The sequence below is a fragment of the Stomoxys calcitrans genome, chromosome 2 (genome assembly GCF_963082655.1).
Source record: "Stomoxys calcitrans chromosome 2, idStoCalc2.1, whole genome shotgun sequence".
Taxonomy (NCBI): Eukaryota; Metazoa; Arthropoda; class Insecta; order Diptera; family Muscidae; genus Stomoxys; species Stomoxys calcitrans.
Genome location: NC_081553.1, coordinates 113,351,301 through 113,412,066, shown reverse-complemented (window position 1 = coordinate 113,412,066; position 60,766 = coordinate 113,351,301). Strand labels below are relative to the sequence as shown.

The 60,766-nt window shown below is 39.1% G+C and overlaps 4 protein-coding genes across 5 annotated transcripts; 2 read left to right on the top strand and 2 right to left on the bottom strand.

Annotated features, from left to right (window-relative positions):
* Positions 1–14,224: 14,224 nt before the first annotated feature.
* Positions 14,225–15,258, bottom strand: LOC106089794 (succinate dehydrogenase [ubiquinone] cytochrome b small subunit, mitochondrial). The gene is made up of 4 exons (XM_013255784.2): positions 15,100–15,258; positions 14,848–14,966; positions 14,592–14,779; positions 14,225–14,526 (listed from the first exon to the last, which is right to left on the bottom strand). The coding sequence occupies exons 1-4, from the start codon at positions 15,140–15,142 to the stop codon at positions 14,340–14,342; spliced, it is 537 nt and encodes a 178-aa protein (XP_013111238.1). The 5' UTR covers positions 15,143–15,258; the 3' UTR covers positions 14,225–14,339.
* A 544-nt stretch (positions 15,259–15,802) lies between these two features.
* LOC106089803 (superkiller complex protein 2) lies at positions 15,803–19,913 on the top strand. Its single transcript, XM_013255795.2, has 7 exons — positions 15,803–17,508; positions 17,570–18,289; positions 18,346–18,525; positions 18,587–19,163; positions 19,222–19,400; positions 19,456–19,587; positions 19,650–19,913. The coding sequence occupies exons 1-7, from the start codon at positions 15,901–15,903 to the stop codon at positions 19,851–19,853; spliced, it is 3,600 nt and encodes a 1,199-aa protein (XP_013111249.2). The 5' UTR covers positions 15,803–15,900; the 3' UTR covers positions 19,854–19,913.
* Positions 19,914–26,082: 6,169 nt separating this feature from the next.
* On the bottom strand, positions 26,083–31,574 carry LOC106089805 (dnaJ homolog subfamily C member 8). The gene is made up of 4 exons (XM_013255797.2): positions 31,567–31,574; positions 31,348–31,420; positions 30,213–30,533; positions 26,083–26,830 (listed from the first exon to the last, which is right to left on the bottom strand). The coding sequence occupies exons 2-4, from the start codon at positions 31,405–31,407 to the stop codon at positions 26,465–26,467; spliced, it is 747 nt and encodes a 248-aa protein (XP_013111251.1). The 5' UTR covers positions 31,408–31,420; positions 31,567–31,574; the 3' UTR covers positions 26,083–26,464.
* A 6,586-nt stretch (positions 31,575–38,160) lies between these two features.
* Positions 38,161–60,562, top strand: LOC106089790 (L-dopachrome tautomerase yellow-f2). Of its 2 annotated transcripts, none has more exons than XM_059363480.1 (6): positions 38,161–38,399; positions 57,050–57,303; positions 57,366–57,459; positions 57,541–57,742; positions 59,813–60,263; positions 60,332–60,562. In XM_059363480.1, exons 1-6 carry the CDS (start codon positions 38,201–38,203, stop codon positions 60,470–60,472), a joined length of 1,341 nt encoding a protein of 446 aa, XP_059219463.1. In that variant the 5' UTR covers positions 38,161–38,200; the 3' UTR covers positions 60,473–60,562. The 2 variants fall into 2 exon arrangements, with proteins under 2 accessions (XP_059219463.1, XP_059219464.1); XM_059363481.1 differs by lacking the exon at positions 38,161–38,399 and adding an exon at positions 52,006–52,280.
* Positions 60,563–60,766: the final 204 nt, after the last annotated feature.

Genomic DNA, 60,766 nt, shown 5'->3' with positions numbered 1-60,766 from the left:
CATCAAAGGTAGAATGCGTTGTAAATTTTCCGATACCAAAGACACCAAAACAAATTAAGCAATTTCTTGGACTTACGGGATATTACCGGAAATTTATTAAAGATTATTCTCATCTAACCAAACCCATGACCAAATACTTGAAAAAGGATGCCAAATTGAACATAGTAGACCCATCATATCTCCAATGTTTCGAAACTTTGAAAAAGATTTTAACTAATGATCCTATCCTAGTATATCCAGATTTTTCTAAAATATTCACTCTAACCACAGACGCCAGTAATTATGCCCTTGGTGCAGTACTATCACAAAATGATCGACCTATATGTTTTGGAAGCCGAACCTTAAACGAACATGAAATAAACTACAGTACTATCGAGAAAGAGTTATTAGCCATAGTCTGGGCTACTAAATATTTTCGACCCTATCTCTTTGGTAGAAAATTTATAATAGAAACCGACCACAAACCCTTGACATGGTTATTTTCGATAAAGGAACCTAACTCTAAACTGGTTCGTTGGAGATTGAAATTATCAGAATTCGATTATGAGATCAGATACAAGAAAGGCACCAAAAATGGAAATGCTGATGCACTTTCCAGAATAAGACCCGAAACAGCAGAAATAAACACAATTGAAGAAAATACAATGATCACAGAATGCAAAACCCCGATAAATTTCTATAAGAACCAAACTATAATCAGGAAAATTACATCAGGCTCGACCAAAATAAGATCATTGACTATATTTGGAAAAATTAGAAAAATATTTTACTTTAAGGAATTAGACAGAGCTTCAGTTATAAAATTGTTGAAAACCCACTTTCATCCTACCCAAGTCAACGCAATAATTATCGACGATCCCTTCTTCAATATATTCAGTACCACATACAGCGAAATATTTTCGAATGATAATGGATTAAAGATAGTAAGATGTACAACTCTACTCGAAGATATTGAAGATGAATTAAAATTAACAGAACTAATTAAAGCAGAACACTTGGACAAAAACCACAGAGGCATCCAAGCTGTTTACGAAGAATTAAAACTGAGGATCTACAACCCAAAATTGAAACTTAGGACCACACAATTCATAAATAACTGCGAAGTATGCAATATTGAAAAATACGATAGAAATCCGCCTAAAATACCGCTTCAGATAACTGATACACCGTCAAAACCTAGAGAAATCATACACATAGACGTATTTTACTCCTTGAACAAAAGTCTTTTTATGACGTCTATAGATAAGTTTTCTAAATATGCAATGGCATATCGGATAAACGGAAGATCTTGGACTGAATTTAAAGTAAAACTACTTCAAATGATCAATACCCTCGGAAAGATGGATAAGATTATCGTCGACAATGAACTCGGATTTAAAGCCATACCGATGCAGCAATTTCTAACAGAGGAAAACATAGAAATACACTATACGTCTAACAGCAACCATACATCAAACGCCGACATCGAACGATTACATAACACAATAAATGAACATTTAAGACTACTACGACATGACGACAGGAACAATAGCGAGACAATAGAGGAAAAAATGATTAGAATCATAGGATTCTATAATAATACTATTCACAGTACCACCGGACATAAACCTATAGATTTTATTAATGGAAAAATTCACGAAGACTCCTATAAAGGTATACACGATCTAATGGTCTCGAAAAAGGAAAAGACAATTCATAAACGAAACGAAGGTAAAGAAGATGTTATTCTGGAAGATGGAACAAACTTCATTAAAGAAATTAGAGGTGGCAAAAATCACAGGAAATACAGGAAAATAGATAGTAGAAAGATAGACAATGATCACATAGAAAATACTGTAACAAAATTAAAATATTATAAAACACATGTTAAACCAAAGAAGCAATACCAAGACAGAGACAATCCGACAATAACTACATAGAAATAACTTTCAATTCTTTCCAGGCTATGGACCGGATACTGATATTGACTTTAATTACAACTATTACGGCTCAAACGATGGACATCCAGGACTTAACTAACAATAACGGATACGTACCAATAAAGACAGGAGAATTCAGACCTATTGAATATTATAGTAAAATCTTACACATCTTGAATCTGACCGAATACGAACGCACACTGGATATTATAACGGAAAACATCAATGCCCTCAGAATGACTACATTTAATAATAAACCCCTTTTAGACACAATTGATAAGAACTTTGAATTACTTCAAGTTAAAGTTGATAATTTACATCCTCGTCTTAAATCAAAACGCGGACTAGCGAATATAATAGGAAAAGGACTTAAACTAATAGCAGGAACAATGGATAGTGACGACGAATTAGAAATAGAAGACAAACTTAAATCTCTCAATGACAGACAAATTAATCTGACTGGAAAATTAAATACATTTACACAAGTTAATAATTTTCTATCCTTACAAATACAAAACATAACAAACCATATAAATCGACAACAATACAAAATCGGCAAATACTTAGACGATTTCAAAAACATCCTTCAAAACAAGATAGCTACGCTAGAAGACGAATTTACGTACATGACACAAATTTACCAAATAAATAACGACATTCTCTTATTCAAAGACCATATAGACGATATAGGACAGATAATATTTTCTAGTAAATTAGGAATAATCCCTTCAAACATCCTAACCAAAACAGAACTAGACCTCATAACCGACTTTGACAGCTATAAGGATATTAAAGTTTCAGTTGCATTTCATAACGAAAGTTTAGTAATTATTCTACAAATTCCACATTTGTCTGAAAACTACTTTTCAAGAATTCAGTTCGAACCAATACCAAATATGTTAAATAAATCTATTATACTCGACACAAACGAGGTATTAGTTGACTTAAACAATAATATATTCGAAAATAATGTGAAAAACAAATTAATGAAAAATATGATAAAAGTAAACAACGAATGTCTAAAGAATATTTTACTATTTGAAGAGGCAAATTGCCCAATGGAATTTTTGAAAGACACAGAGATAATAGAAATAATTCCAGGTGTCTTAATATTTAAAAATTTTCTTTCAAATATTACTCATAACTGTAACAAAATGAAACTAAAACAAACTGGAAATTTTATAATCAAATTTGAAAACTGCCAAATTGATGCTTTAAATAAAACATATATGAATGTAAACATAAAAATTTATGATAAAATCATTTTACCCAATATTTTAACAAAGGTTAAAGAAACCGAACATTTTACACTGAATAATATAGAACTCGAATCCCTTTTCATGGAACAAATAAAATATAAAAATAACCTAGATCAAATCATTTACCATAACAATAAATTTACAATAATAAGTAACAGTATCGATGTAATAATAGTAATATGTATAATAACTATATGCGTAATGTTAATTTCTAAATCCAAACAAAAATTTGTAATTTCGTCGGAGCCTCATACTAACGGTGGGGGTGTTACGACATCAAAAATAGAAATTATATAAAAACAAACAAATTACAATTAAAACTACAAATCAGCAAAATTATTTGGAACGACATTTAAGATTCCAAATAATTTTATACATTCGATTTTGTTATTTCCAAAATTCCAAATAATTTTATACATTAAATTTTATTATTTCCAAAATCGGATATGTCATCACAAAATATTTTGCATCAACCCAATTGTTAAATTGTTTGTAACGACAATGTTGCGATTCCAAATAATTTCACTCTTTCAATAAAAATGCTTTGTAAGACATTTTGAATCCAACACTTAAAATTCCATAGACTTTTATAACACTGTTTCGTTCCCAACAACGATGGAAGCAGGAAACGAAACAGACTTAACAAATAAGCAAGAACCAAAAACGCTTTGTAAGATATTTTTAAGTAACATAAGTCATTGTGGACAACTAACATGTAGAATGAAATAACATTAATAAAACAGAATTATTCTCACCTCCAAATCGCTTGGACGTTTTTTTATTTTGAGTTGCCCTATCGAAATAATCGAAGGGATTACGATTCAATTTTTTTTTATTTCAATATCGAGTTGAAATAATAAGTATGTACCAGTTGATGTGTGTATATTTGATCGCAACGAACATTCTATTTTTGACAATTTCTCATCCCATTGTGTCTGGTCTGTCTTCAGGTAGCATCTAATGCTACTTAGGATCGTCTGGTTAACCCGTTCGCTTGCGTTCGCCTGTGGTGAGTGTATTGGTGAACGAATATGGTGTATACCAAATGTCTTTAAAAGTTCCTGAAATGATTCGGATACAAATTGTTTTCCATTATCAGAGTGTATGCATTCAGGTACTCCGAATTTGTGGAAAATTTCCTCTACAAGAAATCTGTTTACCTGTTTTGTTGTAGCCTTCGCCATAGATTTCAATAGGACAAATTTAGTTTTATGGTCTAATACAATAAAAATATATGCCTTGCCTGATCGTGTTCGTGGGTATGGACCAAGAAAATCCACATAGATTTTCTGAAAAGGTCTTTGTGTGACCACTTCGTTACCAATAGGCGGTCGTAATGTCTGTCTAGGATGTTTCACCTCCTTACATGTGTCACACTTGCTCACGAAGTCCCTTATTTGTGAAACCATTGAAGGCCAATAAAAATATTGCCTGACACTTTGCAATGTCTTCGCCATTCCGCCATGTGTAGTATCCTTCTCATGTGCTCTTACGATTATATTGTTCGTTAATTCATATGGTGGCCAAATTCTCCAACAGCTACCTTCTGATGCCACATGTTCACGATTGAACAGAACCCTTTTGTACACTATGCCCTCACAGACCTTCAAATCAGGTAGTCTGCCTTGATTCTGTTCGATTGTATCGACAAGTGATAAATAATCTGAATTTCTAAATTCCTTTGAATTAAAATCTAATATTGCGGCGTTCTCCAATTCGAGTTCATCCATGCTCAGCCGAGACAACATGTCGGGAACAACATTCTTAGATCCTTTTCTATGTTCTATAGAAAACCTGTACCCCTGTAGCTTTAAGCTCCATCTGGCCAGTCTACCATTGAGATCACGTTGTCTCATCAACCATTGAAGGCTTGAATGGTCGGTAATAACCGTAAAATCCATAAGCTCCACATATTGTCTAAAGCGCTCTATCGCCAGGATCACAGCCAAACACTCCTTCTCGGTTGTGGAATAGTTCTTTTGAGCAGTATTCAATTTCTTCGAAAAATATTCGATAGGATGCTCGCCACCATCGTCGTCCTTTTGAAAAAGTACTGCCCCTACACCAACGTTCGACGCATCACACTGAATAAAGAATGGCCGTTCAAAATCGGGGCTACTTAGAACAGGGCTCGATACCAAACACAACTTTAATTTGTTAAAAGCTTCTAATGCCTCGGGGGTCATCACAAACTTCGGTGACTTCTTCAATGTGTCCGTAAGAGATGCCGTCAGTGTTGAGAATTCGTGAATGAAGCGTCGATACCAACCCACTGTACCTAAAAACTTACGTACATCCTTCTGACTCTTCGGTGGTCTAATGTCCATGATCGCCTCAATTTTCGAAGGGTCGGGTTTCAATTTACCTGCCCCAACTATGTACCCAAGGTATTTCAATTCTCTATAGCAGAACTTGGATTTTTCCATGTTAATAGTCAGTCCAGCTGCTGTCAGCTTGTTTCCCACAACATTCAACATTTCCATGTGAACCTGAAAATTAGGTGACACAACCAAAAGATCGTCCAGGTACACAAATACACGGTCCCTCAATCCTGGAGGAATCACTTTGTCCATTAGTCTACACATTCGTTGTGCAGCGTTGCATAGTCCAAAGGGCATTACCTTGAATTGGTAATGGGGCCTCCCTTGGACTGTGAACGCTGTTAACGGTCGACTAGATTCATTTAGAGGAATTTGCCAAAATGCGTCCTTTAGATCTATGGCTGAAATATAAAATGTGTCTCCTAATCTAGCTAACAACCCATCTATGTTAGGTAGTGGGTAGGCGTCCTTACGTGTCACCCTGTTGAGCTCCCTTGCATCAAGACATAGACGATTTTTATTTGGCTTAATCACCAAAGTAACTCTGTTGTTCCATTCTGCGTTCCTGGCTACTTCAATGACATCTAGGGCAATCATTCGGTCAAGCTCATTGTACAATAACTTTTGGACTGCTGGGCTAACTGGAAAATACCTCACTTTCTTTGGGGTCGAATTTCCCACATCTATCGAATGTTCCTCCAAATTGGTTCTACCTAAGCCAAACCTAGTATAGCAACGAAACGAGAGTTTTACATTCTCAAGGATAGTATGCTCCTGTGGTGTCAGTCTATGGGCCTTTGTATCCTCCTCCTGTGACTCAATTTCACATATCGAATGATCTGGTACTGCTATCTTTATTCCTAATCTCTGCCAAGAATCATAACCCAAAATCAAGCTCTGTTTTAATGCTGGTACTAAGTAAAATGTCATCTCCTCGCTTTTATTACCACATTGAATTGATAATTTAACTTTTCCAATAATCGTAAGGGGTTTACCGTCAGCTGTGTTTATAGAGGACTTGAAATTAGAAATAGGTAAGTTCATACGTTCAGCATTCTTAATACACCCTTTGCCTAGGCAACTAACAGCTGCTCCACTATCCATCAATCCGCGAAATGGAAAACCATTGAGTTGCACGTCCATGTATGGCCTAATGTCCCCTTCTACAGATATACAAGCCGATGCTATTTCTTTTCTCTCTTTTTTTCTCTTTTCATACCCTTTTCTGGCCTTTAACACCTTTTTGCTTACCTCAGGTACAAAATTCCTAAAAATTTCCTCCCTCTTTCGATTATAATTTTCCAATCTTGTGTCATATGGGATAATAGTCTTTATTCTCCTACCTGTGTTCAAATCTGTGTCTGTGTGGGTGTAAACACGGTTTTTCTGCATAATATTGTATGGTTCCAATTTAGTTGTTGCACATGAATCACTGCATTCCCTGCCAATATCTTCAAAATTTCCATGATCAGTGGTTTTTGCCAAAGTAGAATTGTTGCAAGTCAAATCATAGTCTTGTGTCACTGGGTCGATCCCTGCCTCGAACATGTTGGCCCAGTTCCCGTCATGTTCCGATTTGAGTTTCCCGCACATCTTGGACATTTGGGTGATGTAGTACCATCGAACCCACATTTGTAACAAAATATGTTACGTTGTTCATCCGGACAGTCTATAAATGAGTGACCACTTTTCCTACAATTCCAGCAAATATATTGTCTACCTGGTACCGTGTTTTGATACAATGCCTCCACGTCTTGATTGTCATTTGAACATACATTCTCTTCTACTTCGAGTTCATTCACACGTCTAAAACCTTGATTCTGTTGCCGATGAGAAATCCTTTTAGAGATATTCTTCTCCGCCCTCCTACATTCCTCAAGTAGTTCATCAATCGTCTCAATATCTCTGGGAAATATCAATTGTACGAGGCCTTCCTTTAAATTATCTTTCATTATACGAATCAATTCGTATTCTTGTATCGGAATACGAAGTTGATTTCTGAGCTTCACAATCTCGGAAATGTACATATCCGCAGTTTCAGAAGGCAATTGCCGTCGTTCCATTATACGCCTCTGAATTTCGAAATCGCTTTCAAAATTTCGAAATTTCTTAATAAGGTGATACTTAAGATGGTCCCATTGGCACACTGGGTTTTGTTGGCGAAATTGCCAAATCCAATCATGAGCCCTACCTGTCAAAAGATGATGGAAACCTTTCACGAATATGTCCCATGGACAATTGTAATCTACTCTCAATGATTCAGCCCTAAAAACAAAGTCTTCGACGCTAACTGTCTTCGAAAAACCGTCAAATTTCAAACCCCATTTCTGCAATTGCAAAGGGGTAATGGGTTTGTAACCATATGTCGGACACTGGTCAGGTATATTTCGTGGTGTATTGCTGGGTTGTTGTTGTTGAAATTGTTGTGACTGAGGCGGTTGTTGTCGAAATGAGCCCTGAAAAAATGGTTCCCGATAGCCAGACATTTGTGGCGCCTGATTGCCTACCTGTCTATAACCACTGACATGATCAAATGAGGTGTTAGCTTGTGATCCCATCGAATCCCTAATGGCTTGCGGAATCATAACTGCTAGCCTGTCCTCCATTATCCTCAACATATTTGCCTGTGCGGCCCCTACAGATGCGCTAACATAATCCCTTAAACTCAATCCATCCATATTCACTGCAGCTTCGGGATCTACATCCTCGTCTAAGGTTGGAAGTCTTGCATTTGCATGTGACATTCTTGAAAACTCTCTCCTAATTGTCTGTGCCGTAATGCTACTGCACTCAGGTGTCGTAATAGAACGTAAGGATTCCGGTGAAGAAGTTGTCTGTGGTCCTAATTCGTTAGGAAATCGTATCGATATCAAAGGACGTATGCTTACTGTCTCCAAAACAGTCCTATTCGTACCCGATTCCGAAGTAATAGAATTTGTGTGATGTGTATGGTTCGTAGAATTTGAATTGTTAGCTATCTCTAAACTTATGTCAGAATGGGGTTCGAAATTCAAAGCATCCGGGTTCAGGCTACTTGCTCGGTTGTTCCTAGCTGCTATTCTGCTCGAGGACCTAGTTGGAGCAGTGTTTCCTATTCCTTTGTGCATTACGAGTTAAATATAAAAAATAATGTTCGCGCTTTCTCCCCACTTGCGATCTATATGAATTCACTGGCGATTTCCAAGAATGAGCATCATTAGAAAAAAATTTAGTTCGTATTGAATAAACTTTAAACTTTCTATGTTTTGGAAAATTAGTATTTCTTCAATTGTTATTAGATATATGAATAATTGAATGAGGTATAAATGTAATTATTATTTAAATAATAATAATTTCGTAAAAATTTTGAATTGTGACTCAAATAATGTTAATTTTTATTGTAAATACTGATACTTTAGCGTGTTTTTATTGGTTTGTTTTGAAATAGAAGGAACAAAAAAAAAATAAAAACACTTTTGTCTACGCTGGTTTAACCAACAACAAAAAGTTTAAATAATATTAAAAAAATACTGTTTAAACCTTTCTATTATAATTATTTAAATAAATTTAGTTGTTTTAGTATGTACTATTTAATACGATTGCTACTAGTTAGTAACATAAAACATTAATAAACATAAACGTCTACAAAATAATTAATATATATGTTTTTTTGCTTTTATTTCCTTTCAGATACAGGTATTTTGTAAACAAGGCTGAAATTTCGTAACGGGTATGGTCAGAATTTGGCAATTCCGAAATCCGAATACAATCTCTACAACATTTCTCGATAATATTCTTAAATTTTCTAAATTTATATAGAATTTAAATATCATAAAAAAATTAGATTGTATTTAATTTTACATATTTGGTTTTGTTTTAATAAACAAATAGAAAATTCGATTGAATTTAAAAACATGTGTTTCCCCATAAATATATCAATGGATTTTTGTTGGCAAAGCTCGAAAAAAAACATAAAAGCAACAATTCTTATATATTGGATATAAATTCCAAATATTTGTCATCTTGCTTCTTCAAAACTGAAACAAATAGATATATTTAGCAATATAGCCAGAATAAACTATGCTTTCAAGATTCATCTATAACAAAACGATAAATTTCTGGTCTTCGAACTTAACATTCAATTTCACTTGAACATTGTTGCAAATCGGTATGGTGCTAAAGCTCCTTCCGTGACATCCAATGCTCATAGTAAAATATCATGTTGAGTTGGGGCTATTGTATAGAAACAATTCTTAAATGGATAAATGTGTGGGGGTCGAAAAGCGATGCCTCACCTTTCTGAGTTCCAAAATGTAGCGACGGTGCCCAGTTTTGAACATCTCTTGTCGACTGACCCACGTTGCTGGGCGCCAAAATGTAACAACCCCCTTTGTTAGCGGAAATGGTACAATGGTGTTAGGCTGCGGCTTAGCTCGCCGGATGGGGAGGTTCTTCTTCCGCTTAAGGCTGTACATTTAAATTCATTTTGTACCTTTTTAATTCTACTGTTTTTTTTTTTATGGACCGGAAATGGGCTATTGATATTAAGTCGGAAACGGATATGCTTTTTACATTTCGTTCTGCCATACACACATTCATTTTTAAATTCAACGATAATTCGGATTCCGCTATAATGAGACTTGGATGTTTAGTCTCCAGGGCAATCCCACCCCATATGACATTTCTGTCATCCGTGATATTTCCGTTGCCCAGATATAATTGGAAATATCCCAAAATCGAACCATCAATTCTGACTCACATAACCGCTACTTTTCAGCCTTAAAAAAAAGATCTAACACATAATTAGTTAGTATTATATATCAAAATTCACATTTTTATTTTCTAAGAGGGACTAAATTTATAAAAAAAAATAATAACAATTTGGATTTCCTAGGAATATTTAACAAGATCTTATAATAAAACAAAAATATTTAACAATTAATTCATAAGTTTTGGTCTCCATATAAACATTTGAATAATAATTTCTTTACATCCTAAAAATAATATAACAATGAGAAAATTTAATACCATATAAAAATTATAAATGTCCCTTTTTTTTAAATATTAACAAAGCATATATCTTTATAGTTTTAATCTTTAGAAAATTCTTTAAAATATTGATTATTAATAACAATTAGGTTATTAATATTTTTTTTTAATAATTATGTTGTTTACATTTTTAATATTTTTTTAATTCTATAGGGTTTGAGATTAATAGATTAGAGAGATTAGATTAGAGATTATAGCAGACATTTAATTTTTTTTTAATAAATGTTTTATCCAATTTTTGTATTTTTTTTTTGTAATGTTTTTCTGTTTCTTTTATAATGATAATAATGTAGGTTTCATAGTTTTAAACATAACGATCACATTTTAGTAGTAAAGAAAGTTTTAAATATCTTTACACATACATGTGTGCATATATCATTATTTTCTTTTTAGACAATTATTATTATATTTTCATAGTATTATAAATAAATTTAGTGCAACTTCAAGCTGTGATACTAGTATTTATCCTATTTTAGTTGTAATTTAGGTTAAGTTTTAATTAGTTTTCATATTGGGTCTATCACGTTAGATGTGTTGGTGTTAGTGGACATATAAAAGGTTAGTTTAGTCGCCACGTGTGGGTCTCAGACTTACACATTTTGTGAAATCTGCCTTTCTTTGATAAAAATTTCAAACGGTCCATATTCGGTTGAATACAGTACCAAAAAAAACAGGGATGTCGTGCAGCACTTGAAGAAACTCACCACGTGTGGCTAACCTTAAAAGTGGTGTGTGTGCAACACCAGATGGCTCTGTTGAACGGTGGAACCCTAGTAAGAATGCCACAAATAATGATGTCACATATTATCAAAAATTATGCATAAAATACAATCCAGAACATTAAAACACGTTGAAATTTATGCAATTTCAATTTCTCTTTAACCTTAATTAAATTCTCCTCTTAAAATTTCATGTCACTTCCATACCACGTTTCTTAAAAAAAGAAATGTACCATATTCACACATGTTTTAATGTTCAACACCATAAATCCATTTAGAATTCACGAACTCATAAATGAAAGAAATTAAAAAGAAAACTTTTTCCTTACCCGCACTTGCCGGGGCCAAATACAAAAATCACTTCACAAAAAAATGACTTCAAAAGAAATTATCTCTGTCCAAGTAGAAGGCACACTAGTAAACGATGTTGACAGCTTGATCCCAAAAATTGAAAGAGGATCTCAAAAAGCACAACCATCAATCAATTCATCTAGGACCCCCATGCCGCTTACGCTGTTACGTCGTAATGACTATACAACTCTGTGCATGTTACACAAATGGCAACCCCTATCGTACGTGATACGCCTATGCATAGGTCGTGCCACCGAAATTCGTCTTTGTGAATGGCCATAAAAAGAAATGACAAAAGAAGAAGAAGACATACACAACAACCGCCAAAGAAATGAAAAATAATGTATTTCTTCAAAGTGGTCGTCACACAAATCTTCAGGACGATTATAGCGCTATGAGTTACGTAGCAATCATCGCGAAGAGTCGCTTAAACTTCCGCGCACGCAGCGGATTGTGCAATGATATCCAAGAAGAGTGTTTTACGACTCTTACATACGATTATAACGCAAATGAGTTGTAAAAGAATCGTCACGAAGAGTTGCTAAAACTTCTGCACACTCAATGACATACACCTAAGCCAGTCACGTACACTGATTGCACCATTGCACCTGAAGAAATTGACCTCCCTGGCAAACCAGAGTAGTTCTGGCTCAATTATAATCCGGCAGATACAGCCACCACAACTCCTACAGAGCAAGGATTGATGCCGACGTGCAAAATGTACGATGCACGTTACCTGTTTAACTGCCCAGCCAGACCCATTCGACTCAGACCCAGATCCCTGTGGCTTCACCCCATCTAAGTCGCAGAGTTCCTGAGTCTTGACACTCAATAGAATCAAGCAGACGAAAGATAGAACACAACAAACTGCTACAACAACAACAAACTAAGCCAGTAATAAGATCAGCATTTACTCCAACAGCATTTGCGCTATAGCGAACCAAAACCCATGTAGAGGTGTATAGCGCCGTCTAGCGCCATATCATAGCTACGCTTCTCGCTCGTTAACAGAGCAGAGTTAAGGGGATGGAGGGAGTATCGTATATAACAGTATGGGTGCGAACGAATCAGCGTTAGGATGCGAACAAGTCTAGTTGGGATGATGAAATCTCAAGGCTTTCTGGTTGCGAGCTATGCCACACACCTTATTTACTCAAGCAGCTCATTATTTCCAGCAGCAAGTAGTCAATCCGTAGGTACAAATCTCTACCCTGTTTTCCCGGGGAATCATATAGGCTACTGGACGGGTATAGCGTCTTTAAGACCGAGGTCCTTCCATTCCTGAAGGCTCTGGAGACGTTGAGATGCAGTCAGATGGAGCTAAAGGCTCTGGCGTCGGACAATGTGAGGTCTAGCCTGGTTTCAGAGTCTACGGACCATGAAGTGGGCTACCAGGCACTGCTCGGTCTTGTGACATAAAGGGTGACGGAGAGAAAGGCGACCAAGCAGCTAGTCGTAAAAAAATTGCTGATAAACGTGGATCGTGCTACGAACTAAATTAGCCATCCCCTTTGCGAGGTTCTTGACTACGTTCTGGCGTCGGGCAATGTGAAGTCTAGTCTGGTTTCAGAGTCTACGGACCATGGAGTAGTCCACCAGGCTCTGCTCGGCCCTGTGCCATTAAGAGTGACGGGAAGCAAGGCGGCCGAGCAGCAGCCACAAAAAAATTGCTGATAGTAATGGATTGTGCTACGGGCTAAATTAGCCATCCCCTTTGCGAGATTCTTGACTACGTTCTTACCGCGTGTCTTTTTCTTCCTTTCTCTTCTACCTTCTTTTATGGTAAACACAATGAACCAACGAATCCCCAGTTAAGCGGCTAGAATCCCAGGTTTCTGGGCGCCTGCTTTAAAGCAAAGAATCATGATGTGAAGTAGGGTCTAATGGCTGCTTGGAGAGGTGCTGTTCTCTTATAGATTTTCTGAAAATTATTGAGCCAGAACTACTCTGTTTTGGCGGGGGAGGTCAATTTCTTCGGGTGCAATGGGAGGCGGTCGTTCTCCAAAGACTACGTGTTGTTTTTGTAGCAATGTGTTGTTGTTAGGTGTTAGTGTGTTAGGAATAGAAACATACTGGAGGGTTAATTATAATACACTATCCTTAAGTGACCTAACTTTTCTTAAGCCAACTTCACAGATTTATTTACAGTTGTAGCCACATTCTTGAATGCGAGAGTGGCGATTCTCGGCAAAGAGTAGAAACATATTGCTGGTTAATTATAATACACTTTCCATAAGTGGCCTAACTTTTCTTAAGCCAACTACGAATATACGGATTTATTGTTGTAGCCACATACTTGCATCCGAGGGTAACGATTCTTGATAAGGCCCCTTTGAGGCGCAAAAGGCGTTCGGGTGCATGGACCCGATCGCTTGGGGTAAAGTTCCGGATTTGTATGGCATTCCGCTAAAATGTAAACATGCTTCAGGGGTTTGTGTTCTTATAAATTTATACCGCTACGAAGTACTTTTGTCGGCATTACTAATGTTTTATAATAAATGCTCATGAAATGTGTGTATGTGCGTTAACGATAATTGATGCAAATTTTAATTGATTAGATGCCATATCTGCTTTAGTTGTTTTCGATATGCCTAAATCCCCTGGAATTTGGACAAAACAAAATAAAATTCTTTAGACAATTCGTTCAATAATTTATTTTAAATTTCTACAGATATTGACCACTTTACCAACAAAATTGAAAATCTAGCATTAGATACGTAGTTTTTCCAATTTTTGTTCCAATTAAACACCTTTCACTGCCCACAATTTCTTAACAGACTTAGCAATACCGATGTCGTTATAGATTAAATAGAACAAACCACCCAATGTGGCCATGGACAACAACAAGAGGGAACCATGTGCTACTTTAGGCAAAACATTACCAACGACTGAGGGACGCATATAATCGGTGACCATAGCTTCAATACCCCTACAAGTGAACAACGTTAATGTAAAACTGATAGATGCAAAACATCCTACGGGTATATCACTTACCAATGTGAGTGCAGCACCAAGGAAACAGCTAATAAGGCATCCATAGTTTGTGATGGCACCATAAATGCTAGTGGCACTACTCCCAACAATGCCAAAGAAACTACACGTTCGATTGTCCATAGAGCAGTATGACTACCGCCCGCGGCAGACATGCGAGGAGCACTCACAGCAATGTTACGGGAGACAGGCTAAAAATTAGAAAATAAACTCAAGCATGAATAGGAGCAGCAAAGTTGGTCATTTTTTGTATTCTTACTGTGGCGACATTCTTGACCAAGTTCAAAGGTTTAACTAGGGCACTGCGTTGTGCAGCTACTACGGTGGCATATGTCTTCAAGGGTGTCAAGCGTGCGGACTTCATTAAACCAGCAGCACCTGTTGTTTATACAAAATCATGGACAAATGTTTGGACAGAATAAATTGTATTATTGTTGTATTCAGTTATATAATGGGAAGTATGAATTTTTCAATTCTATTGCTAAACTTTTGGGAGATTCAATAGACTTACTGTTGAATTTTGGTGCATTACGAATCAGCATTTGCAAAGCCATTTTGATTCAATTTATTTTTACAATCTTATGACACAACTTTTATAAGATTTTCGCTTGTACAAATATCTCCCAAAACTTAGCTAAGGCAGTAGAAAAACGAATGACAACAGAAAAGGCAAAGCAAATGTCATTTCGGAATTGGTAAATAGGATTGCCAAGTGTACAAATTAAATAAAGTATTTAGCAGTCAGTCTTGCAAGCGTGGCGTAAAGTAAGATGTTAACGTATCGCAACCAGTAGTTGCATTACATTAAACCCCGTTTACACTGGCCATTAAATCCGTATTTAAGGCTCTCGTCAGCTGATTTTATAAAAGGAAAACAAATGATCGATTCATTAAATCCGAATTTTGATTTCCAAGTCGTTTTGCCACTATAAATTGTAAAGGAAAAACGAGTCGTTTTTAGAGCAGTATAAAGGGAAAACGAGTCGTTTGCTCCAAACTGCTTTGGCCTGAACATGGTATAAGTCTTGTATATTACATATAAAATCGTTATTAATAATAGTAAAAAAACAGAAATTGAGTATTTGAGAGTATTACTCAATTTGTGGGATTTGTTTGCAGAATTGCATTTTTCTACGCAATGCGCTCCATCTGTTTTTGCCTTTACGTTTTCACTATACGATACTTACTGATTTACTTTGCTTAGAGATCAACATAAAGCCACTGTGCGAACAAGAATATGCGACAAAAGGAGTAATAAACAAAAACATTCAATTCAATCCAATTTCACTGGATATTTTTGGATTGGACGAAGATGGCAACTGCTGCAGAGGAGAACATTAACAAATTGAAAAACTATATTCTGTCTCCGGAATTGTCCATTCATGATCCACTCGCTGATGTTATACCCCGCAAGTACAATGCAGAGAAGTTAATACACTTGCCACGGGGACCGGCAAGCACAAAGTTGGTCCCCAAAAGGGATTTCTTTACCGGTAAGATTTTGTCATTTGTTGAGGTGGATATAGAGGACGTGGGTGCGACTGCCATTAACTCGACGTCTATGCGGCGGGAACCTGGCCAGCTAGACGAAGCGACACGTGGCTCTGCCATGAACTTTCCCTTTTGGCCAGGTGGTTTCGATGAGCCGCCCAAGGAGATAAAACTCTTAGAAGTGGATGGCTTTGAAATTGATGGGGAACTACTGACGACACCCCCTGGTTTTAGAGCCGGCTATGACTTTTCCAAGCATGATGATTTCAAGGATGATGTTTTAAAGTCTTTCAAAGCCAAGACAGCTGAAAATGTGAATTTATTGATGAATCTCGAAAATGACTTAGATGTTCAGGAATGGCTGAAAATAACCCAAGAAGAGGAAGACAAGTTAGAAGAAGGCGATAAAGCAAATAATTCCATGTCTGAGTTTAAAGATGTGGATGATGATATTATGGCCACCGAATTGAAGCCTGTATTGGAAATATCCACAGCCAAGGATACAAGACTGCAGACTGAATGGGCGGAAATGTTGGATATATCACAGCCAATAACAGATTTTAAAGAGAAAATACCTTGTCCCGCCATGTCGTATCCCTTTGAGTTGGACACCTTTCAAAAACAAGCCATCATTAAGCTGGAAGAACGCCAATATGTGTTTGTGGCAGCCCATACATCGGCCGGAAAGACTGTAGTGGCTGAATACGCCATAGCCTTGTCGCAGAGGGATTTAACCAGGACCATCTATACATCGCCTATCAAAGCCTTGTCCAATCAGAAATATCGCGATTTCAAGAAGACCTTCAAAGATGTAGGACTCATTACAGGTGACTTGCAGATTGATCCCACAGCTACTTGCCTTATCATGACTACCGAGATTTTGAGATCCATGCTCTATTGTGGCAGTGATATCACCAGAGATTTGGAATATGTCATATTCGATGAGGTACACTATATAAATAATCCTGAGCGCGGCCATGTTTGGGAAGAAGTTATCATTCTCTTGCCAGATCACGTCAATATCATAATGTTGTCGGCCACTGTGCCCAATACCATGGAGTTGGCCGATTGGGTGGGCAGTACAAAGAAACGTAAAGTGTATGTCATAAGCACTCTAAAGCGACCGGTGCCTCTTATGCACTACCTGTATACGGGATCGGGTGGTAAAAGCAAAGACGATCGCTTCTTGTTGGTCGATGAACAAGGTCGTTTCTTGCAGGACAACTATGAAAAAGCGGTGGAAAAGAAAAAGGCCGCTCAAAGCAAAACCAAACAAGGAGGTGGTGGTTCTGGTCCTAAGCATCAAACGTCTACACCAAAACAAGATCAAAACACATGGATAGGTTTGATAGACTTTTTGAAGCGCAATGACTTAATGCCGGTGGTGGCATTTACACTTTCCCGCAATCGTTGCGACATGAATGCCCAGGTAGGCTAATGTTAGTGTAAGCCATAACTCATGTTTTATGAATTGAATTTGAATGTTTTAGGCGCTTACTTCCATTGATTTGAATACCGCCCGCGAAAAAGGTTCCGTTGAGATATTCTTTCAACAGTGCTTGTCCAAACTAAAACCCCCAGATCGTGAATTGCCCCAAGTATTGCAAATGAAAGACTCGTTGGGTCGAGGAATAGGTGTACATCACAGTGGTATACTGCCTATCCTAAAGGAAATCGTTGAGATGCTCTTCCAGGCTGGTTTAGTTAAACTACTTTTCGCCACCGAAACATTTGCCATGGGTGTTAACATGCCGGCGAGAACTGTTATCTTCGATTCGCATCGCAAATTCGATGGCATGGAAGTAAGAAATCTTAAACCCGGTGAATATATCCAAATGGCTGGACGTGCCGGAAGAAGAGGCCACGACAAGAATGGCTGTGTCATACTCATGTGCAAGGCCAATGTGCCACCGGCACAAGATTTGCGTTCCATGATTTTGGGTAAACCAGAGAAATTGGAATCACAGTTTATCCTACGCTACGCTGTCATTCTGACTTGTCTGCGCATTGAAAGTATTAAAGTGGAAGATATTATGAAATTTACCTTTAAGGAATTCAATCAAAAGCTACAGCTACCGGCTCAACAAAAACAATTGGAAGTGGCCCAAAGTAAATTCTCAAAAATGGCCGAATTGGGGGAGCATTTGCAGCCGCTGTGTAAATTTTATGAAATGGCCGTAGAATTTATAACTGAGAAACAAAGGTTGATGGTAAGCTAAATTTTTAGTTTAATTTATTTTGGAGATTTAAGTTTAATTTATTTTAGAAATTTTTCCTTACCCAACCTAAAATTGTAAAAGAACTGAAGGTTGGACGTGTGGTATTGATTAGCAAAGGCAAGCATTACAAAAAACTTGGGGTGCTTTTGTCAATGAAAGCGGTACCGGGTAAAGATACCATATACCGTGTCTTAGTTTTGGATCATCAATTTAAAAGCAACGAGAAGGTAACTTAGGGGATGTAACTAAAGCACAACAGTATTATTTCAAACACTTTTTTGGTTCTAGGACGATTTCTATAGAGGGGAAATTTATTACAAAATGATATCACTTACACCCCAATATAAATACTTCCATCCAGAAGGCATTGGTGGTCATACCATATTGGATTTACAAGCCGCCGACTTTGTGGAAGTAACAAAAAGCTCGCTTAAAATCGATGCGGATGTAATCATACGCAATTGGGAGCAAAGGCAAATCGAGAGATTCAAAGATTCTCCACCTGGTGCTACTGTTGTCAAAGCAGTCTCGGAATTACATCAACTCAACGAGAACTACATTCAAAATGCGGATGCCATAAAACTCCTTAACATGTCCAAAGAGATCAATGTAAACTCTGACACAGAAATGGCACAAATTCGTTATTTGGAACATTTAGGCAAACAAATACAAGATATACTGCCACATACAAATATAGCGGGATTTGAGCAAGAATTTGCCATAGTCTATGAACGCAAAGTGCTGGAACATCGTATTGAGGAATTGAAATTCAAGAACTCCACTAAGAACCTTTCTCTATATCCCGACTATTGCAATAAACTGGAGGTGCTGAGAACTTTGAAATACATTGATGAGTTGGATGAGGGTAAGAAATTATCAGAGCTTTCTCTTCATAGCCTCTCTAACCCTCTTGACCATTTTAGTTACCTTGAAGGGAAAAGTAGCCTGTGAAATGGGTCAAAATGAATTGCTTATTACGGAGCTAATTCTATGCAATATGTTTAATAACCTTGAACCAGCAGAAATTGCAGCACTACTATCGGGTCTTGTTTTTCAGGCTAAGATACAAGGCGAACCTGTCATACCGGAAAAGCTCAAAAAGGTTTCTAATGGTAATCATCAACTATGCTTTACATTAAGAAGTGTCTTCTTTGCAGTGTGTCAAAGAGTTTGAAGAAATTAATGACAATATCTTGGCTGTAGAATTGCTTCATCATGTCATTGCACCATCCGAAGAGCGCTTGAATTTTGGTTTAGTTGAAGTGGTCTATGAATGGGCCCGCAATAAGGTTTGTATGGTTTTTCGTCTACTTGTATTTGTATGTGGTAACGTTTTGTTGGTCTTTTTTAGCCTTTTGCCGAGATTATGAAATTAACAGAAGTCCAAGAAGGTATTATTGTCCGTTGTATACAACAACTTGATGAAACAATTCGTGATGTAAAGACTGCTGCAATACGCATTGGAAATCCAGCATTGCAAAGCAAAATGGAAGAGGCATCGAATGCCATTAAACGTGACATTGTGTTTACTGCAAGTTTATATACAACATTTTAATGTCCCGCAAACAAAAATGATGACAAATAAAATAATAAAACATTTTATATTTGGAAATAAACAAAATACAGTAACCTATATAAATCTAGAATAGCTGAGGTGGCCCACGAGGTGGCAATCCAATGGCAGCCTGTTGTACGTACCGGATTGACCCGGCAAGGGCTGCCGCCTCAGTGTATAACACACTGCTACAACAACAACAACAAAACATCAACCCGATACGGGATAGCTGTGAGCACCCCAGAGGCTGGAACTTTGAAGTTTGATCTGTGAGGTTTTCATCGCTGCCAAGAGAAGATAAGGTGCTAGCTACCGGTCGCATCCACAGGTTGCGGATAGCGTAATGCTCCATACGAAGTATCTGCAACGGCAGTCGCGGACAACCAGCTGAGAATCTCAGTGAGAAGCCGGGCGGCTCCGGGTCTTGCATAAATACTGAGTGCCTTTGAAGCTCGAAATGGCAAGGCGAGTTATTGTCGCCTTTAAATAACTAATGGCCATCTTGTTCCCGCGGCGATCGGTCTTTGAGATTGGAACGAGCTTACTCACTTACAGGAGTTTGATATGAGTCGCCATATCTAAATGAAAATAAGGCTACAATAACAACAACGTGGTGGCTCCACAACAGGGCCGGCCAGTCGCACCATGCCCGGTAAAGATACAGATTAGAGCCAATATAAAGAATCCCTGAATGGAAACCAGGGCGAAATGAGATTTGCCAACAGAGCCTCATGGCGAATCAGTGGAAGGAGTGAACATGTTCACTAGATTTCGGAAGGTATTGTCTAAGCACCCAAAGCCCCTGCGGAGTGTTGAGAGAGATGAGGAGATTTGGACAGAAGAATCTAGTTTTGAAACTCCCGAACTCTTTTTTTGCAGCGCACATTCTGTGATGCTCGGATGTGGCCAGTGGACCGATGGTTTCCGATGTTACAGATGTCCCTCGGGTACAAAGCAATGCTGATTAGCTGTCTCTCCCTCCTGGCACTCCGGCCAATCAGTCTTTCGTCTTGAAAACGCTTGAGAGACTGTTGGATACGTTCATCAGGTATCTTTTGACCCATCACTTGTAAGCAACAAAAGGCGACTTTACTTTGGCGACCATTTTGAATATAGAAGAGGCTCTTAACAACGTGAAGTTGGGGTTCATAGATGATGTCCTTGATTGCATTGATGTTTTTTTTTTGAAGGGCAGAATAATATAATGCTTCACTAGCTGAGGGCTTGATTAGGAAAATTGAGAACAGAGGGGCACCTAAGGCAGGGGTTTTATCCCCTCTCTTTTGGCTCTTATCAATGGGATTTTCACCCCAAGTACGGCCCAATTTCCTAACGCAGATTGTGGTACTCCCAGACGAGAGTGATTGGACTCGTTGCACGGGTCCCACTTACCCCAAAATCAGCAAGCTGCATCTGGAAATAAACAGCTGAATTTGTTTCTGGAACACTTGGGGCAATTTAACATAGGTACCGGTAAAGACAAGCTGTGGTACTCCCAGACGAGCGTGATGGGATTCGTTGCACAGGCCCCACTTACCCGAATATCGGCGAGCTGAATCTGAAAATAAACAGCGAAATTTGCGGCTGGAACACTTGAAGCAATTTAATATAGCAACCGATGTAGACAAGCTGTGGTTTACAGTAAAGTCACTCTCGAACCCCCGTAGAATGGATGACAAGACCTCAATCACTTTTGGCGACGTAACTGTCATTGATCCGAAGTGATGCACCAGATTGTTCAACCGTCAATTTATTGTACATCCCGAGAGTGGCAGGGCTAGGAGAAGAGTCATTCGTCTTATCCGTGGTCTCCGAGCCGATGGACAGCAATCACAATTGAATGTCATCCGCGGCACCAAGTTATCTAAGGTGTTGGCCCCCGACGGAATCTCTATATTGATGCTGAAAAATATGGGTCTTCCTGGAGTAGAGTACCTTCAACTGTCCTCGACCTGTGTTTGAAAACTCTTATAGCACCCGATGCCTGGAATATGGGTAGAGTGATCTCGTAACTGAAGCCTGGAAAGGACCAGAGTAAGTGGGTGTCGTACAGATCGATCTCCCTTCTCTCACCGGTAGCCAAAATGTTTGAGGGACTATTCTTTGGGGAATTTCCATTCGAGCATCAGCATAGATTTCAAAGACTGCATAGGACAACAAATGCTTTGTATGCCATCACCGCACACATTTACCGTGGCTTCAATCAGCATGGGCCATATGATAGGACGTTTCTAGTGGCACAGGACCTATCGAAGGCATTTGAGGATATCGCCAACACGTCCCTCCAGCCAGTCCTGAAACGCTGGGTAACGAATTATCTGTCATCGCCAGTCATTTGTGGAAATTAGCGAAAAAAAATAGAAACACCGTAGAGTGAAACAGGGAGTTCCCCAAGGCGGGGTGATATCTTCGGCACTGTTTAAAATCTACCTATCTACCCCTTCCAGACGGCATATAGATCGTATCATGGGCGGACGATTGTCTATCACCTCAACGAACTTATCGCTCATTTCGCTTATGATATCTGCCATTAAATCCTCAGCCACTTTGTTCACTTCAAATATGTCTGAGGTGAATGATGGGTTGAATGTGATAGTCGATGGAAATTCATTCCGAACATCAAGTGTCTCAAAATATTTGGTGTCACAATTGACAGCTCTTACACATTTTCCTCAGAAACAAGGTCCTCAAGTCACTTGGCGGTAGCACTTGTGGTGCTAACAAAGGCCGGTCTCCGATAAGTTATGTAGGTCCAGCATGGTCTCGTCAGCTATGTGACACGCAGTGGAATAATATTCAGATCTGTCAGAATGCCGCTCTTCGAACTATTTGAACTGTTATTTTGTTGAAAGATATCCAGCGCTTAAAAGCCGTAAGGTGGATCTACATGATCTAGAGCGTGAGGTTCAGCGTCTCTAGATCAAACGGCATATTAGGCGGGTCTAGACAACATTCATGCAGACACGGTAGCAGTGAATAGCTATCCGGTGAATGTGGTCCTTGGAGAACGACCGCCTCCCATTGCCCCCGAATACATTAAACTCCTGACAAACTAACCGCCACAACTCCTACAGAGCAAGGATTGATGCCAACGTGAAGGATGTGTGTCCCGATTGTGACCTGGAACCACACGACGACACGCGCCGTCTGTTAAACTGCCCAGCCAGACCCAGAACACTCTGGACGCACCCCACCTTAGTCGCAGAGTTCCTGGATCTGGATACTCAACAGAATCAAGTAAACGCAATATATAGAACACAACGCACTGATACAAAAATAATGGGATTCTCAGGTCATTCGCGGAGGAAAGAGGGAATTTAGTTGTTTGTGCCGATGACGTCGTCACTTTGATTGGTGTTCGCTTTCTCTCTACTTTCACGAATATCTTTCATGGCGCCCTTAAGAAGCTGTCTTGATGGGCTAGGGCCAATGGACTTGGCATAAACCTCTGAAAGGCAGAGCTGGCATTGTTCACAAGAAGGAGTACGTATGGTGAGTTCAATGGTGGGGTCCTTGTTATTGTTGTAGCCACATTTGCATGTGTAGGTGGCGATCCTCGTTAAGCTCTTTGAGCAAGTTCGTTCCAGTCTATACAGCCGATCGCTGCGGACACATGATGGCCATTGATTATTTAAGGCGCCAATAACTCGCCTCAGTATTTACGCAAGAGCCGGTGCCGCCCGGCCTGAGACTCTCCGCTCCATACCGCTGATTGTCCGCGACTGCCGTTGCAGCTAATCAGTATAGAACATTCCACCATCTGCAACCTGCGGACGCCCGGAAGCTCACAGCTAAGCTCCTCGTGACAGCCATGAACACCGCACAGATCGGACCTCAAAGTGCCAGACTGTGTGGTGCTTACAGCTATGGCGTACCGTGAGGGTCGGATCCTTGACGCAGTGGAGCTGCTGCCCTCTAGGCAGGCTAAATACCTGCCTTGACCACAAATCGAACTAGAGAAGGAACGGTGAGGAGAATCAAACGGGGGCTTAATGCTCTCTACTCATTTCTTAAATTGATTGGTTGGAGTTGGGAAGTTAGCCCAGGGACAGTCTACTGCATGCTGTGGTTTTGCCGATCCCTACATATGGGTGTCTGGTGTGGCACCGGGCTCCTGAGGGGGTAGGTTTACGCATTACGATGGAGAAGTAACAGGGTATTGCGTCGGTGGTAATATCGGGGGCAAGAAGGAGTCCTTCGAATGTCATACATAATCTGGGGCCTTTGCACTTGTATGCGAAGTGCGTGGCGTTGAGGACTGCCCTTAGACTAAGGGAGTCACAACAGGACTCTCTTCGGATTACGGTCATTTGTTTGTTGTGCGGATGGGCACTGGCGTGGAACGGTGGACTATGTGCTGGATGGATATTATGTTTTCCACTTCTGAATGGGTGCAGTGTCTTTCAGGCGGAGGTTTTTTTAGATCCTCTGGACTTTGAATGTGAACCTGACTCAGAAGTTGCGGCCTTGTCAGATTGTCGCGATTTATGTGGTGTCAGGCGGCGCTGAAGACCCTAGATACAGTTCATGTGCGGGGGTCACATATGTGGACAGCCTGGCCGCACTGAAGGTACTGGTTGCGGATCATGTGAGTTGTGAGTCAGGTTGTGCTGGGTTCCCGACCATCAAGGGGTGGCGGAATCGCGGATGGATTCCGCGAGTGCTACACCCAGTGAGGTTTTTGCGATCCTCAGACTGTAATAATAATTGTGGACAGGCAGGCCGCACTAAAGGTACTGGTTGCGGATCATGTGAGTACGAGGTTTGTCTACAGCTGTATGGAGGGTCGGTTGTTTGGGAGCGGGGAATAAGTTGTCTGACAAACTTCTCAAGTTTGAATCGCGGGGTCTACGAAGATGTTGAGCGGCCCCACTTTCTGGCTGTTTGAGATGATGGATGAACTACTACGGGGCTACCGAAACATTTTTCAGCGGTTATCCCCTCCTAGTACTGGCGACACTTGAGGGGTATTTACTGTAGGTAATCAGCAGTGTAAACGTCTCTATTATGCGGCGAGCCGTTCGGATTCGGCAATAAAAATGTTATAATATAAAAATATTATGTGTGAGATATGTTTCCCCGCTGTTCCTTAATGGAATGTTCATGAGCAAATTTGCATTTGATGCCTATTACAGACAAAACAGAGACTAGCTTGGGGATCTACTCCAATGCACTTCATATCGATATGTCGATGAACAAGTGCACGGTATTTAAGGAAGAGATCTTCGCCATTATCAAAGCCGCAACTTAAAGCCCTGGGAAGGGATTTAACACCGTCGAAAGTTTTTTTTTTCACGTAACCAACATGCAGGGGACATCCCCTATATTGCGTTGGTAATTAGGAAAGTTAAAGGTTGGAGGGGAAAAAGAGGGAGTAGTGTTTATTGATATTAATCTTAAATTTCTGAACGTCAATGTCGGTGGGAAAGACATTAGCCGGAAGTCGATTCCACATACGAATGATTCGGGCGAAAAATGAATTTTCTCGGTAATGCATGGTTCGGTCGACTGGCCAATCAATTACAAACAGGTGTGAGTTCCTGGCAAGTCTTGTATTCCTAGTGAACATCCTAACGTCAGCGATAAGAAGACGAATATCCCTGGAACACACGCCATGAAAATAACGATAGGGCTCGCATACGTTCCATTTGTAATTTGTGATGAGGTGGCACGAATGTAACCGTAAAATACCTAATTGTTTTGCTGGACAGGAAATCTAAAAACTTCAAATTCAACATTTTGGAAACAGCGAAAAGGCAACTCTTTGTCCTTTGGCAAACGTTGGGCCTTAAAACACCTGTTATGACCAGACTGTATGCGGGAGTTGTCAGACTTATTATGCTATATGGTGTTAACTGGTTGGCGACGCTTCAAACTTCCATCTACGGAATATTAATACATTTGACATAAACGACTCTGCTATCATAGGAGACAAGCGTCCACAGACAAACATATGATTTAATTTTTGTCTCCAGTCAAATGTATAGTTCAATTTATCCTATTGCAAATCCGCAAATCATCATCTTTAAATCGTTTATGGAGGTCATCAACTTGTATATATTTGCTTGAGCAAAGTACTTTCTGCTTTCTCAAAGGATGGATTTCTCGCCCAACGGCTTTGCCTAGTATTCAGGCTCTCATAGATTCTCCAATCATAATAGGATAGTGGTAGGAATTTACTCGTTCAAGTGCTAATGGCCTAATTTAATTATAAAAAAAACAGTAGTGATAAAATGTTTGTTTTCGTTTTATTTATTTCATTCCATTTAAAATAAAATGAATAGAAATTATTTTCATTTACGAGCGTTATAAGTGTGGTTTTCATCTTGTCATTTTATTCGTTTTTGAAAATGTATCATTATTAACTTTTAGTACAAGTAATACAATATATATATAGGTATGTATATGTATATTAATATGCGTGTACGTTACTTAAGAAATTATGTATCTTAAATTAGATGTGTGTACGTGTTATGAAAAAATTTGTAGTCAGGAAAATACTTTTCCAAAAAAGACAGTTGTATAAAATCTATATAACAAAACAGAAGACGCCGACTGACAACAAAGATACTCCGTTGCATTCAATTCACTGCATCCTCCTGTGACTTGACTTATCGGGATTCAGGTTTAAATTTCGGTGGTACCATAAGACCTTGCATACGCTTTTGTTTTTTGGCTTTCTTCGATTTACCCGACTGGAAATCATGCCAACTATTTACTCGACTTTGCCGTGACTCTTCGAAATTCTTTTGCCACTCTTTGTCGGCCTTGAGTCTTTCCTCCTCTTCGATTTCCGTTTCACGCTTACGTTTACGCTCTTCTTGGTCCCGTTGATCCAGTTGTTGTCTGCGACGTTCCATGTCCGCAAAGAGTTTCATCACCATAACATATACAGCATGTTTGTATTTAGCAGGATCATCTTCAGGTATAGTCTCAAAACGATTTTCCTTTTTAATCTTTTTGCGTTTTTCAGCAATCTGTAAGAGAGTTATTAATAGGAGTTTTGTGTGACTGAACTAAAAACTTAATGAAAAAAATGGTGGATACAGATTGTTTCCCCTTAAGGATTGTGGATATAAAAGCCTCTTTTGAAGCCTCTCTAATGCTAAAGTGGATAAACACGTATACTGAAACGGCAGTCCCTGGCCGAAGCCTATCTCGGCCCACCTCACCTCGTAATGCCGAGTATCACAGTCGCTCAATATTTTAGTAAGAGGTGGTGTTACGAAGCCGCTCTCTAAGATTCTCCATCGGGAACTGTTGATGAAGTTGAAGATACTCCGCATACTTACAGAGCATTCCACTGTTGTTGTGGCATATGTTATGTTCTATCTTTCGTCTGCTTGATTCTGTTGAATATCCAGTTCGAAGAAATCTATTTATCTAAGGTGGGGTTCGTGCAGGGGGATCTGAGTCTGAGACGAGTGGGTCTGGCTGGGCAGTTAAAAAAGGTCATGTGCGTCGTGTGGTTCAAGGTCACAATCGGGAAACACATCTTGCACGTTGGCATCAATTCTTGTTCTATAAGAGTTGAGGCGGCTGCATCTGCCGGATCGTAATTAAACCAAAACTACTCTGTTTTGTCCGGAGGTCAATTTCTTTATGTGCAATGGCGGTTGTTTTCCAAGGAGCACATTCAATCGATAGCTATTCACCGCATCTGCTACCGTGTCTAACGCTGTCTAAGTCCTCTTTTGTAGCACTGAACCTCACGCTCTAGATCGTGTTGATCTACCTTACGGCTTCTGGGCCCATCCAAATCATCCACAAGATGATATGGATGGGCCCTGCGATAACAGCCCAGAAGGACAGCACGTAGTTATATCTTCGCACTGGTAGGATCTTTGTCTCCTGATGGAGGTGGTCCAAGTGAGAACTAAGGGGACAGCACGTCGTATTTCGAAGAGCGGCATTCTAACAGATCTGAATATTATTCCACTGCTTGTTACATAGCGGACGAGACACACTGGCGCTGCATAACTTTCCACAGACCGGCCAATTGCTTTATACGTGGGCAACAAGGTTTATTTGTCGGCATCCCAAATGCTAACGGCAAGTGACTTGAGGACCTTGTTTCTACTTTGACTTTATCGCAAATTGCTGTGGCATGTAAAGATAATTTGTAAGAGCTGTCAAGTGTGACGCCAAGTATTTTGGGACACTTGATGGTCGGAATCATTTCTCCATCGACCATCACGGTCAGTTCAGTATTTTCCTCAACCGTATTTGTAGTGAACAATGTGGCTGACGATTTTGTGGCAGATATCTTCAGATTAATTGCAGCGAAATATGAGGCAAGTTCAACCTATTGCAGATGTCAACAATGGGTGGGGGCCTGGTGCTATACCGTCTGGGGGTGGAATGGAGGATAGGTAGAGGTTAAATAGTGCCGGAGATATCACCCCACCTTTGGGAACTCCATGTTTCACTCTACGGTTCTTCGACTTCCTATCCCTAAATTCCACAAATGACTGGCGACCACACAGGTAATTCGCGACCCAGCGTTTCAGGCCTGGCTGGAGGAACGTGTTGGCGATGTCCTCAAATAGTTTGGCATGGCTGACCGTGTCGAATGCCTTCGATAGGTCCAGTATCACGAGCACATGGCCTGGGCTGATTGAAGCCACGGCATATGTGTGCGGTGATGGCAAGCAAAGCAGTTGTTATACTATGCAGTCTTCGAAATCCATATTGATGCTCGGAATGGAAATTCTCCTACGAGGCGCGGGAGGAGTAATGCCTGAAGCGTCTTTGCCACTGGTGAAAGAAGGGAGATCGGTTTGTACGACTCCCCCAGACTAGGGACCTTACCAGGCTTCAGTAGCGGGATCACTCTGCCCATTTTCCAGAAATCGGAACTAAAGGGTGATTTTTTTGAGGTTAGGATTTTCATGCATTAGTATTTGACAGATCACGTGGGATTTCAGACATGGTGTCAAAGAGAAAGATGCTCAGTATGCTTTGACATTTCATCATGAATAGACTTACTAACGAGCAACGCTTGCAAATCATTGAATTTTATTACCAAAATCAGTGTTCGGTTCGAAATGTGTTCATTCACCGTTCAGCGATGAGGCTCATTTCTGGTTGAATGGCTACGTAAATAAGCAAAATTGCCGCATTTGGAGTGAAGAGCAACCAGAAGCCGTTCAAGAACTGCCCATGCATCCCGAAAAATGCACTGTTTGGTGTGGTTTGTACGCTGGTGGAATCATTGGACCGTATTTTTTCAAAGATGCTGTTGGACGCAACATTACGGTGAATGAACACATTTCGAACCGAACACTGATTTTGGTAATAAAATTCAATGATTTGCAAGCGTTGCTCGTTAGTAAGTCTATTCATGATGAAATGTCAAAGCATACTGAGCATCTTTCTCTTTGACACCATGTCTGAAATCCCACGTGATCTGTCAAATACTAATGCATGAAAATCCTAACCTCAAAAAAATCACCCTTTATAAGAGTGTTCAAAGACAGGCTGAGGACAGTAGTAAGGTACTCAACTCCAGGTAAATCCAGATTCTTCAACATCAATGTAGAAATTCCGTCGGGGTCCAACGTCTTAGATGGTTTGGCGCCATGGATGACATTCGTAACTTCGACCACTATAAATTGTGATGGCTGTCCATCAGCTCGGAGACCACGGATACGACGAATGACTCTCCTCCTTACCCTTTCACTCTCAGGATGCACAATAAATTGACGATTGAACAACCTTGCGCATCCCTTCGGATCAGTCACGGTTACTTCGCCAAAGTGACAAAGGTCCTGTCATCCCGTCTAACGGCTTTCGAGAGTGACTTAACAGTAGACCACAGCTTGCCTAAACCGATGCCTAAGTTACATTGCTCCAAGTGTTCCATCCACAAATTCCGCTTATGTTCGTTTAATACCCTGTTTATTTCCAGATTCAGCTCGCTGATTCTGCTGATTTTGTGGGGTCCATACAACGAATCGTATCACGCTCATCTGCGAGTACCACTGCCTGTGCTGGAAACGCCTTGGATGACGCATGCAAAGAATGGCTTTCCTGTCACTCTCGGGATGCTTCAATATGACTAGGCGAGTTATTGGCGCTTATCAATCGCCATCACGTTTCAATAGGGTGTACATAATCAATCGCCATCACGATTTAATAGGGTGTATATCAACTAAGGAACAATTGTAAAGCCACAGCCACAATGTTATTGAGGTTTGTTAGATTTTTTTTGTGAAAAGCATTGTGTGAATAGTTATTAACAGATGACATTTGTTAAACATAAAAAATTATTCTTTTATAAATTATTTATATATCCCACAACATTTTTTGCTTTGACATTATTTTTTCAACTATGTATGTACTATGTATATAACTCACCATGTGATCTGTTCTTTCCTTAGCCTCTTCATAGACATCTAGACATTTCTTGCGAGTCAAATCATTTTCTAAAATCTTCCATGCCCGGTTGATGATTTCGAAAGCAGTCTGGGCCCTTTCCTTGTCGTCTTGATTTTTATCCGGGTGAACTAATATCGAGAGTTGACGATAGCGTTTCTTGATCTGATCAATTGGTATATCGGGTTCAATTTGCAGCACTTCGAAGGGGTTGAGATTGAAGTATGTTGAACCTGGACGAAGTAAACGATCAATTTGTTGAGTAGATGTTAAAACGGAATCACGTTTTTCAATTTCTTTAACCTGTGAATAATATGGCAAAATATCTTTAGCAAATTTCAGAATAACAGAAAATAAATGAAGCAAAGAATTTGTTGTACATATGTTGTTTCGTGATCATATTGTTGGCAAAACTTTCATTTATATAGACGTAGTCGCATGATAAGTCTGGTAAAATGATACATACTACTGAAGACGAAAGAAAACCTTTATATTAGAATGTCTTTGAAGTAACTAGAGTCATATTTACTTACCGCAAGTTTCCTCAATGACTTCGTCTAAAGCTAACTATAGTTAGTAGTATGAAATATCACTTCATAGCTTAATGATAATCGCAGAGCTAAACCTCTTGCGGAGGAAATACCAACAAATTTCTCTAGCAATAGTTAGAGCAAATAAACGTGACATTTTCCTCCCCAAATATATTCCTGTTTCCTTGCAGCTTAGGAGGTTCCCCATGCTTCCTATGTCAATATGCAAACAATTGCTTTTGGCACTACAATTTTTTTGAACTATTCCAAAAGATATTTCCCATCATAAATTGAAAAATCTTGCGCTTTGCAATCGGCTTGTACAGGAGCTTTCAATCAATTCATTATAATGCATAATGGAGCATACTTGATAGAAGAGGCTAATTGAGCCCAAATGTCTCGATACACCTTATACATAACATTTTTTAACATCTGACCTTTTCTTGATAAATGGCGGTGTACTCTTATTGGTGGAGGCGTAGGATGATTATTTCTAATAATTTTTCACCAGACTTATTCATGGCGCACTTTTTTCAACGGCAACATTATGCATAATTTTCTTGATTTTCGCTAAACAATTCACTTACTTCTGTATAGAAGTCGTCAAATGACTCCTTTGATGTCGTGGGAAGCTGTTCCGAGGACATAGTGTCTGTGGGGCTGCGTAAACGAAAAAAAGTGAAATAAACTTTTTGTAAAATTGCACAAACAGCAATATTCAATTATATTTAGAGTTCCTTTAAAAAACGTAAGCTTTTTTTCACATTGAAAAATGAAAAAATACCACAAGGAAATTATAAAATTACTTTTGTTTGCAAACGATAACACTTGAATGAAAAATCGAGTTTGTTCAAAAAGTTATCGATAAAACGATTTCGATTTCTCACATCACACTTTTTCTTATTCGAATGGCAACATCAAAAGAAGTTGCCATTCATTTTAGCAGCAAAAAAATAGCGGGACGTTATTCCCATTTGAGTTACAATGCATATAAACGTATTAAGTTCGTCCGTCCCACAATTTGGATACCACCACCATGGATAAATTGTTTTTCTATTTTAAAATAAATACACTAAATCCATAGTTATATCTAAATATGGGCCGATATGGATCATAATTGGATATAGTCCCGAGATGACCTATACAAGTCACAGTCAAACACCTATACAAGTCACAAATCTTGTTAAATCTTGTCACATTGTTAAATCGTCTTATAATTTCAAGACGATCAGAAATATATATTCATATAGTTTGTAGGATTGAAAACAGAGTGGTAATATAAATATATGTACCCCCTATCTTTGGTAAATTCAAATTTTTGCCCTTGAATATTTCTTTAATAAACAGGGTCAAACTTCTCACATATCTATGAGTGCTGTCCGATTCAAGTTTTTGCTCAATGATTAGGGGCCTCCTTTTTTTAACCGATTCCGAATGGCGTGCCTCAGTGCGATTCAACTTTGGAGAGAAGTTTTTACATGACATAGTACCTCAAATATGTCGCTTACATTAGGAGGCGATTACCACCGCGATTTGTTGCTGTTGTTTTTGTTGCCGTCTATTTCCTATAGGTGAGCAATCTCTTTCTGGTCCAAAGAATCGATCACTGCGGGAACAGGGTGCGTGGTCATTGGGCATTTAAAGGCGCCAATAACTCGCTTTGTCATATCGAACATCATAGCCACTCAGTATTTGTGCAAGAGCCGGTGTCGCCCGGCCTCTCACGAAGACTATCCGCTCGATATCGCTGATTGTCCGCGACTACAATTGCAGCTACTCCGTATAGAGCATTCCACTATCCGCAACTTGTGGACGCACTTGATAGCTCGCAGCTAAGCTTCTGGTGATAACAATGAACGTCGAACACGTTAAATAGCTACCGGGTGAATTTAGTCCTTGGAGATCGACCGCCTCCCATTGCATCTGAAGAAATTTACCTCCCCCGGCAAACCAGAATAGTTCTGGCTCAATTATGATACGGAAGATGCAGGCGCCTCAACTCTTACAGATCAAGGATTGATGCCGACGTGTAAGATGTATGCCCCCATTGTAACCAGGGACCACACGATACACGTCACCAGTTTAACTGCCCAGCCTGACCAACTCGACTCAGACCCAGATCCCTGTGGAAGTACCCCATCTTTGTAGCAGAGTTCCTGGATCTTGACACTCAACAGAATCAAGCAGACGCAAGATAGATCACAACAAACTGCTACAACAACAATGAACACCACACAGGTCGGGACTGAAAGTTCAAGCCTATGTGGTGCTCATAGTTATCCCGTGCCAGCCGTTTTCTACTTTCAGTATATGGATCCAAGGAGATAGATGTTACAATGGGTTCTTTTTATCCCCAGTTAAAAAGAGCAGTTTCTATCTTAGATGAATTAACGCCTAGACCACTCTCGGTTGCCATCTAAGAGTGTTGCGAAAATTTCCCCTAACAGCGATAGCCATTTCATAATCTTACCAGACCAGCTTACAGCGAGAGAGCCTTCTATGTATCCGACTAGATCATGCAGGGTTGTTACTGTGGACTTACCCTTGTTGTTGTCAAGACAGACGATCTCAAGGCATGTTTGCCCCGAGATATGAATTTATCAGCCTGCCTTGATTCTTCAGCGTAAGGATGACAGGTTTATTGATTTTCATTCTTTTGGACACAAGGAAAATCTTGCGAATATAGAAAGTACCAACACATATGCAACGCACCTTAAGCCAGGGAGTCAGTCTATCGGACTTAGTTCGTAGTTCGATCGGTGATAGATTGTCAAAAAGTGTGGATTATAAGAATTCCAAACTTTTGTTCGCCCAAAGAATTCATGACTTCACTAAAGAACAGGGGCAAAATTCTCACATATCAATGAGTGCAGTTCGGTTTAAGTTTAAGCTCAATGATAGGGGACCTCCTTTTTACAGACGAGTCCGAACGGGTTGCTGCAGTGCGACACCTCTTTCGAGAGAAGTTTCTACATGGCATAGTATCTCAAAAATGTTGCCTGCATTGCATTTCAGATGGTTTCACCAGGATTCGAACCCAGGCGTTTAGCGTCATAGGCGGACTCTGCGCTACGGTGGCCTCTGGGTCAACTTTTTAGTTGGAGATTTTTAGAAGAGTAGTACTTGTTTCCCTTCTAGACATTGTCCAAACCTTGTCTGACTTCGGAATGTTCCCTATAAATGGTGTGGAGATAGGATCTTCCTTGGCATAGAAGCCTTGGATATATCCTTCATGCAGAATTCCATCCAGGATTTGTTGTTAAGGTTTATTTCAGCTCACCCTTGTATTTTTTTTTTAAACTCAGTTCTGTGGAGCCCCACTATGGTTGATGTTGCAGTGTGTTGTTCCCTGAGGTGGCAGCCCTTGCCGATGAAGGATATCATCGGGTCAATCAGGTACGTACATCCCGCTGCCATGGCATTGATTGTCCTTGTTGTGGTTCTAAGACAAGCAGACTTCAGCGAGGCGAGTTCAGTGCATTCGTGGCCAGGATATTCAGATTACAGAGAATTTATGTTAGAAGAGAAGATTTTAATTTAGCGCATAACATGTGTGCATTTGTGGAGTATGTATTACTGAAAACGAATTACCCAATCAACAGATGCCTTGTACACATAACATGGTATCCTGTTCCTTAATGGAAACAGGGGCAATTTGCAAAAATTCCATTTGCAAATATCCACTGAGACACACATTTCCATTGGCCTACTGGTCAGTATCTCAGTCATGAAACTTGCTTAAATCTACCTTTGCCCACTGTGCTGCTGACACATACATATCTTAATTTGCGTACTGGTAAATATTTCATTCATGACAATTCCTTAAATTTGCCTTGGCTCTGGTAGGGCTACCTACCACAACAACATTTGTTTCTTGTTCTTCCTTGACAAAAAAAAAGTACAACAACAGCTATTGTGTACAATGCAACACGACCCCTTTACTTGTTATTGCTATTTTTATACCCACCACTATAGGATAGAGGGTATATTCATTTAGTCATTCCGTTTGCAACACATCGAAATATCAGTTTCCGACCCTACAAAATTATATTTTTCGGATCGTCCTAAAATTCTTGGACGATTTAACGATGTCCGTGTGTCTGTCCGTCTATCCGTCCGTCTGTTGCAATCACTCTACAGCCTTCAATAATTGAGATAGTGAGCTGAAATTTAGATACGTCTTTTTGATGCACGCTAGTTAAGTTCTTGAACGGGCCAAACCGGACCATATTTAGATAAAGCTGCCATATAGACCGATCTGCCGGTAAAGGATCTAATGCCCATAAATGATTTATTTTTTATCCGATTTCGTTGAAATTTGAAACAGGGGTAGTTTTAGGCCTCTCAACATCCAACCCAAATATGGTTTAGATCGGACTATATTTAGATATAGCTGCCATATAGACCGGTCTGCCGGTTAAGGGTCTAGGCTCATGAAAGCTGCATTTATTACCCGATTTGCCTGAAATTTGAAACAGTGAGCTATTTTAAGTCTCCCGACATTCGGCACAAATATGTTTCAAATCGGGCTATATTTAGATATAGCTGCCATATAGACCGATCTGCCGATAAAGAGTCCATAAAAGCTTTATATTTTATCCGATTTTGCTGAAATTTGAAACAGTGAGTAGTTTTAGGTCTCCCAACATCCGACCCAATTATGGTTCAGATTGGACTATATTTAGTTATAACTCCCATATAGACCGATCTTCCGATAAAGGGTCTGAAGCCCATAAAAGCTAAATTTTGTAACCGCTTTCGCTGAAATTTGAAATAGTGAGTAGTTTTAGGCCTCCCAAGGTCCGACTCGAATATGGTTCAGATCGGACTATATTTAGATATAGTCAGATCGGTTTATATTTGGATTATGAGACCACTCAATATCTGTGCTGAATTTGAGTGCACAAGTTATCCAATTTTCACCGGATTGTGACGAAAGGGCATTTACATATGTACCCGAGGTGGTGGGTATCCAAAGTTCGGCCCGGCCCGGCCCGAAACTTAATGCTTTTTATACCCACCACCGAAGGAAGGGGGGTCTTAGGCCCATAAAAGCCACATATTTTATCCGATTTTGCTGCAATGTCGGACAGTGAGTTATGTTAGGCCCCTCGACATCCTTCATCAATTTGGCCCAGATCGGTCCAGATTTGGATATAGCTGTCATATAGACCGGTCCTACGATTTAGGGTCCTAGGCCCATTAAAGCCACATTTATTATCCGATTTTGCTGAAATTTGGGACAGTGAGTTTTGATAAGCCCTTCGACATCCTTCGTCAATTTGGCTCAGATCGGTCCAGATTTGGATATAGCTGCCATATAGACCGATCTCTCGATTAAAGGTTTTGGGCCCATAAAAGGCGCATTTATTGTCCGATGTGGCCGAAATTGGGGACAGTGATTAAATTAAGCCCCTCGACATACTTCTGCAATATGGCACAGATCGGTTCAGATTTGGATATAGCTGCCATATAGCCCGATCTCTCGATCTAAGGTTTTGGGGTCATAAAAGGCGCGTTTATTGTCCGATGATGCCGAAATTTGGGACGGTGAGTTATGTTAGGCCCTTCGACATCCTTTTCAAATTTGACCCAGATCCGTCCAGATCCGCCATATAGACAAATATCTCGATTTATAGTCTTGATCCCATAAAAGTCGCATTTATAATACGATATTACTAAAATTTTACACAGTGACTTATGCTAAGCATTTCGACATCCGTGTAGTACATGGTTCAAATCGGTTTATTTTTAGATATAGCTACTTGAAAGGCCAATATTTTGTTATACACAATAGAACAATGAATTGTACTTATTAGTAAATATTTGGTCCAAATCGGAACATATTTCGGTATAGCTGCTATGGGGCATAAGGTATGAATTTTTCACCGGATTTTGGCGAAAGGTGGTTTACATATATACCCGAGGTGATGAGTATCCAAAGTTCGGCCCGGCCGAACTTAACGCCTTTTTACTTGTTTAATCTTTTATTGTTGGGTGTTGCTGTTTGTTATTTTAAAACCCCTTTTATATCCACCACCGAATACACCCCATATTCAATTTGTCATTCCGTTTGCAACACATCTTCATGTCCACTTCCGGCCCTATAAAGCATATATGTATTCTTGATCGTCGTTAAAATCTAAGACGATCTAGCCATGCCCGTCCGTCTGTTGAAATCACGCTACAGTTTTAAAAATAGAGATATTGAGCTGAAACTTTGTACAGATTATTTTTTTCCATTGTCAGGTTAAGTTCGAAGATGGGCTATATCTTGATCGCTATATATGGGATATACCGATCTGCCAATTTAAGGTCTTAGGTCAATTAAAGCCACAATAATTATCCGATTTTGCTGAAATTCGGGACACTGGGTCGTATTAGGCCTCTCGATATCCTTGTTCAATATGGCCCAGAGCGGCCCAGATTTGGATATAACTGCCATATAGACCGATCTCTCGATTTTAGGTCTTGCGCCCATAAATAGTGGATTCATTGTCCGATTTCTCTGAAATTTTGGATAGTTAGTTATGTTAGGCTTCTCGACATCCTTGTTTAATTTGGCCCAGTTCGGTTCAGATTTGGATATAGCTGTCATATATATCGATTTTCCGATTTAAGTTCTTGGGACCATAAAAGTACGTTTATTATTCGATTTCGCTGAAACTTTACACAGTGGGATGTGTTAGGCTCCTCGATATCCCTGTTTAATACGGCCCAGATTCAGATGTAGCCGCCATATATACCAAATTCCCGATTGTAGGTTTGAGACCTATAAAAGGCTCATTTGCTGCCCATTTTCGCTGAAATTTGATATATTGAGCCCTATTAATCTTTTCAGTATCCGTGCCCTCTATGGATCAGACTGGTCTTTATTTGAATATATATCTGCCACATACATGTAACGATATAGCTGCCATGTATACCGATTTCTTGATTTAAGGTCTTGTGGCCATAAAAGCACGTTTATTATTCGATATCGCTGAAACCTGACACAGTGGGCTGTGTTAGGCTCCTCGATATCCCTGTTCAATACGGCCCAGATCGGTCCAGATTTAGATGTAGCTGCCATATATACCGATTTACCGATTGAAGGTATTAGGCCCATAAAAGGCGCATTTATTGCCCGATTTCGCTGAAATTTGATGCAGTGAGCAGAATTAATGTCTTCAAAACCCTTGCCTTATATGGTTCAGATTGGTCTATATTTGGATATATCTGCCACATACATATACCAATCTTCCGAAAGTTATTTGACCCATGAAAGCAACCAATTACTTTCGATTCACCCCAATGTTTTGAGATGCTGACGCTATAACTACTACTACTATCTACTACAATCTTAGGCCAGTAAGATAGTAAAACGAAAAGGTGTCGCTAAAATACGCTTTCAGTTGGCATTGATCCTTTGTTTGGATAGTTAAAAAATTTGGTGTGCGGATGAGTCAAGTTTTCAAAATGAGTTATTTATTTGTGTGGTTCTTTGGACTACAGTATTTAATTACATACGTGCAAGCAGATGGATTGATTGAAGTGTTTGCTTGGAAACAAATCGATTATTGCAACAGTGAATCTTATAATCAACAGTTTATAGCACCAACAAAATATCGGCCTACATGGTTTTATGAGCCTCATCCCGGTATGTACGGATTTTCCAATTGTGACAAAAGAATTAAATGAGATGAGCAAAATGTGATGAGTTAAAGTATATGTGCCGACAATGAAAGAAATCCATGATTTGAGTTAATGTACTTCCGGGTTCATTAGCAACAAGATTTCCAGAAAAAATCCTTCGTTGACTGTTGTTTTTCATTCTTTATTAAAATTAGTTTTCAAACGTTTTTTCACAATATATAATAATTTTGCTAAAAAAAATATTCTAAAATTTTTTAAAATTTTATTTCATAACTTAAAAAAAGATCTTAAAAATCAACTCCAAAAAAAAAAAAAAAACAAGTAAAAACTTACTAAGTTCGTCTGGGCCGAATCTTAAATACCCTCCGCCATGGATCGCATTTGTCAAGTTCTTTGGCCGATATCTCTTATAGACAAACAAAGGATAATGGATAAGAATTACCCAAGTTTGAACCGATAAGGCCATACTTGGTTTGGCTGTTGGAAATCAAAGCGAAATTTATTGTGCCAAATTTCAGTCAAATCGGATAGGAATTGTGTCTTTAGAAATAAAATCGGGAGATCTGTTCATATTGGAGCTATAACAGGTTATGAACCGATTCGAACCATATTTAACATGTATGTTAAAGGTCACAGTAGAAGTCGTTGTGCAAAATTTCAGCCAAATCGCTTAAGAATTTAGCCTACTAGAGGCTCAAGAAGTAAAACCGGGAGATCGGTTTAAATGGGAGCTATATCAGGTTTTAGACTGATTCGAGCCATACTTGGTACATCCATTAAATGTCATAAAAGACGTCATAGAAAAAAAATTTCAGCGAAATCCAATAAGAATTGCGCCCTCTAGAGGCTAAAGATGTCAAATCGTGAGGTCGGTTGATAGGGGAGCAATATCAGCTTTTATGCCGATTTAAACTTTACTTGGCACGTAAGTTGGAGGTCCTTCGATAAGTCATTGTGCAAAATGTCAGCTAAATCGGATAAGAATTGCGTTCTCTAGAGGCTCAAAAATTATGGGGTCTTATATCAATATTTCGAGGTGTTACAAACGGAATAGAGAAGTTTGTATACCCCATCCTATGGTTAAGTTCGGCCTGAATCTTTGGAACCCATCACCATGGATTCTGCAAAAAATATATACAAACTAAATTTAGTTGAAGGGCAAAATTTTATTATGCATACCAAACTTCTGTCAAAAATTAAGGATAATCGAGAGACCGGTTTATATATCAAATTATAGACTGATTTTTTCGAACTTGTCACAGTTGTTGGAAGTCGTCACAAAACACCGCATGCAAAATTTCAGCCAAATCGGAAAAAAATTGCGGCTAGTAAGGGCTCAAAAAGTAAAACCGAGAGATCGGTTCATATGGGAGCTACGTCAGGTTATAAACCGATTTGAGCCGTACCTGACACAATTGTTGGAAGTCATAAGAAAACCCTACATGCAAAATGTCAGCCCAATCGGACAAAAATTGCGCCTTCCTGGGGCTCAAGAAGTCAAAATGGGAGATCGGTTTATATAGGAGCTATTACACGTTATATACCGATTTGGACCGGCTGAAATTTTGCATGTAGTGTTTTGTTATGGATTCCAACAACTGTGCCAAGTAGGGTCCAAATCGGTCTATAACCTGATATAGTTCCCGATATAAACCGATCTTCCGATTTTACTTCTTAAGCCCAAACAAGCCGCAATTTTTGCCCGATTTGGCTGAAACTTTGCATGCTGTTACGGCTTCCAACAACTGTACCTAGTACGGTCCAAATCTGTCTAAAAACTGATATGGCTCCCATATAAACCTGTCTCTCGATCATCCTTGTTCGGTTCCTAGAAGTTTTGATTTTTGTTGGTTTGACAGAAGTTTGGTATGTAGAATAAAATTATGCTCTTCAAATAAATTTATTTTGTATAAATTTTTAGCAGAATCCATGGTGGTGGGTACTTAAGATTCGGGACTGCCGAAATTAGCACGCTTTTAATTGTTAAAGATTGAAGTGTGATTTCAACAGATAGGGGGACGGACGGACATGGCTAGATCGTCTAAGTTTTTTCCCCGATCAAAAATATGTAAACTTTATAGGGTCGGCAATAGATATTTCGATGTATTGCAAACGGAATGACAAGGAGAAAATATACCTATCCGTCGGTGGTGGATATAATAAGTATTGCCGAAGAAATCTTATCATTCTATGCCTCTACGTTGGTTCAAGTCTAGTATCATGTCCGTAACCATGAGCCAGAGTCTGCTGGCATTGCCGCATCCATTCTGTATTAGTGCACCCAAGCTCCTATGTGACCGAATGATATCTATCGACAGCCATTCTGACATCTTGCCTACTTCCTCTCAATAATATTTTCTGCATCTCACGACCCGGATCCTTCCAAAAGGTTTTCGTCGTCCTACCGAACTTTCAGTGTTCCACAGTATTCGCTGTCCACGCCCTTAACTCGGACTGTGTCGTACCGAAAGTTTTCGCTATCACTAATTTTATTAATGACAGTCCTTTGGCTCACACGGCCGATTTTTCAGTCCTTTCGTTCCCCCTTAATCTGCTGTGGTTCGACACTCAAACGATGCGGATCGTGCCATCCACAGAGAAGGTGTTAATCTACTTCTTACACTACGAGACAGTTGGTGGCCTTAGCGTCCTGGATGGCCAGTTTACAGTCCGTAAAAATTTTTACATTCATTGTACTCGCTTTAACAAAATATCACAGCCCTTGGTTTCCTAATGTAGACCCCAAGTCCACTCTGTCCTTGAGATTTGATCCATCCGTTTAACATGAACTCCCAGATGGCAAAAAAAATTTTTGAATCCTTTAAATCGCCAGGCCCTGATAAGTAATTAAAAGTTGTCAAGGAAAATTATGTTAAGGAACAGCGACACTTCTCTTATATCAATAAGTGCAGTCCGATTCAAATTTTGATCTCATTGGTAAATGACTCTTTTTTTTAGCCGAGTTCGAATGGCCTCCGGATAATATACTCGTATCACCATTTGAATTACAAACTGTGCCCGATAGACAAACTTCCTGACTGAGAGACATATACTCGACGGGTTGTACACTAAAAAATTTGCTCAAAATTTTAAAGATTCGAGCCAAAGACGACCAACTTAATTTAAAGATGCTCAGAGAAGGTGTCAATTGCCTTCTTACATTCCAAATTGAATTGAATCGAATCCTGGCGATAATGTCAAAACAAATTTTCAGTTATTCTCTCCTATTGTTGGCGACATTTGTGAGGTACTATGCCATGTAAAAACTTCTACCCAAAGAGGGTCTCTCCGCGGCATGCCGTTGGGACACGGCTACAAAAAGGAGATCTCTTATCATTGAGCTTAAAGGTAAAACGGACAGCACTCATTGATATGTGAGAAGTTTACCCCTGTTCCTTAATGGAATGTTCATGGGCAAATTTGCATTTGCAATGGACAATTTGTTGTACGTAAAGATGTTACCCTCAATGAGCTCGCATTTTTCCATACTTGATGCATTCCTGCTATGGTCCGCAAGAAGAAACAGATTCAGACACATTCAGACGGACGGATGTCCATGTAGCATGAAAAGTCAGATTTCCATCAATAATTTTTGTACCACTGGGATCCAAAACCAGTATCAATACAGTCAAATTTCCTCCGATGGTATGATTTGTTGCTATCTTTTCTTCACTTTCTCGTCTCCTCAAGTCTTAGCCATCTTAAGCCTTGGTCATCCTTAATTACTTTTATTGCCCTAGTAGGCTAGGTTCTCATTACTCCGCTATGCCAAGACAACACATTCTCTGTGTAATATTCTTCCTCACCGTGTGTCCATTTCAAAAAAAAATTGCATTAAAGCTTGCTTTCCGAAGATAGTCAAATACTTCGTAGAAGCTTATCAAATATAATTTTTGTACTTGTACATCTGCTGCTGGAGGTCATGTATGGGTATTAAATAAACCGTGTAAGCAATAGGGCTGTCAATAGTAGAAATATATTTTTACAAAACCTGCATACACAATTTAATTCGTACAATTAAAAATATGTTCAACGTATGCCTTCTTTACCAATCACTTGCCGCAATACAAAAGAAAATCGAATTTCTATGATAAAAATTATTAAATCAATTAACACCCTGTTTGAAAGTTTTTTTTTATAAGTCAATATGGGTCTATAATTTTACACCCTACACCAGTACTTTGGTACACGGTATTATAACTAAGTGCATTTGTTTGTAACACCCAGAAGGAAGAGTGTTAGACCCATTGATAAATATACCGGTCAGAATCACTTTCTGATTCGATTTAGCTATAAAACGTAGAAAAGTTTCCAGTTTCCAGTGCATATCTGCTCGTTTGCAATGAAGTGGTAACGCCATTTGCCAACCCGTCAAAACAATACAAATAAATAAAAAATTGCTAATATTTGTGACTAAACAATCCCATGGCAGCCGGTTGTACGTACATGATTGAGCCGTTGGAACCCTTCATCGGTAAGAGCTGCAATAACGACTAAAATTTGCAAAACATGTGTGGGCACAGCATTCAACTAAAATTTATTAAGATTTATACACACAATTGTATAAATATTGGTTTTAATTTTTTCTCCATTCACAATAGAGGTATTATGTTCCCACATAAGTGCCTGTATCTGTTAGACGCAAAAGCCGGGCAATGACAAAGGAAATGCTCCAACATTTCATCATCTTCACCGCATGCCCTACACATCGTTGCCGCACCAATTTTACATAAGTGAGCTCGTAGTCCTATGTGTCCCGTTATGATACCAATAGCTATACTAACCTTCTTCTTGCTTCCTTTCAGCAATAGCCTTGTCTTCTCACGATCTGGATCCCCCCATAGAATTTTCGCCGTCCTATCGACCATTTCGTTGTTCCACAATGTTGCATGCGCATTCGTCGCCCACTTCGGACTGCTTCGACCTGAAAGGCTTGGGGTTAACCAAGTTTATTGACGGCAGTCCTCTGGCCTTCAACGCCAAATCGTCTGCCCTTTCATTTCCTTTTACTCCGTTATGGGCCAGCACCCTAACGATGCGGATTTTGCCATCCTCAGAGATGGCGTTAATCTCCTTCTTACACTGCAAGACTATTCGTAACCTTACCGTCCAGGTTGTTATTGCCCTCATGGCAATTTTGCTGTCGGTAAAGATGTTCAAATTCGACGTCCTCGCGTTAACACACCACCTCACGCATTCCGTGATCGCCCGGATCTCCGCCTGCGGGATCGTATTATGGTCAGGTAGTCGAAAACAGATCACAGTACCTGCGATCTCAATGTAGACCCCCAGACCCACTTTGTTCTCTAGCTTTGATCCATCCGTGTAACATGATCTTCCAGATGGCAATACTGGGGTTCCCATCAATCCAAGACCGTGCCGATGGCAGCAGTGTCTCGCAGTCGACTTCAAGGTTCATCTCGGGTATTCGATTGGAAACCTCTTCCTTTCCTTCCAGGTTTCCTATCGTCGCCTCGATTATACCGTACCTGCTGCATGGTCCTTATGTTGCACTTTTTCTCCATAGCAGTCCACCAAACTAATGAGGCGTAAGTAAGTATTGGTCTAATCACGCTCCTGTAGAGCCAGTGGACTATTTTCGGATTTAGGTCCCATTTCTACATAGTGCCCAACATCTGCGAGCCTTCTCAGTACGCTTCTGAATGTGACACTTCCAGTTCAGTTTCCTGTCCAAGATTACACCTAAGTAATTGACCTTGTCAGATGCGTTAAATTGGCCCACCTTCGTCATCCTCGTAAACAGGCATATTTCAGTCTTCTCTGGGTTAATATTAAGTCAGTCCATTCATATGCCATATGCAAGACCTTTTCGGCCCTACTGCATTATTCGTTCGGAGCCGTACCCCTTAGAAGTATTATAACATTGTCTGCGTGGCAGACGTGTTCAAATTTATGGTGTTCACCCATGGGAGTGGCGATAAAATTTAAATATGTATATACTACTACCACGACTGTGGCACAGGGTATTATAAGTTAGTGAATTAGTTTGTAACGCCCAAAAGGAAGGTAGATAGACCCATTGATAAGTATACCGATCGACTCAGAATCACTTTCTGATTCGATTTAGCTATGTCCGTCTGTCCATGTTAATTGGTGTACAAAGTACAGGTCGCAGTTTTCATCCGACCGTCTTCAAATTTAATACAGGCATGTTTTTCGGCCTAGAGACGAAGCCTATTGAAATTGAAAAAAAACAGTTCAGACCTGGATATAGCTCCCATATATATGTTCGTCCGATTTTCAGTAATAATGCAATAAAATGGTCATTTGTTAACCGATTCTCTCGAAATTTGGCAGGAAGGATTTTTTTACGACTGCCTACATTACCGGTGAATTTCATGGAAATCGGTTCAGATTCAGATATAGCTCTCATATATATATATATATATATATATATATATATATATATATATATATATCGCCCGATTTTCACTCCTAGAGCCAATTTGGGTAATTTGCCATAATGTTGTCATTTGTCAACCGTAGTTTTTACAGTTTGAGCATATTTGCTCGCCGAGGTCCATCAAAATTACTTCCGAATTGGATATAGGTCCCACATTGTACTTATAGGGTAGGGGTAGGGTATTATACAGTCGGCACCGCTCGACTTTTGCCCTTCCTTACTGGTTTATTTATAACACTCTTTACAGACCATGTCCTCATCAAAGAAGAGAGGTTCATAATGGAAATGACAATTTTGTTTCTTTTTCCGAAGCCTGGAATCATTTAATAAAAAATATATTTATATTTTCAAGCAATATATTTCATGTTTTATATGCAATTTAATCCAAGGAAATAAAAAGTTTTTAATGCATGTGAAAAATATCAATTACTTATTTTTATTAAAGCAGTAAAAAAGTTGCTTAAGGAAAGGGCAACTTCCAAATAATTGGTGTATGGAGTAAATAACAACTTTAATTGGATTTTTAAGCTTATCATATCATCAGAATTGCACAATTGTTAATCGATAACACAAATTCCTTCATAGGACCGATTTCAGCAAATATTTTAATTGAATATACAAATTTTTTAATTGGACCTAGTCTTTAATTTTTTCTGTGTATGCTTTAATAGACGAACTATACCAAATTTGAATGGTCAATTATGAATTTATCAAAAGTTATTCAATAAAAACCGCCTCCTATAAAATTTGGATTTTGTCGCTTACATCATTTTCGCGGAAAGGGCTCGATATATTATGAGTCGTAATTTTTAATTTCCAATGTTTCGGTAGCATCTAATACTGAAAAAACATTTATTCAAGCTTGGATAAGTGGGCGTGTCCGCCATACATTTTACAATTTTACTGAATAATTATTCCTACGTTTAATTAAGAAACCAAATGAAATGACTAAACTGTTTATATACCTTTTTCTAATGTTTCATAATTAGACTGGGGTTTTTTTTTATTTTTAATATCCCGTATGTCTAAGGTTCTGTTCATTACATTTGTGAGGTAATCAAAGTATAGCGTCTACAACTCGAATCGAAATGTATCAAAAATCTATGCCAACATCTCTGGATTTTATGTATTAGAAGTGTTTTATCATTGTGATTAAAGTAGATGTTATAACGTCGTCTTCGCTATGGGCCTCTTATTTGTCCATAGTTTTACTTCTTAAAATGTCAACTTCAAAACACGATAACATTTTTGGTTCCAATCATTGTTTATCCCCATCTTTTAGCCAAAATTAAAAAACTAAGATGACAACAACACACCGTCTCATGCTACGCTAAGCTAAAATGACTGCAAGACCGAAGCTGACGAACACCATTGGATATGATACCCAACAAGTAAAAGCGTGCTAAGTTCGGCCGGGCCGAATCATGGGTACCCACCACCATGGATTCCACTAAAAATTTACCATTTTTAAATGAGTTTGCATTTGAATTATTTTGGTCTCAAGAAATCATATGGGGATATCGGTACTTAGGGGGGGCTATATCACCATATTGACCGATTCTGATAAAACATGGCCCTGATGTTGTAAGTCTTAAGATAAGTTTTTGGGCCAAATTTGCGCCAAATCAGGTGTAAATTTAGGCTTTAAGGGCTGAAGAAGTCAAATCCGAGAATAGGTTTATATGAGGGCTATATCTGTTTATAAACCGATTCGGATCATACTTCATAACACAAGTCTTTGTTCCAAATGTCAGCCAAATTAGGTGAAAATTTAGGCTTTAAGGGCTGAAGAAGTCAAATCCGGGAATCAGTTTATATGGGGGCTATATCTATTTATAAACCGATTCGGATCATACTTGGCATGGATGTTGGAAGTCATAACTCAAATTTTTTTTTTCAAAATTTTAGCTAAATCGGATGAAAATTTGAGGTTTCTAGGGGATCAAGAAGTCAAATCCGGGGATCGATTTATATCGGAGCTATATCTGCTTATAGACCGATTCAGATTATACTGGGATGTCGTAACTCAAGTCTTTGTTCCAAATTTCAGCCAAATTGAGGCTTCTAGGGGCCCAATAAGTCAAACCGATATGGCCCATTTGCTATCGCAAAAACCTACATCAAATAGGAAGTATTTGTGCAAAATTTCAATCGGCTCGAACGCTATCGTGATTCCGACAGACTGACGGAGGGACATGGCTAGATCGACTCAGATTTTCGAGACGATCCAGAATGTATATACTTCTTGGGTTCGCAGTTCAATATTTCGAGGTGTTACAAACGGAATGACTAGATTAGTATACCCACATTCAAGCATGGCATGACGTGAATGTACCTAGGCAAATTAGTAATGACGACAGCAGGTAGAATAGTTAGAAGACAGCATGCCTTTGAATTTCAAATTTATCAAGACACCAAAAATATTGGAATGCATACTACATTTCAAACGTCCATTTGACGCCATGAAAAAGTATTTTAATAAACATCTCTGAGGTTTTTCTGTCGTTATTGAAAAATCTTCTAAATCAACACTTTAACACATGAGTGTATAAGATGTACAAAAGTGCCACATTAACGGATAGCGTGGTGCAATGTAACTTCTGACCGCTTCTGAAACCAAGAAAAGATGAGAGAAGTAGAACAAATTTTGTACAATTGGCCGGTCAGTGGTAAAACAGTGTAAATTCACCAGCTGAGTGGCATGCAGCTGAATATGATGCAGACGAGCCAGAAGGCAGATCTACGTTCTGGGAAAAGCTGTCGACCACCTCCATCCAACCCATTGTCATACAGATAAAGTGTGAGGCAGAATAGATAGAGGACAGGAGGTTATACCTAACGGTATAATCGAGGTGACGATAGGAAACCCAGATGGATTGGAAGAGGTGACACTATCGGATGCCTGAGATGGCATTAGAGGTCGAGTGCGAGACATTGCTGCGAGAGGCACAGTCTTGGATAGACGGAACTCTGGTATTGCCTGGAGAGTTCATGCTATACAGATGGATCAAAGCTAGAGCGTAGAAAGGGCCTGTTTTCGACTGCTTGACCATAATACGATTCTGCAGGCAGAGATCCGGACGATCACAGAATGCGTGCGGTGGTGTGGAGTTTCCGCTAGGACGTCGAGTGCCAAAATCTTTACGGACAATAAACAGGTCATCAAGGCAATAACAACCAGAAAGGTAACGTTGCGATAGGAGATTAACGCCTTCTCTGAGGATGGCACAATCCGCTTCGTTTGGGTGGTGGGTCATAAGGGAGTAAGGGGAAATGAAAGAGTATACGATTTGGCAGTGAAGGCCAGAGCACTATCGCCCGGGTCGACGCAGACCTAGTTAAGGGCATGGCCGACGAACGCGCATGCAACACTGTGGAAAAGCGAAACGGCCGGTAGGACGGCGAAATAGGGAATGCGGATCGAGAGAAGACGAGGCTATTACTGAAAGGAAGTAAGAAGAAGGTCAGTATAGCTTTCCGTATCATGACGGGACACATAGGACTAACTTATCCAAATTGGTGTGGCAAAATGGTGTCGTTCTCAGTGCGGCTGTGATGCACAAACAATTGGGCCCTCTATGAGCTCAAAAAAAAATTGAGAGATCTGTATATAAGAGAGCTATATCAGGTTATAGGCCGGTTTAGAACATACATGGAATAATATTGGAAGTGATGTCCAAAAACTTCAGGCAAATTGGTTCAGAATTGCATATCTACGAGCCAAAGAAGTCTGATCTAGGGATTGGTTTGGACAGGGCTATATTGACTTAAAATGCTCAAACGACCGGGAATATGTACATATATATACTTAGTTGGGTTAGGACCAAGATTTCAAGAACAAAAACAGAATAAGAAAGCTCAGAATCAAATATCCCACTTGATTCTGAGCCAAGAAATGTTGAATAACTGAAATTACCCTTAAAACGAATTTCCCGGATCTTCTTCAAAGAATGGCAACGTCCGTATGTAAATTCGCCCACCACATTTCATTTGGAAACAGCTTTTACTGCCGGCTTATTAACTTAAATACCTCACAAGTTTCGCCAGCACAAGGTGGAGATAAACACCGCTAAAAATTGTTAATGTTATCGCCGAGATTTGATCCCAGGCGTTCCGCGTCTGAGCTACGGTGGCCTCCAACTTCAGTATAGATGGGTCAAACAAGATCATTAAACTAAAAAAGCTTTAACCCTTTTTGTGACCCTTTTTTTCAAGAAAATACGCTTTTTGACCCTTTTCAAAAAATCTCAGCGGGAGATAGTAATATTATTTAAACGAATTTCTTTGCAATATGCAAAAACATGTGTAAACCCTATCATCAATGACTAGAGTTGGGATTCCATCGGGTAAATACCCAAAACATCCCTAAATCGGTCATATTTAGCGACCATGGCAATGTGGAGCTTAAATGAAAGGTATTGGGGGGTAGAGCAAGAATTGATACCCATTTTCGCAAGAATTGATACCCAAAATACCTCACAAACAGCAATTTGTTTAGTAACCATCGCAATATGGGGCTCAAATAAAGGTATTTGGGAGTAGAATACGAATTTGATATCCAAATGTAGGACCATGTATTTAGGGCATCACCCCTTTCCCAAAACACCCCCAAAGGGAAACAAATTTCAAACATGCCAATATGTGGCTCGAATGAAAGGTATTTGAGATTAGAAAACGAAGACGCCTCATCCTGTAAACTCCTCTTAAGTCAATGGCAATATGGGGTTTAAATAAATGGTATTTTGAGAGAAGAGCACGATGCTGACATTTTTTCAGGGTAAAGTATCTGGGGGACCACCTCTCCCCCTAAAACACCACTAAATCAGACATCATGAGAATATCGGGTTGAAATGAAGTATTTTAAGAATGGAGTACACCTTACATCCGAACTTAAATTCGTAGATGAATAAATATCATATCAAATTCAGATAAAGGCACTTATGTCGTTAAACTGTTAGTCAAGCGACATACTGTTTTCGTAGCATGGTATTGCACTAAAAGATCTTTAATTGTCGAAAATAAATATTCCAAGGAAACTTTTGTTCTATATAAAGTAAAAAAAAGCGCAGCAGAGCGGGCCCAGGTCAGCTAGTAGCTAATAATTCAGCGGGAGATAGTAATAAAGGGTGATTTTTTTGAGGTTAGGATTTTCATGCATTAGTATTTGACAGATCACGTGGGATTTCAGACATGGTGTCAAAGAGAAAGATGCTCAGTATGCTTTGACATTTCATCATGAATAGACTTACTAACGAGCAACGCTTGCAAATCATTGAATTTTATTACCAAAATCAGTGTTCGGTTCGAAATGTGTTCATTCACCGTAACGTTGCGTCCAACAGCATCTTTGAAAAAATACGGTCCAATGATTCCACCAGCGTACAAACCACACCAAACAGTGCATTTTTCGGGATGCATGGGCAGTTCTTGAACGGCTTCTGGTTGCTCTTCACTCCAAATGCGGCAATTTTGCTTATTTACGTAGCCATTCAACCAGAAATGAGCCGCTGAACAAAATTTGTCAAAATTTGAACACATTTCGAACCGAACACTGATTTTGGTAATAAAATTCAATGATTTGCAAGCGTTGCTCGTTAGTAAGTCTATTCATGATGAAATGTCAAAGCATACTGAGCATCTTTCTCTTTGACACCATGTCTGAAATCCCACGTGATCTGTCAAATACTAATGCATGAAAATCCTAACTTCAAAAAAATCACCCTTTATTATTTAAACGAATTTCTTTGCAGTTTGCAAAAACTATGTCAAACATGTTTAAACCCTATCATCAATGACTAGAGTTGGTATTCCATCATGTAAATACCCAACGCATGGGTATTTATTGGGTAAATACCCAGATATATTGGGTATAAAAAAGTTTTCCACTCGAAATAGGACGAAAAATGCTCCTTTTATAGGCTCATTACACAATATCGGGAGATCGGTATATATGGCAGCTATATCCAAATATGCTCTGTTTTGTACAAAATTTCACAGGAATGGGTAGGGGTCTACCAAAACACGCTGTGACAAATTTCATCGAATTCGGGTAATAAATGGATCTTTTATGGTCTCTATACTCTATATCGGGAGACCGGGTGATGGGTCTTAGGGCAGCTATATCCAAATATAGTCCGATCTGAACCGCACTTCACAGAAACGAAGTCGGATGAAAAATTTCCAATTTATTGCCTCAAGACTTTAAGTCTGGAGATCGGTCTATATAGCGGCTATATATAACTAAAATACGATTTTATGAGATCAAAGGATCAAGTTTATATACAAAGAATACGAAATCATCAACAATTTTTTGAAAAATGTTTTTATACCCAAGATATATTTATTTGCAAAATTATAAATATCCAGCTTTTGGGTAAATACCTTTTGCGTATTTACCCATCGTCCATCTTTATCTATGACGATACCTTCTCTAAAATTTATGGCTGAATGAACTACTTAAAGAAATTTCGATTTTTAGTTTATTATAACTTAAATGTTAATTCCACTTTCATTTATTGAGTTCACAATAACATGCTCAGAACTAAGAATAACTGTTAGTGTTGAACTAAAATTTGAAGGCTGTGGCGTTATTATCTCAAAAAAATTAATGATAATTATAGTTCTTTTTTGTTTCCCCACAACAGAATGGGGTGTCGAAATTTTTTTGCTTTTGAAAAATTGAAATGGGAAAATAGTGTCAGGTTCAAACCAAAGTGATATGGATGAATGCGTAAAGCATCTGCTTTTTAAACAGAAGTTTCTTGTTTCAACTCTCGGCTGCGACAAAAAGTAAAAAGCATAAAACTCTTTAGCGCTATATGAAACTCAAAATTGCTCAAATTTAGTTTTTTTTTAACTAGTGTTGAGGTTAAACATTTTTTGAGTTTAGCTCTCCCATATAAAACAATCCTACGATTTAACTTCTTGAGCACAATTATATTGTCTTGTCTATGAGAAACTTTCTTAGAGTGTGCCTAGAAACGGGTTAATGACATTAATAAAGATATTCTCTTTGTTTTCACAGGGCATACCGTTTTCTTTGAAATTCATTGTAAGCATCCCAAGAGTGTCATAGAATGATAAGAATATTTAAAAGTTTGGCTATACAAAATAAAGCGTTTGCATGCCAATATAAAACACTTCTATTGTTTATACAGATTTTTTCCCACCAATACTGAGAATTGATTTCATTTTCTATCGTTAGTTAGTATTCATCACTTGACTTGAAAATATTGGGAGGTTTCTTAAACAAAATTGTCGGATAGTTGATGATCTCAAATGTCAAAATGAGATTATATTTGTTGTTGCTACTGGGAATACAAAGTTTGTGGTGGTCGCATGTTAAGGCCGATGGTTTGGTAGAAGTATTCAAATGGAAACAAATGGATTACTACAATCGGGGAAGCAATCCCCAAATGACGCCGTCGAGTATTCCAACAATGGAAAATCTCAATCGACCAGGTATGTTTGTAATTATTGTGCTCAAAAGTTTTGCACTGATTTTACACTGCTATTCGAGGTAAACTGAAAAAATATTTGCATAACTACCAGTTTTTTTTTTACAAAACTTGGAATGTAACATTTTTTTTTTGATTTTCTTAATGAGTGATACATCCTCTGCATTAACAAACTATGGAGAACTTTGTAGTGGAAAAAATATAATTTTAATATTTATTTGAAACTATCGTATAGTAAGTAGGGCATAATTTGCAAAATTATGGGAAAACTTTTTATGATTTGGGGTCCATTGCAATGTAAAAGGTAGAACATAAAAGCATTAAGTGTGGCGTATTTTTACAACAACATTCTAAAACAATCTTTTTACGACTAGCTGATCTTGTTTAGAAGTTTAAAATACTTGATTGCATTTTTTTGAATCAATTGTAAAAACAAAATCAAAATAGAAAAATTTCTTATCAATAATACGAATGAGCTAAACAATATTCTTATATGTTTTATATATATAAAAGTTAAAGTGTGTTTATTTGTTTGTCTGTTTGTTTGTTCCGATTTTCCTGAAATGTCCACAAGTTGTGTAGGATGATCTGGAAGGCTATATAATTTGTTGATATCGAAAGGGGGCAGACCCTCTCCGTTACCCAAATACACCACCCAGACTGAACATTTTACCTGAGTCTGTTTGTGGAGCCAGACGAAATCGCAATGGGGGTATATTAATTTTATCATTCCGTTTACAACACATCGAAATATCTATTTCTGACCCTATAAAGTATATATTTTTTTGATCGTCGTAAAAATCCAAGACGATTTAGCCATGTACTCCTGTCTGTCCGTCTGTCTTTTGAAATCACACTAAAGTCGTTAAAAATAGAGATAGAGCTTAACATTTACACAGGTTCTTTTTTTGTTCATAGGCAGGTTAAGTTTGAAGATGGTCTATGTCGAACTATATCTTGGATATAGCTGTCATATAGACCGGTCTCTGGATTTAAGGTTTTGGACCCATAAAAAAACGCTTTTATTGTCCGATTTCGCCGAAATTTGCGATACTAAGTTGTGTTAGGCCTCTCGACATCTTTCTGCAATTTGCTCCAGATCGGTCCAGATTTGAATACAGCTGCCATATAGACCGATCTCTCGATTTAAGGTTTTGGGCCCACCAAAGGCGCATTTATCGTCTGATTTTGCCAAAATTTGGGACAGTGAGTTGTGTTAGGCCCTTCGACATCCCTCTTCAATATTGCGCAGATGGGTTCAGATTTGGACATAGCCGCCAAATAGACCGATCTCTCGATTTAGGATTTTAGGCCCATAAAAGCTACATTTATTATTCGATTTCGCAGAAATTTGGGACAATGGGTTGTGTTAGGCCCTTCGATATCCCTTTTCAATTTGGCCCAGATCGGTTCAGATTTGGATATAGCTGCCATATAGACCGATCTCTCGATTTAAGGTTTTGGGCCCATAAAAGACGCATTTATTGTCTGATGTCACCGAAATTTGGGACAGTAAGTTGTGTAAGGCCCCTCGATATATTTCTGCAATAGGGCCCAGATCGGTCCAGATTTAAATATAGATGCAATATAGACCGATCTCGTGATTTAAGGTTTTGGCTCATAAAAGACGCATTTATTGTCCGATTTCGCCGAAATTTGGGACAGCGAGTTGTGTTAGGCTCGTCAACATCTTTCTGCAATTTGGACCAGATCGGTCCAGATTTGGTTATAGCTGCCATATAGAAGGATATGTCGATTTAAGGTTTTGGACCCATAAAAGACGCATTTATTGTCCGATGTTACCGACATATTTCTGCAATTGGGCCTAGATCGGTTCAGATATGAATATAGATGCCATATAGACCAATCTCTCGATTGAAGGTCTTGGGCCCATAAAAGACGCATTTACTATTCGATTACGCAGAAATTTGAGACAGTGAGTGTTAGGCCCTTCGAAATCCCTATTCAATTTGGCCCAGATCTGTTCAGATTTGGATATAGCTCCCGTACAGACCGATCTCTCGATTTAAAGTCTTGGCGGCATTAAAGGGTTATTTATAATCCGCTATCGTTGAAATTTGACACAAGGACTTGTGTTAGGCTTTTCGACATCCGTGTGGTATATTGGAATTGTGTGGTTCAGATCGGTGTATAATTGGAATACCAAAAATACTAATATTTTGTTCTTTTGGGTTGCCCAAAAAGTAATTGCGGATTTTTTAAAAGAAAGTAAATGCATTTTTAATAAAACTTAGAATGAACTGTAATCAAATATACTTTTTTTACACTTTTTTTCTAAAGCAAGCTAAAAGTAACAGCTGATAACTGACAGAAGAAAGAATGCAATTACAGAGTCACAAGCTGTGAAAAAATTTGTCAACGCCGACTATATGAAAAATCCGCAATTACTTTTTGGGCAACCCAATACAAAATTGGGCCTGTGCCGTATTTGGTCCAAATCGGACCATATTTCGATATAGCTGCTATGGGGGCATAAATCATGCATTTTTCACCGAATTATGACGAAAGTTGGTTTACATATATACCCGAGGTGGTGGGTATCTAAAGTTCGGCCCGACCGAACACCTTTTTATTTGTTTGTTTTTATACTCTCCACCATAGGATGGGGGTATACTAAATTCGTCATTCTGTTTGTAACACCTCGAAATATGCATCTAAGACCCCAAAAAGTATATATATTCTTGATTATCGTGACAATTTAAGTCGAACTAGCCATGTTCGTCCGTCCGTCTGTCTGTCGAAAGCTTTACTCCTTCAGCTAACCGCTTGAAATTTTGCACAACTACTTCTGATTAGTGTAGGTCGGTTGGGATTGTAAATGGGCCAAATCGGTCCATGTTTTGATATAGCTGCCATATAAACCGATCTTGGGTCTTGACTTCTTGAACTTTCAGAACGCAATTCTTATCCGATTTGGCTGTAATTTTCCATGTGGTGTTTTGATATCACTTCCAACCTTTGGGCGAATCGCTCTATAACCTGGTATGGATGCCATCCAATCCGATAATCCGATCTTGGATCTTGACTTCTTGAGCCGCAAGTAAGCGCAATTCTCATCAGATTTGGCTAAAATTTTGCATGAGGTGTTTTGATATGACTTCCAAAAACTGTGATGAGTATGGCGTAAATCGGTACATAACCTGATATAGCTGCCATATAAACCGATCTGTGTCCTTGACATCTTCAGCTTCTAGAGAGAGCAATTCTCATCCGATTTAGCACACACTTTTTACAACCGCTTCTCCCATGGCCCTCAACATACGTGTGCAATATGGTCGGAGCCGATCAATAGCTTGATACAGCTCCCATATAAACGGATCTCCCGATTTTGCTTCCTGAGCCACTACAATGCGCAATTCCTATCCGAATGGACTGAAATATTACACAATGACTTCTGCAATGTTTATCATTCAATTCATTTATGGTCTGAATCGGACTATAACTTGATATAGCTGCAATAGCATAACAGTTCTTATTCATTATTCTTTGTTTACCTAAAAAGAGATAGCGCGCAAAGAACTCGACAAATGCGATCCATGGTGGAGGGTATATAAGATTCGGCCTGGCCGAACGTAGCACGCTCTTACTTATTATGTTGAAATCTGGTTCTGCTAACTACCATGTTTTTTTCAAGCGGCGAAATCTATTAGCCTGAACCCATTTTCGGACATTATCTCGTTTAGGCTAAACTTTCCGACTGTTGGACCAAAGATGTCTTCCTTCCCTAACTTTGCATTTAAATATCCCAGAACGATTTTACTATCATTGGCGTGGCAGCGGTAATATTCTCTCTATAGGCGCTCGTAGAAAATATTATTGGTCTGCTCGTCCTTGTCTTCCATCGGGGCATGGGCAAAGAATTTGGCTTTTATGCGGATTGTGGCTAGCCTTTCATCTACCGAAGTAAAGCTCCGACTAAACACAAATCAACAGCCAAATTCATGCCTAGTGTTATGGCAGCTACAGTATAGTTCATCACTGTTGGTGTAAGGCGGTAATATCTGCATTGTACTTTTCCAATACATCCGCCAGCGCGTATACTGCACCTTCTCTATAGAGCGTGCGGACAATCCAGGTGCAGATCTGCAAATCATGGTTCTTTTTTTGTTTGCGTGGATCGTCAACGTTAGGGGGGTCTGTTATTTTCAATTCCTTTGTTTCTCAGAGCAATTCTTATAGTTTTCCGGGGGAGGGTCGCGAGCCGCTTGCTCCAAGATCCCACTCTCGTCTGTAGCCGTCCCTACCCTGGGAACAGACGCTGAAGGTGGCCATTTGTTATTTGAAGGCGCCAATAACTCGTCTTGTCATCTCGAGTATGATTGGCACTCAGTATTTAATTAAGGGCCAGGACCACCTGACAACCCACTGAGACTCTCCTCTCAAAATCGCTGACTGCCCGCCGCATTTTCAGCTACTCTGCATAAAAACGGAGCTTTCCACCATCCGCAACCTGTGGACGCCCGGTAGCTCTCAGCTAAGCTTCCCGTGATAACGATGGACACCACACAAGTGGGAGCTCAAAGTTCCAGCTTGTAAGGTAAGGATAGGACGGTTTAAAAAAAGATAAACTTTAGAATCGGTTTATAGTACAAAGTTGTTTTCAGAGGATACCCTTGCTCACATTGGTATACCAAAAAATCTCACATTCAAATATCTGGATACCCCCGCTCAAAACCCCCCACCCCCATGTATTCATACATAGCCCAATATTGAAATTTTTCCTCTGATTACATTTCGAAAAATACTTTCCAGGAGTCATTTACTTTCCTGGACAATACCACGGTATAAGAAGCAAACGTCAAGCACCTGTTGCCAATGCATCGTTCATACCATACAATAATGTACCAATGGGTGTGACTCACTACAAGGGAAGACTCTTCATTACAATGCCTCGCAGAAGAGTTGGAATTCCTTCGACACTAAACTACATTGATTTGACTAAAAATGGGCGCGAGAAGAGTCCTAAACTAACGGCATATCCGGATTTCGAAACAAATCAATTTGCTGTGAGTAAAAATTTGCCCCAATCATACATGGTGTGGTATGTTTAAATCTTTTCTATTTCAAGGGAAATACAGGGCGTTTGGTATCGGTTTATCGAACAGATGTTGACACATGTGGACGCCTGTGGTTCATCGATACCGGCATGTTGGAATATCCAAGTGAGTTAAAAAATATTTTTACTTTAAAAGAAAGTTAAATAAATTATAAAACAATCGTTTAATTTTTTTATTCTATTGTAGACAATCGCATGCAGGTGCAACGACCTTCGATCTGGGTAATGGATTTAAAAACCGATCAAGTCGTACGACGTTTTGAAGTACCCGAGTCTATAGTTGCTGAAGGCCGTGGTTTTGCCAGCATAACCACCGATACTGACAAGGGATGCGACAAGACCTTTGCTTATCTACCAGATTTGGTAAATAGACAGCTATACGTTTATAGGTAAGAATAAATATGATCATTTTACCCTGCAGGTAGAACTTTGATTTTCATAGGAAAGATAGATCCATAAAGTATAGCCCCTATATAAACCGATCTTCCGATTTGATTTTTGTCTGATTTGGCCAAAAATATGACATGGAAAATACGCTTTTGGCATACACCCAGAGAAAGTAGTCTGCTGATATCAGCAAACACTGTCTGCTGATTTTAAATTAAACATTTTAAACTTTTGAATGAATTTATACAATATTTTTGAACTTCTAAAGGACAATTGAGGCGTTTGTTATGTACTAATACAAAAATTGGCCAATTTTAGGAGTTTTGTTTTCCTGACGGCATAAATATAATGGCATAGTTATTTTGTCTGCTGTTATTTAAATTCGTTCAAAAATTAGTAAATTGTAGAAAATCGGAAAAATTTACCTTATATGCTTGTAAAATTGAAAGATAAGATGAAAGAAAAATTTTAAATAGTTATGTCATTTCTGAGCTTTTTAAAATTTTTACCATTTTAAAGCAGTAGAAAATGTATGCTGATATAACAAACAATTACTGCTGTCCCATTTTCAGCAGACTTTCTGCTGCTACAACAAAATTATTACCAAATTGATTAGACCAATACTTACTTACGCCTCAGTAGTTTGGTGGACTGCTATGGAGAAAAAGTGCAAAAGAAGGACCATACAACAGGTTTAGAGAACATGTTGTCTTGGCATAGGCGGAGCGATAGGACCACGCCCACTAGGGCACTAATCGAGGCAACGATAGGAAACCTGGAAGGAAGGGAAGAGGTTTCCGATCGGATACCTGAGATGAACCTTGAGGTCAAGTGCGAAGCACTGCTGCCATCGGCACAGCCTTGAATTGACGGAACCCTAGTATTGCCATCTGGAAGATCATGTTACACGGATGGATCAAAGCTAGAGGACAGAGTAGGCCTGAGGGTTTACATTGAGAACCCAGGGACTGACTTCTGTTTTAGACTGCCTGATCATAACACGGCAGGCGGAGATCCGGGCGATCACGGAATGCGTGAAGTGGTGTGGTGCTAACGCGAGGACGTCGAGTATGAACTTCTTTAAAGACAGTAAAATTGCCATAAAGGCAATTACAACCAGGACGGTAAGGTCACGAACAGTCTTGCAGTGTAAGGAGATTAACGCCTTCTCTGAGGATGGCAAAATCCGCATCGTTTGGATGCCCGGCCATAATGGAGTAAGGGGAAATGAAAGGGCAGACGATTTGGCGGCGAAGGCCAGAGGACTGCCGTCAATAAACTTTGTTAACCCGAAGCCTTTCGGGACGACGCAGTCCGAGTTAAGGGAGTGGGCGACGAATGCGCATGCAACATTGTGGAACAGCGAAGATAGTGAAAAAACGAGGCTGTTACTGAAAGGAAGCAAGAAGGAGGTCAGTATAGCTATTGGTATCATAACGGGACACATAGGACTACGAGCTCACTTATGTAAAATCGGTGCGGTAAGTGATAGCATGTGTAGGGCATGCGTTGAAGATGATGAGGCGTTAGAGCATTTCCTTTGTCATTGCCCGGCTTTCGCGTCCAACAAATACCGGTACTTAGGTGGAGACACAATATCAGACATGAACCAACTTAGGGAAGTGGTATTGAAAACATTTAAGGATTTTGTAAGTAGCACGGAATTCCCAACTTAAAATTTTCTTTTTAGAGGTTACTTTGTAGTTTTTAGAGCACACAAAAAGCCGATTACTGGCTTAGGTGTATATCCATATTGGCATGGGGCGGATTAATATCTGTACCCTCTTTTCAACCTAACCTAACCTACTAACAAATTTTTCTGAGTGTATATCTCATATAAGCCAATTACCGGATTTGAGTTTTTGAGCTACTGGGAGCCCCTAGAAGAGTTAATCATTACTTCAAATATATGTCCATGTGTGCACATTTTTGAGCAGAACCCATGGTGGTGGGTCCCCAAAATTCGATCCGGCCGAACTCAACGATTTTACTTGTTTAATATACAACATATATAAGTATACGTTCCCTATGAACCAAAGTAACATCACATACTTCACTTTCTTTGACTCAAGTTACGAACAGAATTCCATGTGGACTTTCCAACATAATTACTTCAACTTTGATCCCATCGCTGGAGACTTCAATATTGGCGGTCAATCGTTCAGTTGGGATGATGGCATATTTTCAACAACGTTAACCCCCAAGAGCTCAGATGGTTCTCGCAATGTCCTATTTCATGCTATGGCCAGCTTTAATGCATTTGCTGTTTCAAATGCCGTTCTACAAAATCCCGCCAATGCCCAACGTTCCGATCACGGCAGAGATTTTCGTTTATTAGGTAGCCGTGGACAGGATCGTCAGTCGACAATGCATGAATATGATCCACGTACTGGTGTTGTGTTTTATGCAGAAATTCAACGCAATGCCGTTGGTTGCTGGAATGGTCGGAAACCATTTACTCCGGCCAATCAGGGAACAGTTGCCCAAGATGCACAACGTATGATATATCCAAGCGACTTGTCGGTAAGAATAAAAGTCATTTGCTTTATGTTAAAATATTTCTTTGTAAACCGATTACGACTTTATTTTAGATTGACGATGAGGGTACCATGTGGGTTATGACAAACTCAATGCCCATATTTATTTACTCAACTTTGGATACAAACATTTATAATTTCCGTGTTTGGAAGCAGAACACTGCCACTGCCGTACTCAATACTGTATGCGCCTAACTGCACTGAGATGTAATTTTTTCGGAACTTATAAAAAAATTCAATTATAAATAAATTGCAATACTCATTTTTGGTTTTTCTATAAATTAACCCATTTATGTTTGTGTCGTAAACCTTCTCCTTCTTATATTGTTGCCCAAAAAGTAATTGCGGATTTTTTAAAAGAAAGTAAATGCATTTTTAATAAAACTTAGAATGAACTTTAATCAAATATACTTTTTTTACACTTTTTTCTAAAGCAAGCTAAAAGTAACAGCTGATAACTGACAGAAGAAAGAATGCAAATACAGAGTC

Bases quoted from the DNA above. Each gene is read 5' to 3' on its own strand.
- LOC106089790 (XM_059363480.1), top strand. From the start codon at position 38,201: ATGAGTCAAGTTTTCAAAATGAGTTATTTATTTGTGTGGTTCTTTGGA. The intron at 57,460-57,540 runs GTGAGTTAAAAA...ATTCTATTGTAG, and splicing joins CGGCATGTTGGAATATCCAA to ACAATCGCATGCAGGTGCAA. The intron at 57,743-59,812 runs GTAAGAATAAAT...CTTTGACTCAAG, and splicing joins AGACAGCTATACGTTTATAG to TTACGAACAGAATTCCATGT.
- LOC106089803 (XM_013255795.2), top strand. From the start codon at position 15,901: ATGGCAACTGCTGCAGAGGAGAACATTAACAAATTGAAAAACTATATT. The intron at 17,509-17,569 runs GTAGGCTAATGT...TGAATGTTTTAG, and splicing joins GTTGCGACATGAATGCCCAG to GCGCTTACTTCCATTGATTT. The intron at 19,401-19,455 runs GTTTCTAATGGT...TCTTCTTTGCAG, and splicing joins TACCGGAAAAGCTCAAAAAG to TGTGTCAAAGAGTTTGAAGA.
- LOC106089794 (XM_013255784.2), bottom strand. From the start codon at position 15,142: ATGGCTTTGCAAATGCTGATTCGTAATGCACCAAAATTCAACA. The intron at 14,780-14,847 runs GTAAGAATACAA...TCTAATTTTTAG, and splicing joins TGGTCAAGAATGTCGCCACA to CCTGTCTCCCGTAACATTGC. The intron at 14,527-14,591 runs GTAAGTGATATA...GTTCACTTGTAG, and splicing joins TTGGTGCTGCACTCACATTG to GGGTATTGAAGCTATGGTCA.
- LOC106089805 (XM_013255797.2), bottom strand. From the start codon at position 31,407: ATGTCCTCGGAACAGCTTCCCACGACATCAAAGGAGTCATTTGACGAC. The intron at 30,534-31,347 runs GTAAGTGAATTG...TATTATTCACAG, and splicing joins TTGACGACTTCTATACAGAA to GTTAAAGAAATTGAAAAACG. The intron at 26,831-30,212 runs GTGAGTTATATA...ACTCTCTTACAG, and splicing joins AGGAAAGAACAGATCACATG to ATTGCTGAAAAACGCAAAAA.